We start from the raw sequence: 60,948 nt of genomic DNA on the forward strand, positions 1-60,948 counted from the left end.
ACATTCTGTAAGTTCTAAAGCAAGTAGACTAATAAAAAGTGAAATAATATTGAATTAATTAGGTTATAAAACTTTTATTCAACACATCGTTATTACTTGATAACTATTAGTTATTAATTATTATTTATTAGTGCCAAGCCCGGATTAAGATAATTTTGGGCCCGGGGCCAAACAATTTTAGGGGCCCATATCCACAATCAAAATTTTGGTGACCCACAAATAAAAATATTGCAGAAAAAAAATTATATTTATCAATTTATTTCTTATTTTTTTTTTAAATACAAAAATAAAAATGTTATTAAAAATATTTTTTTCTAGATTTTTGGGCCGCAAACTCTTTAATTTTATCATCGGTATTAATTACCTCCAAAACATCACTCTCTGTACACAAAACCATAAAACTATTTAAATTTAAAAAAGTACTATTCGCCAGGGGCCCACTATTGTTTAATATCCGTGGGCCCAGGGCCATGGCCCCTCCTGCTTCCCTTAATCAGGGCTTGATTAATGCATCTAGAGAAGATGATTAGGTTTTTAAAACAGAATTCATATTTTTAATTAACATTTCTTAAGGATAGTTACTTTATAAATATTTTGTTTATGCGTGTAAAATAAATAATAGTATAGGAATATTAATAAATGTAATATATGTAACATTAAGTTATATAACCGATCTAATTTTTATTTGAAATATGTGAATGCAATAATAAAATATGTATACGTATAACAAATGAGATAAAAGAAAAAAGTTAATAGATCTAAGTATAAATTTGCTTATTAGATATAAATCATACATGTATATTTGATGATGTTTTAAATATTTTTTGTTAAAAAACAATGCCTTATTCTTAGGCATCTTATAGACCAGCGGTTCCCAACCTGTGGACCGGGGTGCTCCAAGGGCACCACGAGCTTATTTAAGGGGCACCATGGCTCATCCGAAAATGAAAAAAATTATTTAATTAAAAATTAAAAATTAATTTTAGTGGAAAAAACAAAAAATTGTTTTATGTACAAAATTACTTAGCATACTATTTTTATATCTCATATTAAATATGTGTCGAATAATTCAATAATAGATAAAATCGGATAAAAATATTGCTAAACTTTCTTATCTCATTAATTATTAGTTTTTCAATATTAAAACAGAACATTTTCTTTTTACTTTCAACTATAAAATCATAATTTGTTAATAATATGTTCAATAAAATTATATATATCAGTTATGAATGAAAACTAGTGTTTATTTTTATCAAGTTCCTCGTGATATTCACAGAAGGGCACCTAACAAAATTTGTACAAACAAAAGGGCACCGCCGGCTAAAAAGATTGGGAACCACTGTTATAGACCATCTAGGTATATCGTCACAACAACAACATCCCTCCATTTCTCCCTGTCCCTAATGACACTTCTTCCACACTCTCCATTCTAATCGTCCTGAGATCGCCATTGATTCTATTAGCCCACCGTTGTCTGAGTCTTCCTTGGGGCCGATTTGTGTTCGGTCTCCATTTTTAATGTCCCCCAGTACTCCTTCAGATCTCTAAACATGACCGATCCATCTTATTCTGCTATTTTTCGTAATTCCTATAGACTCTAATATACACTTCTCCAAATAAACCTCTTAACTCTGAAATTGCCCTAATTTCGAACTCATCGTCTTCATTCTATTTAGTCCAAAAATTTTCTGATGTATTTTTCTTTCAAAAACACCCAAATTGTCCTCATACATTTTTATTTTTTCCCACCTCAAACGCGTATAATTTTATAGGCCTAATTAAAAATTTGTACAATGTTTTCTTTGATCTTCCTGAAAGTATTTTTGATTTGAATAGTGTTGACAGTTCAAATTAACATCTGTTAGCTGCTATCAGCCATTCTCTTCTCTCTTCATGACTATTCACGTTTTTATCATTCACCCAACCTTCAAGGTATTTGAAATGTTCTATTCTTTCAAATGAAAAACCCTCTGTTTCTAATTGTCTTGTCGTGTGACTTTGCTTGGATGGTGTTAAGTATTATGTTTTCAGATACCTAATTTAAATTAGGTAAGTATATACAATTATGAGATCCCATAGATTTAATGGCCAGCAGATTATTAAAATGTCGAGCATAATTACTTATTTAGTATCCAAACTAATAAAATAATCTTTCAAAAATAAAACTGTCTATTATGGTTAAGCACTTTCTACTTCAAATCCATACAAAAGTGTTATTTAAGTTAGATACCACATAATATGAATGTTTTCATCTTATTAATTTTTAGACGTAGAATAGAGGGGGTAGCTAAGCGAACTATTATAGTACATTCAGAATTTTGTGTAGCTCCTCCAGTACATTTTTTAGTTACCATATTGAGAATATATGTTGTATAAATACCCGAAAAATTGTGAGCTAAAGCACTCCCGTAAAAATTAATTACGCTACGTCAATGCCTATGAATTTATGAGACATAACTTTTTAACAAGTAATCATTGTAAAAATATATAAAATACATAAACTATAACAGTGAGTAAAATTTAGCTTAAAAATAATTGGTAAGCTCTCACTACTTATAACTCTTTATATATTTTAAGATTATTATAGTAAAAAGATATTTTGTACATCTTCATCAAAAAATCAGTTGAGAAGAGCAGCGTGGAAGTCGTAAAATAAATCGATCACTGTGGTGTTGCTGCCAAAACGTACGACACAAATTTAATTTATGCGCTCATAATATATACAACCATATTAACATATATGTTATAGACGACTGTTGTAAAAATTACTAGAAAGGAAAAAAAGACCAAGTGTATGCGATTTTCATATCATGCCCGTGGGGCCAAATTTGGAAATTTCTCTCGTGTTTCGTGAAAACCGGATAGATGTGACCAGCGGGGAGGCTGCACACGATATGCGGGAAATCAGGCCGCACATTATACGAATAAGTGAGCTATATATATTACTCATGGTGTGACTGACGGGCAACGATATAGACGACTAAAAATCACATACACACACACAAACATGCACATATACATACACAAACGTCAAAGCCATATACGGTATAATATAGGTATAAGTGCAATTTAAAGATATATAACATTATACACACGAGCGTGTAGAACCTATATACAGTATATATGTGTGTGTATATATAAATAATGTATCTACAGAGAGAACTCGTCCATGATGGCTGGTATAATTAGCATATTGTAATAATTGTATACATATATTCACATCGTCTAGATTTTTTCTCTCTTCATATTTGGAAAGCTTTCGTGGTTAGTATAACACGTCGTAGACTACAACACATTTCTCCATCTGCAGGGGCGTAGCTAGACTTTTTTTTATATTACATATTATCGATCATTGAAAAGAACTGCTGCGCACATTAAAATATAATTATATAGGTGATATTTTAGTGCGACACCTGACACGCGTATATGTATAACGCGTAATGGATGTTTTAAAGAATAAAATCATTTAAAAATAAGAACGACCGATCATAGCCCCGACTTATACGTTATAGGTATATTTAATATTATATGATAGATCTAAACGTCAGAAGTTTTCTTTTTATCTACAACAACGATCTTTGGTGACATGATTATAACAACACTTATAATACCGTCGTTTTACACAGTATGTGAGATAAGCCTGGGAAGATTTAGGATAATTTTTAATTGAGTTAAGTTACTAGAAAACGTTTATAAGAGTTTAGAGGTTAATAGTTTTTTTTTTTAACTCAGTTAAGTTAAAATGTATAGAATGATTAATTTACTAACTATAGTTAAGTTATTATTTTTAATTTTTTTTTTAAATATGTAAATATTCAGTATTATGTCATATATGCAATATGCAATGTATATATATAATAATAATAAATTAATATATAATTTGGATTTTATTAAAAGTGAATAGTTTTTTATTAAGTTTATGTCAATAAAAATCAACTAAGTAAAAATTAAGCTAATAAAAATTAAATTAAAAGAAGTTAAGTCAAATAATTAAAATTAACTTAACTTTAACTTTTTACTCGTTTATGCTTATACGTGGTTTGAGGCGATGAAGCAAGTTGATTTTTTTATCAAAAATAATCCTCCGAATATCATGGTTATATTTTATGGCGTGTTCGTATTTTAATTCTCATTCTCTATTACAGTGTATTAAATGCGCAAATGTAATTGATTAGGAAATCTTTAAATATTTTATGCTGGTCATTACAAACAATTAATTAATCCAATTAAAAAAAAAACAACATGAATTTGTATAGGTACTTATAAATTATAATATTATTTTCAGACTTCAGTTCATGTGCAATCTCCGATTCACACGCGTGCTCTCAGTCACCGCTTATTGCATTTACGGCTCTCTATAACGAAATAGGTAACAACAACCACCCTTGCTTTTATATATACCATAATGGTAATCCTAAAACACTCATACTCCCTAATCCACGACTTAGTACTAACAAAACTTTTGCAGAAATAACAGCAAACATCATATCCTTTTTAAAAAAAAAAATACCAAGCTATTAACTTCAATACAATAAATGATCCGAACTTGACCAATGTCAAACTTGTGGTGAAACTTCCACGGTTGAACATATAATATGTCACTGCCGTAAATTCACCGACATCAGAGCTAAGCTCAACTCTATGTTGTCTTCTATAGACAACCTGGAAGAAGCTCTATGTCCTCAGCCAATCAACATTGAAAAATTAATTAATTATTTAACACAAACTAAACTTTACCAACTCATTTAATCTAAATATATTTTAATACTTTTTTTTCATACTATTATTATTGTTATGTATATATTATTGTATATACTAAGCTCCATTCTTGTGTAAAAAAATATTAATGCTTGAGGCCAATAACCTTTGTTGTTGAGGCTCAATAAAATTAAAAATTAAATAAATGATATCCCACAAATTGAGTTCATCAAAGCATTCAGACAACTTACATAGGCCAATAATATAAAATTAACTTTGCGCAAATCCAACAACAGATTTTGAATTTATTTCACTAGTAAAAGTATCATTGATCATAATATTACCTCAAAAAAAATCGTAAATATATCGTTAAAAATAACACAAAAATTTCTTATCACAGGCTCATTAACCTGGTAAAATGAATAATCATATTTCGTGTATCTATCTATATCTCACGATATAATTATAAAAGCTATTAACAATAACCTTATTAAAGTATTATCACCCATTGAGTTTATGAAATCCGGATTCTCCAACGATGAGTACGGCTACATAGGCAGTTTCCGACGACAAGTATATTTACTAAACCATAGATTGCCGAGTTCTGCACTATTGATTAATTATTACGATCGAATCAAATACCGCATATTCTTCTCCTAACCTAACCGTATTATCTCATATCTGCAAAAAAACTAGTCACACCTCAAACTACTGAAAAAAAGATAGATAAAATAATCTTTTAACCAATAGCAATAACTGAAACCCACCGATTTCCGAAGAAATTGATATCGATATATTATATATATTAATATACAACAAATTCAAATATTATAGGTAGTCTATGTTACCTTGCTAACATAGATAATAATATTATTCAACAAAATTCTCATCAAATGACCAACAACCTAACATCTTCATATGAATCAGTCGACCACATAAAAAGACCCATCTCATCAAACACCAGCATCAGTGTTGTGGATAGTGACGCTGACAATGTATTTATTATAAATAGCCTTACTAACACATCAGCAACACCGACAAATACACAAAGCCATCAAACAAATAATAGTATCCTCACAACAAAGCTATTAAAATCCTAACCCACGGAAGAAGAGCAAATTCAGGAACAATACACAATACACCCCCAACACCAATTAACAACACTAAAATAAGCAAGCTTCTCACCAAAAAATCCGAAACAAATCCTCAACCTGTTACTAAAAAAATTAAACGCTCCAACTCCATAGAAAAAATAGTATCCAAACTGGAAAAAACACTAGCCCCAGCCATAACTGCTTTTGAAGGGATCCCCAACTTAAAAATAAACTTAACTCAGTTCAAGTACATTATATAAAATACCCTCAGCGTCCGTGATCCCTCCAGTTTATTAAATGAGTTCGACATTGTACCGATGGAAACTATTGAAATATTAGACACGATTTACCCAAAAATTAAAAACTTTAGTATCAAAACCAGGCTTACGCGACTATGTAACGTACTACTCGAGTCATCTTAAGTTGAGAATCCTTCCACAGCATAAAGAAAACAAATAATAATAATTAAAAAAAAAAAAAACTTAGAATTATAAAAAAAAAATATTAACATATATAATATAAATACTAAAATTCAAACACAATCCAAAAATATTATTCAATGGAATCTTAACGGATTCTATAAAAACATCGAAGAAATCAAGTTCATCGTCAATCTCTACCAACCCATTGCTTTACGTTTACAATCTAAATAATTACGATCTCATTAAAAAAAACCGCATCAACTATCTTAAAGTTATCGTCGGAAATACCAATATCTTCTAATCTCGACGTAGTGGATTGTGGATATATCCATAACTCTCGAATGCAAAATTACTCTATGCAATATATACATACCCAACCAAACCAATTAAAACTCGAAGATATCTCAGATATTATCTCATAACTTCCACATCCTTTCATTTTAGTAGATGACTTTAATAGTCATAACAGTATTTGGGGCTCATATAAAACTAATCGATGGGGTCAGAAAAATATTGATGAATCCATGACAAAATTCTCACTGCAGAAAAAAATTATCGGATATGCTAATTCGTGTTCTAAAAGACCCCGTGTCCCTTTTATGGAATGATGATATTAAACAACAAATAAAACTTGAAAACAAAGCCCTCAAAGCATATATTATATCTAAGTCACCAGAAATTCTTCGAGCTAGAACCCAATACCTCGTTAAAAAAGGAAAAACTACAAATGCTAAAGTGAAAATGCGGACCCTGATAACATACCTTATATATTCATACATTACTTCTCCATCAATACATTTTAACACCGATATTAATTGGATGGACAATGTCTTCCTACTAGCAAAGATATACGGTCTCAATAAACAAACCAGGAAAGAACAAATCCTCTCAAGACGGATATCGGATTATATATATTTTTACTCGAAAATGACAGACTTAAAGGCACTTATGCGTATAAAATATAATACACTCCATAAAATTAAGATGGACGGTTGATGCCTGACGGGTAGGTATTTAAAGTAAACAATAAAATAAAGCAGGGTCACGAATTAGCACGTCATTATAACATGCATTTTCACGACTATTCTCAGAATTTGCGCGACTTTTTTTACGAATTATTTATAAAAAACTATGAGGGGGCTTGGCGTAACATAACCTCAGCCACCCACGAGTGAAACAATCACTTTTTACCAAACTTTAGTGTGCCATGCATTGCACGACTGTCGCTTAATCCGACAATTTTCCGACGTCGACTCGGCCGGCGACCCGCACACACCGACCACTTTTTTCTCGCTACTACCATAAATTGAACGTAATATTTTTTTTTACATTATCGCTTCTGTATAACACGAGGAAAGATTACAATAAAAACAATATTATTATTATATTAACAACATATTAATATATCATGCTACCACACACGATCGCACGCTCGTTTAACAGCTACGGGTGGCCCATCCTATTCAGCTCCTAAAAAATCGCGCTGAGTTAGTCAACAGCCTGCACTGTGTACGTCGCGTAATTTTTCATACAAAATATAATACAATATTATGCACATAAATAATAGTGAAAGGCACATATTGTTGTAACGCCGTAACGTTTATATTCGGACGAGAGAAAAATAAATTGCGAGAAACAAGAGCCCGACGGGTATCCACGCTCGATCGCTGGGACCTTAGAGTGAATATCATAATGCGGTATGTTATTATTATTATATTTAATGGAAAACGGCAGCCGTTTAATATAATAAGACATGGTGTAATGATCGTATACTGTCGTACGCCCGAACAAACCACGTGATTTGTAATAATTTAGTTTTTCACCGACAACTTACTTTCGTTTGAATTTCTTCTCCACATGATTTTTTTTTCATCTTTTATTGTTTTTGACTGCACCCGGTCACCGCCACCGCTGCTGCCATCCGCTCTCCCTTTCTATAGTTATTGTGCGCTTAAAACGATCATTATTATATTATTTTTGTTACAAAACGTATGATGTTTGACGGATTTTATGTCATCGTGGTGTTACGACGATGATGGCGGATGAAACATACACAAACAAAAGTTAGATATCAATAATTCTCGCGCTCACGCTGTGGGTAGTACACAACTCATATTTTATTATAACATCTATAGACTTGTGTTATGTTTCTATAGGTTTCACGTATACCAAAATCAATTAATTACGCGGCCGTATGATATCGATTTTAACGCGATTCACCATTTGCACCTAAATTATCATGCGTCTATAAGAATTTTTAGTACTCATACAGTCGCACACTCATTATTTTCGGTATGAAGTGAAAACGTTCATAATGTTTCCAGCGATTTCAGAAACGATTTGTATGTAAGTACAGACTAATCGCATACCAGTCGTAAGAGTACGGCCAGGGTAATATTATGTGGCCGGAAATTGTTTCAAAGATTTTATTTAGCCAATAAAATATTATTATTGTTAGATAAGTTGTCATCTGTGATTTTTCAGTAATAATTGCTCTCAGTTCTGTGCCATATTAAAATGTAGGCTAGTTAATAAAGAAATGAACTCGAGTTCGTTAAGTTGTAACGTTGACCTAAGTTGATATTAACAAAAAATATATTTAAGTATAGCAAATTTAAATTATAGTTAATCGTTAAATTTTTTATTAACTTTCAGAATAAAAATATTAATGTAGTGTTTTAAATGTACAAAAAATATGGTTTAATACTTTTAGTTATGGCATAAATATAATCGTATTTATGTCGTATTGTTTTAGTAAGATCGAAAATAAAACGATTAATTTCTATCAATAAAAAATAATAATAACCTTTTCTTTTAAATATAATTCTTACTATTTTACGCATAATTTACACGTTTTATCATTCATAAATATCTAGTCAGATCTATTTTTAATATAGTATCTTATAAGTTTCATAGACAACAATTGCATGCAGAGATTTTTATTAGAATTTAATAAAGATAGTTAATAATTATGCAGTTAATATATTTCATTCATTGGACAGACGGAGACAAAATTATGTGTACGGTTTTTACAGTCTGTATGATTAATTCAAATTATTACCTTCTTCTTCAGTATTATAATATTAAAAAATATAGTTTATATTATTTATATAGGTACCTAGTAAAGTTGTACAAATTACATATTATTATAAAAAATTATCATGTTAAAGTGATATTAGTGTATCATAATTTACTTTAAGCGTAATAATTATAATTACCTATACTGTATAATGACAAATGATGGGTAATTAATAAAAATGATCAGAAGTGTTCCCATATTATATTATTTAATTAAGTAACAATGATATACATTTTTTCTAACGCCTACGTATTCATATAATAATTTGTTTGTCTTATAATAATGTCTTGTGAACATATTTTAATTCAAATATTATGTGCAGTGCAGGTATACACTTTATATTTTTCAGCCCATTTCACGTGTAAACGATCCTAAATATTCATCAATCATCGATATCAGCATAAAAAACTGTATTTTGTATCTACAATTCCATTTATTTTTACAAACCAATTACATACACAATACTCGTGTTATATATTTTCCATCATAAAATATTTACACACCTCTTAATAGTTATTAGTACGTACACATACGATTTAAATAACTGTAAATGAGTATAGTGTACTTATATACTTATATACACGTATTATGTATACGATATGGAGAATTTTTAGTTCGGTAGCGGTTCTGGTTCAGCAGGTTTATTCTATTTGAACGTCCCTTCAATAAACCTAACAACTTTTAAATACACCATTAAATCGCCTTTTTCAGACCACTTGGACTTTTTTTGTTTTGATAAATACCGAAAACTGGTTTGCCGTTTTACCACTTAAGCTCTTGAAACAGTCGACACCTCTTTGATCATGGCACCGACTCGACTGTTTCCCGCAATATAATAACTGTTAACCCGGAAATGCACACTGCATATTATAAGCGCATGTGTTTTTTTTTTTTTTTTAAGGCATTTAATTGATTTATGTGAATCACCACGATACGACATACTTTCTCTACAAATACTACGCGATTACTTATTTTTTTTACCCCTCCCTTTAGCCGTTATTTCGTCCTAAACACTGCTTGCCCGCATTTCGAAATGGAACAATACCGGTGGAAAATGTGTTACGACGAGACTAGACGTTGTGTTTTACTCGCAGTTAACCTCTTTTACCGCATAAGGTAATAAGACAATATTTTAAGTATCTCGTTACATTGCTCAAAAACAGCCTATTTATTCTATAGTTTATTACATTTCCGGTATTTGTGGCCCTATGCTCCACAGTCAAAGTCCCAATAAATAAGAATTAGTCACGGCTCATGGGTGCGACGGGCGTTAATATTGATATATTTATTTTATTTTTATATACACAGACATTACAATAGTATTTCAAACAATTTGGCTTGATCTTGACTTTAATCTCCCTATATTAATCGCCTTACCAAAAATAATATTAAACATTTATCTCCTCGGTTTAGAATGTTTGGGTATTTATCAAAAAATGTTAATAAGATTTTATACGAATAGCCTTAACTATATGGCTCAGATGGCGTGAAACAAGGGTGCATGAAATAGTGTTAAGGAGAAGAAAAAAAATTCTAACTGTATTATGTAAATATAGCATTGAATAATTTCAAGTAATAGGTATGCATTATTATTAAAGAATAATATTTTATGACAATATGATGACCTCTATAGGAGATAATACCTGATAATTTATATGTATACTTAAAAAAGTCTGTATGTATACCTACATATATTTTCCAACATAATGATATAGATAGTACACAGCTATTATATATGCAAGTATATCACTACAAAAATAAATTTAAATTATCTTCATTAAAAACTCCACTGTCAATAATTTATTTATTTACATAGAAATCATAATGGTTAATATTATCTTTTTTTTTTAAGTATAATTAAAATACTCATTAAAGAAACAAAAATGACTTCTTTAAAGTATTGGCCAGACATAAAGTACCCTAAAGTACCAACTAGATTCACTTTCTAATCGAACGAGGTACTGAAAACGAAAATTGAAGCACTTTTACTGCCCTAAAACGTGATGACATACACAAAAAAAAAAATTACACACATCATGATAAACCAATACATTCCTCGCTCCGCTCAGAATCTAAAATATCATCATATACATTATTTATATTTTGTCAAATTGTGATTGAAATAAATATTAAGCAAGTCTAGAAATGACATTGTGTCGTAATAGTGTCGTTAAACTAATGGTTATCATTCAAATATATAAAATATTGCACACAAATAATGGCCAGTTAACGGAAACGTAAGGACATAATTTTATTTATTATAATTATTTATTAAAATATATAAGTAATTCAGTTATTAATGGATAACCACGTGGTATATAGATGAAGGTTAAGGTGAAAGGCATGCAATGGTAATATTCAAGTGAAAAAAAAACCGTATAAAATATAACTATTAACCTTGAAATCCATAACGCATCTGTATGAATACAATTATATTTATGTATAAACGTGAAATGTACTCATAAATTATATTAAATAAATTTCACAGAGAGCTAACTTTACATGGTAGTGTCACGTAATTATAAGCCGTATACATTATATATATACAAGAATATTAAATTATTTTTAAACATCATGTTGTATTTATCATGACTTAGATTCAACAGCTACACTCTCCTTGGAACAATAACTAATTAGTTATACTGTTAACAGTATTATTTATACATATTAACCATATTTTAGGATAACGACTCGTCAAAATCATACATTTCTGTGATTAATATTTTATATTCTAGTTGTAATATATATAAATATATAAATATATATATATATATATATATACATAACATATATAGTCGAGTAGGTATAATACATTTTCGATTTATCGTCTTCTTAATTTATGAGCGTGTACAGTTGTTAACAGTGAGTAGGAGATCTGGAGAGTAATTAATGAACATCATCATAGAAAAGATCATACGTCTGTTTAATGGATTTAAATCAAACCTATGTCCGTATATATATAATAACTATTGTCGGAATGAAACAATTACAAAACACACGCCGGCACGTCTTAATATCGGGTCATTAATTGTACCTAATTCTAGGATCTATATATTTCTTTCTCTTAGTAGGTACTTACTACTTAGTAGCACTTAAAAGTAATGTTATATTATGAGGTTGTCATATATATTTTATTTTATTTTTTTCAACTTTTTGACATTGTACAAATAACTATATACAGGGTGATTCATTTAAATGGGTACACTAATCAACTTTTTTTGAATTTTTTCTTAAACTTTTAGGTTTATCTTTTTCTAAAACCGTATAATATTTAAATTTTTGTTACCCTTATATTTATTGGTAAGCCACTATCAACCTTTTATTTTCAAATGGTAACATACAATTAAAATATCATGAATCAATAAAACCATTTTTTTCATGAATTTACGGGTTAACATTTTTATTTTTTGTTGATTGGTTTGTTAAATACAGCTCCTTAAAGCATTGGTGGCTTTTACTATTTATCAAATAATTGTAATTGTAAAGACCAGGAGCTAGTGATAAATTCGATATCACTGAATCCAAGGTAACAAAATAAATAACAATTAATTAAAGATTCCTGTTGTACTTTGAACCTTAATTATTTATTAAATAATAAATTATCAACTAATTATATTTATTTTGTTAACTTGGACTCAGCGATATCGAATTTATCACTAGCTTCTGGTCTTTACAATTATTGTAAAAATAGTAAAAGCTACCAATACTTTGAGTAGCTGTATTTTACAAACCAATCAACGATAAATACAAATGTTGATGCGTAAATTCATGAAAAACAAAAATGGTTTTATTAATTCGTGATATTTTAATTATTTGTTACATACCGTTTGAAAGTCAAAAGTTGATAGTGATTATATCAATATTTATTGATATATTTATAAGGGTGAAAAAATTAAAATATTATAAGGTTTTACAAAAACATAAACCTAAAAGTTTTTAAAAAAAGTTATTACTTTTCGAGACAATTAGTGCACCCACTTAAATGTATCACCCTGTATAGGTACTACAATATCACACTATAATTTTCGACTGTGATCAAGATTCCTACAATTATAGTTTAGATATTAAACTGCATCAACATTGACGGTAGATAAAAATACTAAGTAAATATTTTATTGTAACAAATCGATAATGAAAATCGAAATTGTATAATAAAACGGTTATCGATCATAACACGTAATCAATTTAAAATAAATTTTTGTTGATTGAGACCTACCTTCTTTTTCTTCAAATTGTGTAGGAGATAGAACAATTGTAAACATTATATACAAAATATATTACTTAAATTAAAACAGAAAAAATATAATACATCATAATATCACTCGGTATATGTATTATTATTTAAATTTAATTAATTTATCTAATCTACCTAATCTGAATCTGAATAATAATAAAATAATATAGAAAATTAAAGTATGCAGTTCACTTATTTTATCAGCTAAATTAATTTGAACCGTTAGGAACAGGAAATGAACGACCCTCCAACATTATTTTATGAACTTTAGTTATTTAGGTCATAATAATAAGTAATTTAAACTATCAGTGCTAAAAAATGAATAAATTGAGTCAAGTCCATATTGTCATATTACATTACATGTATGAAAACAATATTATTATTAATTAAGGTTGGATTTATAGAATTTTCACAACTACGAATATTGTTGTGTACACGAGTATTGTATACATATTACATGTATTAATTAAAGACTTAAAAGATTACATAATATTGTATAGCCGTATAGGCACAACAAATACATAATTTTTTTTTACACTCAATTTAAATTGTTTTGTAGTCCATATATTGCATATAAATACAAAGTTAATAATTGACCGAATCACCGCAGTTAAAAATAAATGTATTTAACAGAACTATAGCAATACAATAAAACAGTTTATACAAATATAAATAATGTTGAGATTTGAGTTAACGAACTAGGTAATTTCCGTTAAAAATTTAGTTATCGCGACAATTTTCACCCATAAAGTGAGCACCTATGCTCTATAGACAAAAACAATTTGTATTTATTATATATATATATATATATATATATATATATATATATATATATGTATTATAATGTATGATGATAATTTAATTAATTACTTACTACATTGATACTAGTACGATTTAAAATTTAAACTCAATTATGTAAAATAAATATTAAACACCAATAGGGTTGTTTACAGTGAATTTACGACTTACTTTTTCTATCAACAATAGTATAAAACACATAATGACACATAATGACGTTTAAGAAATTAAATGTGTCATTAGGGAAAGTATATAATTTCCATACTATTTAAATCGTGGGAAATTGTTTTGAATCTAAAGTCGTGGGTTCACGATAACCTATATATATTATTATAGCTATATAAAAAAATCGTGTTATTCTCCTTTTGTTTCCTATTTTTAAAAAGTGATAGCTGATGGCTATAATATTATTATTCTTAGCTTTTTATGTTTAGATATATGTAAATAGGTTATTTCATCTACATCATCATTTCCTTATTTTTCCGTTTATAATAAACATTCATTTTTTGATTTTTAAATATTTCTAAATTTACTTAAGGGGTATTTTTTCTATATTTAGATTTATGTGATTTAATAAAAAGTGCCGTGCAGACAACAAACTTTCTTTACCAAGATGAGAACTACCTTATTCATAATTAATTATGAAGAAAATGTTTATGCTTTATAAACTAAAACTCAAACAAATAATTACTAAATTATCAAACATTAGGGAAAAATAAAATTACATGATAATAATAAGAAAATTATTGTTATTCAATAATAAAGTGCATAATTTTAATATATATTTAATAAATGGTGGTCCGGAATATGCATTGAAAGGACCAAACTGTGGCTACTATAGGAACACACACATCCACATTACTCATGACTCATATATCTAATATATTATATATATGTATAGATATGATATTCAGTTAAATTTGGAGAAATTTCAAACAATTCTAAATATTCTGTAAATCAAGATATCATTGTAGCCATAGCTATAAAAGTGTATTTATATGGTTGTTTACGTATATTCAAATTTTACTTAATATCGGTGCTGATAAATATTTCAATAAATCAATATATCGGGTTATCATCGCTATTTAGATATTATTTATAGAAATTTTGTTATCAAATTAAAAGTATATATTATATTGTTTATCTCATTTCCAAAAGAGATAGTCTTAGTAATGATCCTGATAATAATTAAATTTCCTCTGACCCGAATATCTGGAGGCCTATGCTTTCACATTAGAATATGTATAGTAATACCTAATAATAGTAATAGGTATAATAATATCACAATATCAGTTTATTAATATGCATAAGTGAATTGGTATTTGTTGAGTATATTTCAAAGTTTCAATATCTATGAATGTTTATAAATTATTTTTATTAAATTCGTCAGGCTGGCCCACTGAAACGAGTGCCCACTACTTTATTGATACGTTAATATAGATGAAGTTCCAATAACCCTTATATAATGAATAAACATTTGATCAATGGTATGTTTAAATGAAGTAATACATTTAATATTTTAAATATTCATTAGGTTATACAATGTTTATCTAAACATTTTTATTTGTACAACCCACAATGTTAAGGATTTAACTAAATGTCGGCATTAAAAAGTTACGAATTATTAATTTAGCTTTATGAAATGTAATTACTTACGTTTTGTAATTCTATGTCTTTGAATTAAATAAGACCACAGTAAACGGATGTTAACGTTCATAGCTAATATACAAGTGATTTTATACCCTTATATTTTTTTTGAAAATAGGCACGGGGCCCAATGGCTATGGTTTGAAATTCATACCAGAATGTAATGTACCCTTCTAGTTATTCGAATTATGGTAAAAATCCTCCTATTAATAGATAAGTGTAATTGGTAATAACTTAAACGTTTACAGCTTATTTATTTGTTTTATAATACTTCAATTGCATTTTTTAATAATTTAATCAATACATAAATAGTTGAATTAGGTAGCTAAACGAATATAGTCAAGAAGAGACGAAGAGGTATGATCAAACTTAAATAATACTTTACTAATTAACAATTATTATTATACTTAATATTATACTAAGAATCTCTTGAATCTCTTGAATATTCTGTAAATTAAATTATAAAATAGCTAAGATTTCATGTATCCAACTGTTCTCTATAAATACTAGTTATATTTTTCAATTTTCATTATATTTATACATTATAATCATAGCTGCACAGGTACTTACTACTTAGTACAATTGTGCGTAACACGAATCAATTTAGGTGTAATAAATTATTTAAAATTTACGTCAAATTGCATGAATATGTCGTCTACTTTATCAATATTTATTATTTGGGTGATGTAATAATACTTATTGAATTTTTACATAAAATGAAAATTCGGCTTTTGGCCTATGAATTTTTGGTGGTAGGGCGGAGGGGGAGGAATTATACTTTCATTCTGCCTGAGTTAATTTTTAGAAGTACGAAACTCCTGTGCAATGTTATATATTTTTACTAATGCAGACAATGCCATATACTTAGTATTAAAATTTACAAATAGTATATAACATAATATTCTTTGGAAAAATACACTCTCGAAGCGTAGTGTAAATATATACGCACACGGCTACTAATAGTTAAGCCTGACTTAATTTCAGTGAAGGGTATATTAATTGATATAAAAAACGGAACAAAGCATAATATACATCTTAGTACCTACTTAGCTTATAAGTTGCAACACGATACTTTTCAGCACGCATTTGCTATGGAAAAAATACGCGCAAATTCATATAGACGACATATAGTCATGGCGACAATAATAAAGATTTATTACATATATTAATATAATATGCTTGTATAAAATATTAAGTCACAAAACCAAAGGTGCCAGAAACGAGGCGCAGGGAAGGAGACGTCCGAATAATATTGTAACATATTTGTCTGTTTGTCATTGTTATTAGTGTTTGTGTATACAGCACATTGGTCGTGATAATAGTAAGTGTAATATCGCGGAGAATGATGAATAATAATGAAAAGAGAAATGAACGACGTCGGCTGGTGCAGTTGCAGAGAGAGAAATGAAGACCGCTGCCGTTGCATCTTCGCGTGCCGAGCGCGTTCTTCCCCTTCCGCAGGCCGTCGATCGCTTTTTCCTCCGTTCACACAAATACACGCCGGCCCAATAAGCGACTATATTATTATTATTATTATCATTATACTCTCTGTACCGCATTTACCACCTTTCTCCTCTCTTGCATTTTTCGTTTCGTACGTTTTTCGTGTGCCCAGTTCATTGCCGCCGGTATTTTCTAGAACGGAGTCAGTAGGTTGTGGCCCTGCTCCAGGTGCATCGTATCAGTTGTACCTATCAGTCCGTACGATATAACACACGCGCAGTCTCATGCTCACACTCTCGGCGACGGACGACCGGCACGCGAATTGTATATAGTATAGTAATTCACTTCTCCAGAGACACTTTAACAAACGTATTCAACGTTGTATCGCATTCATTTTGTCGTATCAACGTTTTTGTTTTCGTCATTATAACCTTTAAACCGACATTTTTTTCTATTATTATACATACAATCGTGACAGTGTAATGTGCAACTGTTAAAACAGTATACTTATATACCTACGCGAGCACAAACCGTATTCCGTTTATTGACAAAAGAGTAAAATCTATAGCCGGCGATACGATGAAGAGTCTCGGATTTTCCGAGTATCTTGCCATTTGCTGGTGCCTGTGTCAATGTCTTCTATACCACGGTGAGCATAAAATTATTTGTTTTATCGATATAATGTTGTTTTTGTATTGACAACATTATAATTCATACGAAATTTATTTGAATATTTGAATGGTTTTAAAAAATCTGAATTTGTTTTATGTATACATGTATAAATTTGATAAGGTTATAAAATATTTTGACTTATCGATATCCATCCAGAATATTCATTAAATGTTCTGTTAAAGGTTAGGTGCATTGCATATCGTGTACTTCGCAGTACCTAGTATTTCCACCCAGCGTTTTAAATTATGTTCATAAAATTAAAAATATTAATTTCCTATAAGCACTTTTCAAAATTTTTAAAGTATTGATATATTATGATAAAAATATATCTACACGATAAGAAATTACTAAACATTTAATTAGCTAATAAATTCATAGCTTAATTAGCTTATTAAAATTATATTTTATAAATCAATATTATTTTGATTTTAACAAATAATTATTATCCTTAGCAAAGTTCTATATAAATATTGTAAAAATAAAAAATAAATTATACTTGTTACAGCAAATAACAATAAAAGCATAATACGTTAATACCTATATATAGGTACACAAAATGGCTTTCAATTACTTTATTTTGGTATACATAACTAGATTTAAACATTTGTGTTATTTAAAACAATGTATTTCATATTGTTAATGATATAATTTATAGAGATATATGTGTAAGTTAATTTACCAATTCAATAATTTTATAGACATAAAATATATCAAATACATGACTTCTTTTTTTTTTTTAATGGACGAAATTTATTAAATTTTAAATCGTTGTATGAATAAGAATAGTTAATGTTTTATTTTATTTTAAGCTTTTAATAATATAACTAAATTTTATATATTATGTAGATAAATAATACGTACCTATCGTATTACGTACAATTGTTCAATAACACTTCGTAAGCTTAATTAGTTTTGAAACTTTGTTTAGAAATATAATATTTCCTAGAAAAACCATAAACTGTCTCGTACAAATATTTCATTGATAATTTTTTCCCCATGTGTAAATTGTATACAAGATTATTTCCAATAGCCAATTAATCAATAAATAAAGAGAGTCAACATCAAGAAATCTAATGGCGATACAGATAACTCATTTTTTCTTTGTATTCGAAAAAAATAAAATTACACGTTTTTCCAGTTCAATCAGATTTTCCAATCTATATATTATACTTACCAAGATTGTAGCTTTAAGAATTCAAACAATTTTCATGCTAAAAACTTCGTTGTTGTCTGTCACAACTATGATTTATTCTTCATCACATACTCTTTGTTAGTAAGTTATAGGTTGGCCGCGGGGTGATGCAATAAATATCATATACATATATGAAAAAATTGAATTCAGAGTAAATCACATAAAAAACAAAAAAATGTTATAAATGTTTTATCAAAAACTATGTTTTGTTCTATGAACATTATCATTTATCACAACGTTATATTGTAAAATATTTCAGAATTATTAATTATAGTTGGTAAATATTTGACATTTGCCAAACAAGACTTAACGGTTAAAATACTGGTTGAACCGGAACGTATGTAAATGTGTGTAATGTGTATCCATACATGTTATAGACAGTTTCGTGTATTTTATTTCAAGTATAACATTTATCCCTAAAAGCGGAAAATCAGATATTTAACTTAATTTAACAAGAAAATTAAAATGTAACTGAGTATTCACTTTGAACCAATTGAAGTGCGACTCTATACTGATAATAATAATAATATATTTATTTTTTATCTCTACCTACAGAGTAAATTATTTGTAAGAAGATCCTTTTCTTAGATGTATGTAGAATATTATCTCTTATCCGTCCTATACCAAACTGTTTTATTATGTTCCTCATGCTGCGTTATTTGTTTTTATTTAATATATTATTAATACTTAAATTTATGCTTGTTATAATATTTGAATAAGTTAAATAACAAAATACCAATTGCTGTAAATTTATAGTTATAAAAATTTATAGACATTATAAAATTAATTATATAAATAAAATAACTATATGTACTAAAAAGTAAAAAATCTTCATTATGTGGGTACCTATATAATATATAAATCAAGAAGCATTTTATCTGATATCATAATGTCTATGATAATATACACATACACATATTATATATTTTATTTTATATGCGTAAATATATATTTTTATTGATTCCTAGGTATTAACAACCAGCAGTTTAATCACTTAGTTATTGTGAGTTTTTAAATTTCAGCTTCAGCATTTAATATCATTTATCATATTATATTACTATAGGGTTTTAAATAAATAAATAAAACAACACTTACATACACATTACACTACAGTCTTCGAGTCACGACGACGGGAAAAATACGCAATAATATAATTATTCGAAACTAACTAGTTTGCAGTTACTAACTACTAAAAAACACAATATATAATATCATCTAAACATGCAAAAGACGTCAGTAAGGTTATCATAATACTTAATGTTTAGCGATTTTGCGCTGTACCCAATCCGATTTGTCACAAGTACACATTTGTGCCCTTGTCGCACAAAACGTACACATATAAATAATAAAATAATATACATACATATAATACTTAGTTTACGCTTTAAATACGCCAAATGATATTTTAGATCCAATCTTATTTTTATTTTCCGTGTAACTCTAACAAACAAGATCCGACAAGATACATATTATTATTATTATCGTATAGGCGGCCCCCATTGAAATGACAAAGCATCACGAGGGACACGCGTTTATGCATCGTCTACGGACATACTATGCATTACATACCTAGATATAATGGGCGAAAGGTCGATGTCAGTGCCACACGCGGCTATCGGAGTAGTAGTATAATATAATATATACGCCTGCACGTGTACGTGTAACAAGTTTGTGTTATATAAACCATTTGTGGACAGGCGGAGGGAAATGAATACGATGCGCTATAGTGTTGGAAAAGCGTGGTGTTGTCGAGGGAAGGCCCAAAGAGAAAGAGAAAATGCTTCACTATAATAGAAAACTGGTTGCATATTATTATATCCGACCGTTGGAGATGCTAACGTAAATTTATTTTATTGCCTAAACTACACACTATGATATTTATACAAAACATTACATTCATTCATTATCAATTTTTATGAAAAACTTTTATTCGATATTCATTAAAAACACCAACAAATGATACTTTTTGCAAAAAATTTAAGTTTTCCTAATAGCAAAATTAACAATGTTCAATATTATTATTCTTCTGCTTTTTACAATATTTCTCTGTTAATTATTGGAACTGTCATTAATGCAAAATCGTGTAACTAAAAATTACAAGTGACACAGGAGAAGAAAAATCGCATCAATTAGTTTCAGAGGAATAAATATCAATAACCAATCTTTTTCTCGGATTAATAGAAAGATCTTTACTACAATTCATAAGTTATGTAAATTATAATATTTTAACATAGTTTAATGCTATTCTGAAATATTACAAAACAAGAATGAAGATACATAAGAATGTGTTCGGAGAGGGGAGGGGGTTTGAGAAAGCAATCGATTCATGGTAGCTTTTTAAAAATGATGACTAGAAATTATGAATAATAAAAAAAGCAAATACTAGGTTTGAACCTCTCCCCCATCATCATCATATGAATGGATCAATATACATCCCTGGATCTGACAGCTTGCAACTGCAAACTCCTATATTAAAATATACTATTGAACATCGACTGGAGCCATGCAATGCAGTGCACCGAATTGCACTTCGCGAGTCGTTCAACCCGATTGATTCGTAATCTAAATCTGCGGGAACAGTAGGCATTATACATATATTAAACGTGCACGTGTAAAGTACGTAATATTGATGATAAACGAGTGCGTTACACACAGGAATACAATGAAAAATATAAAAACAAATAAAAAATATGACAATGAACATACGATCATTATTGACTAGGAGTCTCGAGAATTCAGACCACGAAATGGGTACCGTCGCTGAAACCGAGAAACCGCATTTTATATTATCATTAGTGTGGTCAGAAGAGCAAGTACGAGCACTGGTGCGCGAGCACCGGGCAGATATAAACAGACCTATTTCGATTTTTTCAATTTTTTTTCACACATCCTCTTCCAAACTCATATCCAATTTTCCACAACTGCACGCCACATCGATTATATATATATATATATTTTTCATACATATATACAAGCACACGGAGGTCACCGATGACCCCATACGAAAACTGGTTCTCGACCTTGTCATTACTATATATATACCTATAATATATATAAATTACAATATTATACATACTGTTTATAAGTGTATATTATGTCGCGAACAATCATCACGACGAACGATCACTGGCTTTAAGTATATTCATAAGTATGCTCGCCACCAAAGACTCCAAATCGTTTCTACGATTTGTTGTTCCTTATTTGTAATTTTCTTCGATTTCCGTGGTCGACAGGAGGATCGTTGATTGCGGCAAAACCGGTGACCTTGCAAAACGTGTGCTCTATAATCTATCATTATTATACAACATTAATGTTATGCGTATTTCACTGCTGCAGCGACATCGTTATAATATACGATTCACTTCGTACGATATATTATCATCGGAACTCGATTGGTTCAGTGAACTTTCAGCCGAGTTGTGTCATCACTCACCACCGCAGTAATAGTATAATATAGTCGTATTCGCCGCCTCCACCGCGACCGCCACCACGCGGTGATTGTTTTACGACGACCTCCATTAAAATTGTTTTGCGATCGAATTCCATCGTGTATTACATTATATAGAATTTAGTACCTGCGCGCCACATTGGCACGGCAAAAACGCGTAAATGCGTAATTATATTGTTATATAGTAGGCACTTATATATAGTACCACGATATATTATATTGAACCTCAAACAGACGCCGTATACCCGGGTTGGGATACCGTTATGTTATTATAATATGCCGATACTGTTGTCTCGTCGTAAACGTCTGGTGCAAAGTAAAGGCGTATATTATAATATACTTCGTGTATATTGGGTACATACTCGCCAGTGACGCCCACTCGCGTGTGGTCCGCAACAGCCGTCAGCTACTATAATATGTGATATTATGTCTATGCACGTAATATAACGGTGTCACTAACCGTGGTATTCTGCCAATTGTCTGTATTTTCGGTACATTTTGTAGAGTAAAATTTTAAACTCGGCCCCCGGATGTATCTCATAAATCATATACAATTATTAAAGTACAGTTGCAAACTTCCGGGTGCGTCTTCTTCTTCAGCTAACAATATCCTACCGACATAGCTACTCGGTGTGTATTATCTTACATGTATTCGATACCAACCAAATTTTAACCCGAACCACACGCGATACTGTTGAAAAATTCTAATTAATTGAGAAAAACAAAAATACAATTATTATAAAAATACAGAAGTATTTTATAAAAATTATTTGAAAATATTAAAGATATACAGGTAGGTATGACTTTTTTCTACAGACTTTAGAAATTTAAATTTTGACGAAATTATAGGTATTTGATGAAGAACAATTTAACTTATTATTTTGTAATTCAAAAATGTTATTATTCGTGGAGACTTGAAGCTTTTAAGTATATTATCTATAATATTTTAAATGCATGATGACATTGTCTATTTATACCAAGAATCTATTTAGTATTTAATATATACACCGTAATCCGCGATAAGGCAATATTGATTCAAAAGTTAATGAGAGTATTTTATAATATAATCATATACTGATAATAGTATAATACTATCATCACAAAAAATAATAATAATAATATATAATAAATATAAAAATTAACTCAATCTATTAATGGTGAAATAATTAGCATAGTACCAATATAAAAAATATATCATTAAATACTCAGTTATATATAACTCTATATATGTATAGACTGAAGACTGTCTTTATTCACTGATCAGAATCGTTTTTTGTACTTATAGATTAACTTCAAATTACTTAAACAATGACAAGGTACAGTCGTTATCTATAACTGTCCACCCACCAGAGTGGTTACCTAATTCATCCCTAAAGTAAATTCCTTTTTAATTTTGCATATCTTAGGAAATAGTAATATCTAGGTATACATACACACGATTGGCTGAAATATCTTCGTGAACTATCCGCGTCATTATGGCTGCGCTACACGTTCGTGTTCCTTGGTTCCTTCTATGAAAACTGTTCAACTTGATTTGTTAATTCGGTCAAGTGTACTGCCCTTACTTCTCGTATATTACATGTTATTGGCCTTTAACGGATTTAGACGCTGCATAATATGCATAGGGAAGTTTTAGAGAATTCATACACAACACCGTGTACACTGGCAAGTGTATAGAAAATATTTTCCGGTCAGTACGGTTGAGTCACGACCAGGGTATAATAATTTAAGGCGCAGCAGATGACCGTTATACTGTAGTATAGTTTACAATGTCGAGACAATTAGTTTTAGTGAAGTCAAATACAATAATATAAGACAGTGGCGTAACGAAGTACATGGAAAAAACACTCTAACACAATTTATCTTGTTAGGAATTAAGTATAGTGTGAAATATAATATACATATAATGTACTTATTAATACATCTCAATTTCACTGACGACAGTTCATTTTTTTTAAACATACAGAAAATGTCCAGATATTAAACCACCTTAGTTCTTAATACTTGCATACCTACTTACTGGTTATTCTTAATGAATAATTTCGTATTTTTGTAAGCAATTATTTTAATGTCTGACCTACATATGATATTATTTGACAGTCGAAGATGGTTGCACTTGAACAATTTTAAATGTTTTGCGGCAACCATGCCCCATGACTCTACTAAAACTCTAACGTCAAACGTACCTATGTATTCGTAAAAGAGCATTTTATGATCATTCATTTTGGGCCGATTTTGAAACTATATTTAACACAATTATTGTAGTTTCAAGAAAGGGGCTGATACAATATATTGGGTTTCTGATAAAAATTCTTTTAGTCTTTTTGATATTATAATATGTATCAATGTACTTATATAGAATCTATTTGGAATATATAGAGTATTTCTTGAATGGCTGTACTTGTATTTAACAATTACCTACAATGCAATGCGTACAATAATATTTCCACTATTACGCATTATTATTTATCGGTATAAATATATCGACATAATAGGTATAGCGAGTATCGAAAAAAGTTCAGCCTGCTATTTTCGCAATTTTATATTTCGTTTATAGAGTAGCATATACACATACATAGTATAATATGCGTGCTAACCGTCCATGGTTTATTCTTTATTATTATATGTTTGATATATGAAACAATTCTTTGAAGATGTTATAATCTAATAATGTGCTGTAGGTATACCTATTATAAGTATACACATACTGTATGGCATATCTATAAATAATGCAGACAGTATACCTATACACATACGTGTTGTATCTGCATATTATGTTAGTATATATGATTATGCATTACGAATTATGATATTAAACGTTCTTCTCTAGCTAAACTAATAATCATGTTAATCGTCATATATCGTTAATGCAACGACGATAAGTAATATAATAACAAAATCAAAGCGCTTTATGCACATTTTCAATCAGATTTTGGGTCAAAAACGTGCTGTAGATAATTGAGTAAGTTTTATTCCTACTTTATATACTTTATTATAAGTATAGTTAGAAAAAAAAATATTATTTTAGCGAGCAAACAACATTTTACCATTATGCATGTGTATACTTAAATGGGAATACATAAAATAATATAACCGTAAAATGAATCGTTATACGGGTAGAAATAAAAATGATTTAAAAAATAATTATACAAAACCACAAACGACGTCGCTCGCCCGTAAATTAAACAGCGCACAGTTTCGATCGGGAATTTGGCTGGAAATACTGTTAGGTCGTATAGAATATAGATTATTACTATTTTTTTGTCAATATTATTTATATGTGATACTGTGAGTTTTAGAATATTTTTTTTTAATGCTAATCGCTGATGATTATGTTTACAAACTAGACAGTTCACTTTCATAATTGGATTTTTAATTTTATTTCAATTTTTTTTAATATAGCTGTGTTAATGTAAAATCTTCTTGTTTAGGAAGCCGTTTATAATCATCTCTTTGAAATTACATAATAGTTTATGGTCACAACGAGATAAATAAAAAGCGGGATATAATTTATTTGATGTTCTTGTTTGCGTTACTTTCTGAAACAGCCTGAAACACAATTATTATGTGTATAATGCCTACCTATTCAAATTCAATTAATTGTATTATGAACATCAATTGGTTACCAATTCTATATAGATATTATAAATATCTATACTATAAACATGTATTTTATAGGAAACATTTGTAAGCAATAGTCAAATTAAATCTTCTAATATATATATTATATATATTTTTTCAAAATCATACAACAGTATTATTATTTATATTGACGTATAGTTATGCTTGTGAATGTTATATGAATTTCATTTAATCTTCTATTCTCAAAATAACGAATTGTACGAGCTTTCAATGTTACATTATTGTACCTTCATTATACTCACAAGTCTAAAATAATAAATGTTTAATATATATTATATACTATAAACTGCAAGATATCATTTCCCTAGTGTAAGTAGTACATTTTATATTAAATATGAAATGTCTAATGACCATCTCCATTAAATAATAACATAAGTACGGAGATATAATGGTATACTTTATGTATAATAGTAATAGGTATGTATAAATAGGTAGAGATCAAAGACAATGGTGATTCTGCAAGACAAAAGAATCACATAAAAAAATACATACCAAATATAATATATAATATGATGTGAACACTGAAGAGTCTAGAACGACATTTTAACTTCTACGAATTACAGTAGTCATTAGACACTATTATCATTATTATTATTGTTAATAGTAGCAGACACACAATGGTTTGCAATGTCGGTGTTTCATAAATTTTATAATATTGCATCTTTCATTTTTTTTTTCATCTTTAGGTTCCTGGAACAATATTATTATTTTACACGATACTTATATCATTATGTGCATTACTATTATGAAATTTCTTATCGTGAAGAACAATAATTACTAAAAAAAATTGATTATATTATTGAACCAGTTTAATATAGAATGTGAGATAAAGTACAAAAAAATCCAAATCTGCAGTAGGGCATATACCTTATAATATGTTGTAAATTGTACGATATATAATTAAAAAATTTTCTCATGATTTATCTTTTTAAAATTATTATTCACTAACTATAATCATCTATAAACAAGAAGAATAATAGAATATATTTTTATACTATCCGATGTGTGCCTATAATAAATAATAATCATCCACTCATTGCTCGTAGATAACAAAAATAGAAAAAAAAAAGAAACAGTGCCCAAGAATATCCTATTGAAATATATCAGTAGTTTTTGTATTAAATTACACGGTTTTACAGCAAATGGAAATTCATGTCATTTTTAAATAACCTTAAATTTGTGAAAGTTGCTAACATCCAAAATATTTTCCAAAATAACGATTAATTCATATAAATATATATATAAATAGATTTATATCTATATTCTTTACATTATACCTATATTATATAGGATGTAACATGAAGACCAAAAAAAAAATCATGCTAATTCATCGTATGATAAAAATTGCTAATATTATTTGATAAGTAAATAATTTAAGAACTATACTCTTGTTAATAAATTCTCAAAAATAATATTTTTTTTAAAGTTATTGCGTTCCCAATTAATTTTACCAAAAAAATATTGAATTTTAAAATAATTCTAAAAAATAAACTACTTGATTTAGATAAATATTTTTACTAGCAAAATTGTTCTTAACATCAGATTCACAATTTGGATATTTTGAATTTATCTAAAAAATTGTTTATACAATTTTATTTTTTTATTTTCAGTAATGAAAAATAAAACATAGAAAATGTATTATACATGTAGCGCTAAAGTCACTAATAAACAAAAAAAAAAAAAACAAATTAATAAAAAATATTAATTTGAACAAAAGTCAGTTCTATTCGTTACACCTTGTACCTATATATAAATATATATCCCTATGTTTCACTAATAATTTATCACATCGTCATCTTCACTATTGATACTAGCTAAGTAATAAAAAATCTAGGTAGGTATTTATAACATTATTAAATTTAAAAATGTTTAATTGCAAAGAAAATAAGCTCACTTAATATACTTCAAATAATGATTATTACGTTATGACTCATAATTAGAGGTCGGATTTTTATGATTTTACATATTTGTTTCTAGTCTATGCAGTTATATGGGAGTGAGAAATCTTTACGATTCATGAAACACAAAATTCATAGGAAAAAATTTATTTTGCATAAAAAAGCATATTTTATGGGTTAGAGAATATTTTTATATTATCGGCATATAATGAATATATTTCACGTTTATCAGCACTTTGATAGGTATAATAATGTTCACCAAATAATTCTGTTTATAAATAATAAATTTCTGGGTTTTAATAAAAATTAATCGTAGGTTATTTTGTTAGCCAAAATAAATTTAAACTGAATTTTTTTTAATATTAAAAGAATATTTTGCATATTTAAGGACATAAAACATCATATATCTGGTATTTTAAAAGAATATTAAGAGAATATATTGCCTAATTTATGCGACATAAAAACATCATATTTTAAGGATTTTAAGAGATTATAAATCCGACCTCTACTCATAATATAAGACACTCGACCGCTATAATGTAGGTAATATGATAGATATCTATCCAACTTAGCTTGTCATAGAAAATAAAAATAAAAACCAAACAAAAGACAATATATTATAACGTGTTACTTTATGTACATACTCATTGACTTGCATAATGTTTAAAAACATGAATTCTATGAAAGTTGTTATAACGCGTATTCATAGATAACTTACAGTAAACGACCAACTACTAGCTGTCTGACAGCTTCGAGAAAAGAAACCGTACAAGAAAAGTCTAAATAATATAGAACTTTTTATAAAATAATAGTCAGCTAAGTATATTGGACATAGGTACATAATATCACGATAGCTGTAACACAGAAACACGAACCCATAACATTTTGTGCTTATTAAAATACGAGAATTTTGATAAGTTTTATCAGTCCCTAAAATTGTGTGTAGTACGAAGCATTTTGTTTAGTTCGAAAAGTGCAGTATGTAGAACGAAATTTAAAAGTGTGTTATTCACATTAAAACTTTGTAATAATATTATATAACATTTTAATATAACAATATTAATACAGGATATCTGAAAGTTCTTCGACCTCTAAGAATAAAAAAAAAAATTATAATTTGCATAGATACTTAATACAGGTAATTTAAATTTATTTTTACTATTTACTGATATTATGTATTATTTTACTTACATGCATTTTGTATACTAAAACATTTTCTTTTTTCAACAAAATTTCTATTTCACAATATATTTTTAAAGAACCTTTAAATTTGTTAAATAAAGGTTCTACTTTATTTAAATTAAAAATCATTTATTCTAAATATATATTATTAATTGATATGTACTATTGTATAATTTAGATTTGACCGATTTGGAGTATATGTATGTAGTACCTACGAAAATTTGAATATTTTAGGGACTGAGTTTTACGTAAAAAGAATAATTTGTATATTGATATACTTGATCTATTTTAATTTCAATTTAAAGAGAGAGGGAGAGACTTGACCTGAATGCTTCCGAATCAAATTAATTGTTAAAAAAAAAAAAAAAATATTTATTTATTTTAGAGTTGTATATAGGTACTCATAATGTAAGTATGTATAAACTATCTATTAATTTTATAGGTAATATGATATGCTACATTTGTATATCGTACACGTAATATAATGATTGAAAAATAACATTATATGCATTAGATATAGGTTAGCAATAAGTATAGAACATGTTTTAACTTGTATTTAAGTATAACCGTTGTCCGTTTCACACGAGTCCGACTTCAATGTTGTCGATAAATAAATAAAATCGATTTTGATTTTACATGTACCATGTTACGATGAAAAAACATCGTAATCTGAAAATAAGAGGCACTCAGCTGGTGCCCGAAACGAGTCCTTGTCCGTCACAATTTATTATTATACGTACTTCAGTACTTGCAATGAAAAACGATATTTTAACATTTCACCCTTTAATTTCATATCTACATATTTTACATAGTAAAAATGTGAAGTATTAATAGTAGTTATTTTAATTCACATCATAGAGTGCCATTTTGTACCACTCTCTTAAGTCTTTACACGTGCATACAGCTGATACATGAACTTGGTGCTTTAGTTAATATGTGCGACTCAGACACGGATCCAGAAAAATTTAACAGGGGGTGCTCAAAAAAAAAAAAAATTGTTAGGTACACCTTACTATTTATTTAAATATTACCATTTTTTATTTGATTTATTAGTGCTAACTTTTTTTCATAATAATTGTTATCGGTGCTTTCCGCCGTCGACGCGTGTCGTTATACACACGAGTATACTTCGAAAACATTTAACAATAATAGTTATTATTGTTGTAATCACGATAAATTAAATTTATTTTTTATTATTTTTAAATTTATTTAATTTATCATGGTCGTAATGACGGCGATAACGAAAAGCACCGAAATTATTATTATTATTAATTTTATTTTGAAAAATAACAAATTATATAATTTATTATATAAATTTATTTTGTTGGTGGCTAAATGACAGGGGGTGCCCGAGCACCCATAGCTCCCCTCTGAATCCACGCCTGGTGCGACTAAATGTATACTATATACCGTTATTGTGGAACACCAAACCCATATAACACACATCCTAAAACAATATAATATCAAATATTATTGCCTAGGTATCTTATTAAATATGCTACCTGTGCGTATATGATACGATTAATTATTAATCTTTTAAATAGTATAAAGTTAATAAACATCTTTAACCATTATATGAGCTGTCCTCGATACTTAAAATTCTACCGTACAATGTTTTAAATCGTTTACGGTGGTTTTAACGGTTAAAAAAATAATAACCACTATAACGATATGTCATTAAATTTGACATGAGATTGTACTAAGCGATCAGTATAACTATTTCCCCGTTAAAATCGTGTTCAAAAGTTTATTAAACTTTGAGATGTTGGGAGGCGTAGTTTCAATAACTTATTAAATGTTATAATATTCTACATCGCGTGCCCAATAGGTGATATCAATAAGTTCATAATACATTGGTATAGGTACTGTTATTTTCATTTACTTTCAAAATCAGTGAAAAAAATATGTATAGAATTTTAGAACAAAAGTGAAACAATGATCAGTTCAAATAATAATAATTGGTTAAGCATTATTTTTTTTTATCACGAGTTAGCATAAATGTATTCCACTTTATTAGTTTTTGAACAAATCAGCTACAGAGCAGCAGATATATTTTTAAACGAGTAAATAATTTTACATTATACACACGTTGTGTAGTTACGCCTGCACAAATGCACATACGATACGTCGATACCTATCGATAGTATAGTTGGAAGGTATTATTCTGTAGTATAATGTTTAGTATCAATTATAATATATTCTAGTGATTGAGACATTGTGTCGGCCTACAGACAATTCGTCCACAAAATATGTCATAACTGCATAAAAATTAGAAAAATAACACAGTTTTTTTAATTTGATTTTTATTATAAAATAATTATAGCAAGGCACAGTTTTAATAAACGAATAATTAAATGCCTACAGAGGTATCCCAATAAACAATAATAAAACCTTAAATATATTATAACTAATCAAATTTCACAACAGCAACATTAAACATTTGATATTTATCAAATTAGATTTTAATAAACCTTATTGTAAACATTATTTGAACCAATTTATAACATTTTAAAATTAAAAATTCAATATTTCACCGTAATATTAGGTATAAGATATAATGCATTTCTATGTACCCGTGACGGAATTATGTATTTTTCAAATATTTGTATTTCATTATAATATACTCATATATATACTATAATATATTATTATAATATTCACGCGAAACGTAAGAAACCATTTTCACTCTTGCAGTTATAGTTATCACTAGAGAGCGGATCTTTAGGATTTTACATATTTTTATTGGCTTTATGCAGCTTTACGAGAGTGAAAAATGTGGACGATTTATCCATCACAGAGTTCGCAGGAAAAAATTTATTTTGCATATTAAAGCATATTTTGGACATAAGAGAATATTTAGCCTATTTTTCATATTTTAGAATATTTTCTATTATTGTTCATAAAAATATCATATATATTGTTAATTTATCGATTTGTAATTTTTCCAACAACAATTTTTTTTAGGAAAAAAAATATTTCATATTATAAAAATCATAAAAATTAAAAATCATTCAATTACCGACTTGTTTGTAATAAAATTGGTAATGTTGGTCATTCCGTTATTCTCAATCCATTATCGTACCATAGATTATAATATAATAGATCGTATTTGATAACTGATTTTTTATATATATTTCATTATATTCATTGAGGTAACTAAGTATGAACTAATTTATGTTTTTATATTTAAATAACTTAGCTTTTACCAAAGGGCATGCAAGAATTATATTGTTTTTATTAATTTATTTTGTTTTTTTATATATATTTCTTTATATTCATTGAGGTAACTAAATATAAACTAATTTATGTTTTTATATTTAAATAACTTAGCTGTTACAAAAGGGCATGCAAGTTCTATATAGTTTTTATTAATTTGTTTTGTTTTTTTTATACCTATTTCATTATATTCACATATCTATGAACTATTTTGTATTTTTTATAATTAAATATTTTACGTTACCAAAGGAATGGTACATAAGTTATTTATTGTTTTTATTGAACTATTTTCGAAAAAAAAAAAACATATTATTTGCATATTTATAGGTTTAAAGCATATTTAGAGAATATTTTAGTGTTTTTTTAGAGCATATTAGCATCATATTTTAAGCTTTTAAGAACCTAAAAATCCGCTCTTTAGTTATCACTTATCATACCTTAGAGCTTTTCCAACTAGGTATAATTTAAACCGGGACACGCACGATTAAATATAATTTTTTATTTTTACGGAACGGATTTCCGGGATCGAAATGCACGCAGTAGGTGATTCCGCACGATATAATATATAGATGATATGCATGAATAGTATATTATATCATATTATAATACACATCATTATTATGACTATTAACGGTGTACGTGGAAACGATGAACGTAAAAAAATAACTGGAAAATGATAAGACTAATTTAAATAAATTCGCGGTGTGCGTGTCTGAAGTTTGTGTATGTGTGTTTATGTATTTTTTATGTTCTGGTCAGTAGGTCATCCACGACATCTAGAGCCGTCATGCGATGGTCACATTTCTATTTCTATTGTAATCTCGGTTATAACAAAGAACGAGGCTAGTGACCCTCCAGCAGACCCGGCTGGCCAGACGGCAATAGAAAGTAACGTGCGCGCGCGTATTCCATCGTCGTCGTTGAAGCAACAATATGTATACAATATATTGATGACGCAGATGAACCTGCACTCTACAACGGTAGTTCCGGTCTGCGAGCGATTTTTCAACGAATACGTAGGGTATATGTGTATGGCATTCGAGGGATGTGATCTTCGTGAGAGGGGTAGATTCTGCCTCTTTTCCACATAAGCCATCATATATCATTCCAATATCTATAATTTGGACAAGAGGTAGTGTATAGTTTGGAATCATCATGCCACCTAAAGCAAATTTTATAAGAAAATCTCGTCAAATATATTTTATTGATCCTAAAATTTCGATACAGAAATGTATAACGGTGGCATATAAAGACTAATAATTACGGTAATGATATCAGTTGTAAATTAGTAATGCACAACTTTTACCTATAAGTGATTAATCCAACTGAAACTTTCCTGAGGTATATTCATTCTTTAATACGATATACTAAGCATGCTGATATAAATTATTTTATTACCGTCGTAGATCATCTATACTCTATAGCTATGCTGCACACAATACTAAACTACCTATATACATTTTTCAACATATATAGGTAACAATCCATTTTATACCTACACTATACTTGTAATAAACAAATTGTGAATAATATGTACTTTTTAATAAAAATTAGCATTTTTTTTTTTTTTAACTTCCTATGGCCTTTTTATTTAAACGATCAACAGTCTTATTAAATACAATACTATGTGAGTGTGTACAATATGATAATTTATAAGCAATAATAATAATAATAATAATAATAATAATAAAAATAATTAATTAAATATATATTTTACAAGAACATGTTTGGGATAGTACCTCCAATGAGATAGCCCCTTTCAAAAAATATAAATGTGTATATACCTACATATAGTATATATATATAATATAATACATCATTTAACCATTCAGGTTGCAAGCGCATATTGAACTTAATACCAGGAAAAACGCTTTGCAAACACGCGCCTCACTTCCTTTTTATCTTACTCATATCCGGAACACTATATCAGTAGTGGGAATAAAAATGTTTAAATAGAAGTGTCAACAGATATCCGAATAAAATGTCTTTCGTTATTATAGAGCTTGATATTTTTTTATTTTTTTTATTTTATTTTTTTTTTGGGGGGGGGGGAGGGTTGAGCTTTACTTTAATATTGAAAAACTTCAAAAATAAAAGGAAATGTTTGTAGGCCTTAGCCCACGAATCCACCCTGTTTGTACCCATGCAGTTGTTAGCAAACATTGTAGTTTTACATATTTTATAATGCATTGCGGGTAAATGTGTGTATATAGTTAGAAATTACCATGTATGATACATAAATATTGTAAGCGCTTATAAGTTTGTTTTGACCGATATATTATAGTTTTTTACTCCTCGTATCGAGTGTTTCATAATAGAAACTCGTTTCGCATGAGTAAGTGTGTACAGCAATATAACATATACATTATAGTATTATACATTTAATCTGACTTAAGTCACTGTAGAGTCGTGTAGAGCTTATGTGTAATATTCCCGCGAAATTGCAGTGTCAGATCAAAACGAAGTCCTTAGAATATATAACCTGAATACAAGCCGTCGTGCACAAGAAATATAAATACCCTTGGCAAAACAGAAGATTAAAAACATTATTAGTTGACAGTTGTACCATAGATGATTTTTTTTCACGGGTTTCAGCCCATTTCTTTCAACAGTTCGCATATATTAGGTATCTCATAATTCACTATTGAACATAAAATATAATAACCAAGTGTAATGTGTAAATGCATAATAAATATCCTTGTTAATAATTGTACCTACATACGATTTCTTATTGTTATATTATGTTAATAATTTATATTTTTATTCTTTATATATTTTTTTTTAAATATACAGTGCTAACAGGTCTATTTGACTAATGCTATAACTTGTTTTCTATACAATATTTTTAAGTTTTTTTTTTTGTAATGATTTCTAGAGCTTTGCGCTATCACTAAAATGTTTATATGATATATTTTATTTATTTTTTTAGAAATAAAGTTAAATAATTTAAGTTTTGTATTACATTATTTTCTTATAATCCAAGATAGGTATTTTATAAATAGGTTTTAAAAACAGTTTTGGTGTTTAAAACTTTTAATTTGGTTACGCCATTAACTTTTATACAATTTTCAAAGTTTGTTAAAATTCAAATTGATTGTTTGCTATAATCTGTGTTTTTTTATCATTATAAGGTGGGTAATCAATAATAAATACATGTATTGTATCATTATTTAACATGACCACGTGATGCATAACTTAAATGCATCGAAATCAAAAAAACCATAAGTCAAGTAAGGAAATTCGGATATGCAGATTCAAGAGCATTAAACCGGAAAGATATCAATAACATGTATAGAGGTCATAGATCAGTTTCCTTTCAACTAAATAGTATAAACCTAAAACCACTGTGTAAGGTATAACAATATAAAAGTTATAGAATATAATATTCTAATATTGTTCATTATTTTACAATACATTTAAATCAAATATATTGTATATACTTAATGAGATTATTTTATTATTATATAAAAAGATTTTAAAATATTTTTAGGATGCCATTCGATTACGAGAAGGGCGTTGTATTTATAAATAATGTTTATAAATATTTATTTATTATATATAGGTACGTCATAATGTATTATATGAGAAAAAAAAACTTTGACTCGGTACTAAGTAAGACAAATGCTTGCTTAGGTCCGTAATAGGTTCTTGTCAATTTATCATTGACGAATGACGAGTGACTAAGAACACATAACCATAGGACCAGTAACTGCACATAATATTATATATTATATTATATACGTTCCTAACACAGCAGAATTATTATAATAATATTATATATATATATATATATATATATATATATATATACCTATGAACGGAAATGTGAAAAACAACAGCCGAGATCAACGATCGTGATTCGTGATAGATCGGAAATCACGGTCGTTCATACTTAACAACAATATTACATTCATACATTTATAAGTACGACGGTGGTACGGAAGAGCGGGGGATTAATTGACGTGACTGAGCGTTTGTATATTATTATTATGGTATGAACGACAAAATGTGGTGCGTAATAATAAAAAAAAAACCGACACTGTAAATCATGGCATGCTAGAAGCGTGACATAAACCGACGGACTAAAATCTAAACCATATTAAACTGCTAAACTAAAACACGAACACGTGTATTAGGTACGCGTACTCGTATCAACACGATGAGTAGAATATTAAATTATCATTATTTCTAATACTTTCCTACTCATCTCACCGCACGCTAAACGAAGACGAACACTGCAGTTTGATTTAATTTGTCCGGAAATAAATACACTGATACGTACTTACACCGTGGCGAATTTATAGTTGGAACGTTGTTGATAATAATTACGAATATTATATTTGGCCTCTTAGGTATTAGCTGGTGTTGTTGGTAAGACCTTTTGGTACCACTATATGATTATAATAGATTATTAAACAGTGTTAAATTAAAATGTAACGATTGTCTTGTACTTTTGTAACGATTTTTAAGACGGTATAATGAGTTTAGAAATAAATAAATATATAAATAATAATACTATAGGTGTATAATTGAGCAGTTTAATCTGTTTAGATGTGTATTGGAGAACGTGCTTAAAATATATCGTATTTGCGCCTATATTGAATGATAAAGCGTTCAAAAATATATTAATATATTAAGAAATATTGAACTTAAAATGATAAGGTTAGGTAGATAAATTCATACAGAATACATGTATATTATACATAGAAGTTGGTAATTACTGAAAAATGATAAACTGTACCAATGGTGCCAATAAGGATTTAAAATGTAGAAAATCTTTTAGACTGCTCTTTGCTATACGCCTATACATGCACATGTGCATCGCGAGTGTAAAAAATAAAATACTCAAGGTACGGTTTATTAGACATAAACACATACCGTTTAGAAATAAATCCTTGGCGAATTATGTTTACCTGTAAAATAGCAAGTCAGCGAACAGTACATAATATCACATATTATACGTTTAATATATTAAATAATATAATAACTAATATTAGATATATCATAGAGCATCCGTGGCTTCGGCCAAAGATCTTTGTAATAGTCTACGCTGCAAAGCGGAAGTGGTGGAGGACAAAAGCGTTTATTAAGTATAATATTATGACACGTAGATAACTGAAGAAGTGTGTCACGTGCCGATAATTGTGCGTCCACTTTTATTATGGCCTATGGGTATTGAAATCTGAATCAATTGTTGAGATTATAATTTATGTTATTATTACACAGACTTCTAAATAGATACTACCAGCTGGTACTTAATACATTACAGTCGAACAACTCTTGTTATATAATTAATCTCGTTTCACCATTTTCTCGGTTGAAATATTGACACGAATATCGGAATATGTGCCTAAATAATTTTATGTTTATCTTTGGTATTTTCGTTATGAAATTATGTAAGTAGTTGCAAATTTTATATCCGCGGACAAGTTTTCTAATTCAAATCATGACGGATGAGTTTTAATTATTTTGTATTAGTTTTATTCAGAATTCATCGAGTAGTGTAAAAATCTGTGCATTATTATTGTTAGTGCGCGTCATTAATAAAATCAATTATTGTTATTACCACAGGTGCATCCGGAGCCAGAGATTCCGCATGTCCCAGGATATGTCCGCAGGGAAGTTCCGAAGAACCGGTGTGCGGTTCGGACGGTATAATTTATCCGAACGAGTGCGAAATGAAAAAGAAGACTTGCGGGAAAGGTGAAAAATTATGACATAATAATATTATTATTATACTTATATTTACCTGTATACCTACCACATATAATTATTTCTGTTATTACGCTCGATGAATATAATATGTACCATTATCGTTATAATCAAGTCCCTGAATCATTGATAATAAAATTATACTCATACCAATCGCCCTCTTTTTTCTCCTTTGCCGCGTGTGCACTGCAGGCATAACCGTGGCAGAGAGCTCAACGCAGTGTCTGCGGGCGTACGGATCGAATTGCGAACACCGCTGTGGCAAAGAACAGGATCCGGTGTGTGGTACTGACGGCCGGACGTATCTAAACAGATGTATGATGCAAGTGGAAATATGTAGGTCAGTACGCCGTATATTATATCAATAATATATTAAACCGTCAGCTGTCTGTGAATATGTATAGCATAGAACAGTGGTGTACACAAACTTACGTAGGGGATTAAAAAAAATAAATATTAAAAAAACTAATAATAATATACCTATATAAGGTACCTACTTTGTCTTAAAGTGAAAGAAAAAACGATACACGTAGGTGTCTATTCATACGTGGATGGTTATTGAAAATTAATTTTTGACAAATCTTATCTACACACATCGTTTATTGATGAATTTTTTTCATTGTTTAAACATTTTTAGGGAGAGTTACGACACCGCGTCCCCTCTTGGACACGCCACTGATATAATATGTACATAAACAAGCACGAACAGGGTATTTGGCTGATTTGAAAAACAAACAGAACATAGCTACTTATAATCTTTCATAATATAATATTTACAAGAAAAAACGAGTGAATATGTACTATCTAATATTTATAAAACATAATACTCTGGGTGTTGATAACTATAAACTAGTGAAATTAACTCCAACTAAATTTACACCAATTCCCTAAATATCATCATGTTTTTAGTAAATACCTATATTTATTTAGAAAGAATAATTCTCAAAAATAATTTATTTGTAATCCCATTAAAATTGTTCTAAACCAAAGCCAAACTGACAATTTCTTCACACGCTTATGACAATAATCATGTATCCACAGATTTTTAATATCTTTATATTAATGAAAAATAATTTTATGATATCGAATCTTACAATTGCGATGATCTACGATTTATCTTATGATGCAAATATTATAAATTATAATCTTGTGCATGTCTGTTTTTCACAGGGTCGGCACGTCAATGTCACACTTGGGACCATGCAACAACATATCAGCCCACAGGGAAAACTGTCCGGTAAACTGTGACCAGGCACCAATGGATGGACCGATTTGCGGATCCGATGGAAACGTTTATAGGAACACTTGTCAGATGAAACTTTTCACATGCGGGTAAGGGTCTACGTAGATATATGCAGTGTATAATAATTAATAGCATATAGATTTGGTGTTATAATATGTATGATTTATATTATTTATATATACGAGAAAAAGGCGATTCACCAAACATGCTTTTTATTGAGTACTAATATGTACCTATTACCTACCATAGTTTTTCTAATTAAGTTTTTCCTGAACGGCTGAGCAAGTTAACACATCTATAGTATTAATTTGAATGATGACGTTTCTAAGCATCCAAACATTTGTCGAATATTTTTTATTCTGGTGTAGAAAAAACCTGCAGGGAAATGGTGTGCCTATACATATTATATAATAATATACTATGAACCTATATTGTACATATAGGTATTATATACCTATTAAATATTTCATTTTCCTGATAATAGTGACCAGGAATAATGAAGTTTTAGGGAACACGAGAACATAATAATTATTTTTGTGGCAGACAAGGAGTGGTGAGGACATCCAAGAAACACTGTCAGACGACCAGACACTGCCGAGAATCGTGTTGGCGGGTATCGAAGCCCACTTGTGGGTCGGATGGCAACATCTACAGCAACGCGTGCCGAATGAAGTCGAAAAACTGTGGCAAACACGTATTTGAGGTGCCCATGGCGTTCTGTCTAAGCCAAGAACGTAACCGGGTCGGTTCAGCTAACGCGTGCCCAGTGAACTGCGACAAAGAAAAGGAGCGGCTGACTTGCGGTTCCGATGGCAACGTTTACCGTAGCGAGTGCGAGATGAAAATGCTCAACTGCGGGTGAGAGCGGAATAAAACGAATAATAACCTGACCTGGCCCGACCAGACGAATGCCCTAATAATATCTACTTAATCGAACTCACATTATATATGCGAGGTGTTAAGTTGGGTTAGGTTAGGTTAGGATTTCGAGATTTTCTTTTTGGTACCCATACTTAGATGGCTCAACATTTCCCGTTAACCATTTTTGTTTAACAGACAACAGACCAAGAAGAAGGTGACTAAGGTAGATTTGGAAAAGTGTAGAGCAAGGATCAACAAGTGTAACAAGGGCCAGTGTCCAGATGATGTGGACCCGATTTGTGGAAACGATGCTCAGAATTACAAAAATCAATGCCAATTGGACCAGGCAACTTGTTTGTACGTACTTATACAATACACTACGCCGCTCGCTTATTAACCATCAAATATACCTAGATAAGGTGTAGGTGTGACTGTATAATGAAAAGTAACGGAATTAGGTAAAGCGCTAAAAATAAGAATTATTGCTGCCGTTGAAAAAATCGGCACTTATATAGGTTTTTTATTATCAACATGCGGCAATGGTGACTTGTGTGGTTTTTATATACATATACTGTACGACTTTTAAGTTCATTAATCATAATAATTAAGGATAATATACAATAATTGATGATTGACACGTGTGTGCGCGATACCGCCGAGTTCGATATAATACATATTAATAGAACCCGACAATCCGCGAAGTTGAGCGTGAAGTCATACATTATTAGATACTGAATAATAAATTAATATAATATTTGCGAACCAGCCGTGGGTGACATTGGGTAGTGTCTGTAAATGTATTATGTTAAGTTTCAGGTCTTAAGAAAAAAAAAAGCTATAAATTATTTAAATTTTAAAATAATATTTGTTATACCTATAGTAATACTGGTGTTTATAATCAATGCGGGTAGGTACCTAATGAATACACACCGTTTTAGTTGGTACAGATACCGATTTTTTTTATTAAGTAATTTCAGTTACTAAATATATGATTTGCTTATATTTTAGAACGTGTATGAATAGTTTGAAGCTCATTTCATGTTTATCTTATAGTTTATAATTTATCATATAATGTAGTAACTGCGCTACAAGGCTCCCGACATGATTACAGCAAAGTCTAGGAAAAATTAATATGTGCGACACTATCCGTATACATAGTGCTGCTATATTATTGTCAGTAAAATTCGTCGTGCTGTTTTATTTCAGGAGAGGAATACAAATGGCACACTTGGGCAGGTGCTCGTCTCTGCTGTCCACCGAAAAATGCCCAACGAGCTGTGAAAACGAACGCGAAGAACCGGTGTGTGCGTCCGACGGCAACGTTTACAGGTCGGTAGTATTCACTGTTGTATGTTGTATATTTTGGTACTTGATGCCTAAACCACCTACAAATTATAAGGTACATAATACGATGTAAGTACAATTAACACGAATTTAGAGATTGGCATGCAGACAAACAGTGGCTATAGGTAATTTAACGAATATTAAATCTGATCGTTTTACGGATCTAGTGGATTATAATATCGATTTATATTTCAGTTCCTATATAGGTACTAATTGAAGAACTACTTTGAGAAATATTTCTACTACAATCCATTACTTTTACTTTCCCCGCCATCAAAACGAATAACTCAAGTATAAAAAGAAACATGGGATGATGTCAAACTGTCTGTTTTAATGTTTTCTCTCTCTTGTCCATGTGCAACATAAATAAAAGGCGTTTAGGCAGTCTAAGTGAGTAGAACTCGCTTCATTTGAATTGAATAAAATACCTATTTAAAAATTAAAATATGAAGAGCAAGACAATGCGTTTTTTTCATTATTCCAAATAATAAAACACTCAATACTTTGTTTAGAAATAACAACCATTTCGACATTTTTAAAAGACTGATAACTTAAAAAAACTTAAAAACTTAAATAACTTTTAAAAAAAAACAAAAAATGTCTTGTGTAACAAAATATTTTAATTTTTTTAATTTTATGTTGAGTGTTTCTATTCTAAAACTAAAATCAAACGAGTTCTACTCAGACTGCGTAAACGTGTTTTGTCTTGTTGTGCATGGGTGATTGAGGGAAAACAAACAGCGTGTGTTGATATTCTATTAATTTTTGATCATTTTTGATTACAGGTGGCATTTATCCGAACGTCTGATTTTAATGTACAAGACATTTCAAATTAATTAGTTATCTCGAATAAGAACTGTCTATTGAACGCATTGAAAAATTGAATAGGTCGTCATCTTATAATTTTCTCGGTTATTTTTTTCCTGAGCGTATAGAAAAATTACACAAACGCAATTATTGTTGATACTGTTAAACTCCTATGGAACAGCGGCGGTCGGTCCGATGACTCGGGTTATGAGTATAATATTGGGCAACACTTTTGCTTTTGTAATGCTACTCTAGCCATTGGACTGACAGCCATACAGTTTAGGAGCCGAATGACACCAACATTTGGTAGCAGAAAGTGGTTTCATTGCATATTGATCAAGTCTTGTTTGTTGGCAAATATTAATATCATTGCACCCGTTATCTCTTTGTCATTAATTACCCTATATGACTCTTGCTTAGCTTCGTCTAAACGATCATGATCTGGACGATCCATCACAGAGATCAAACATTGTGTGCCTGGATTGTAGTGTGGCACTATAGTGGACATATTTTGTCTTGATTCCCGACGCCCCAAGTAGTAGTTTTCACATTTTTGTAAATCACAGTTTCTATGAAAAACTTAGAAGACGTATAGAAATGTAAACGAGTAACTTAGCGCGATTTTTACAGAATTCTGTTCAGAAACGTTTTTGAACGCGATAAATTATTATTTTTAGATATTATTATTATTTAAGAAGTATAACTTAGGTAATAATATATTTAGCTCATAAAATTGAATAACAACGAACCAATAAACTATTGTAGTGTACTATACAACTTGGTAATGACACGATAACTCTTAATGCTGGCAGGTCGGAGTGCGATTTGAAGATGAACACATGCGGGCAAAAAGTCGTTGCCGTTCCGCCGCACCACTGTCCCACGACGGCCCTGTGTCACCAACAATGTGAAAAGACTAAAGAGTTTGTTTGTGGATCTGACAACAAACTCTACAGGAACGAATGCGAAATGAAACGCGAAAACTGCGGGTGAGTGTACACTTTGGGCTAGGGATACGCCGTCACGACACTGCAGCATTAGCAGAGAGTTGACCCAGGGGCGTATTTATGGGGGTGGCTGAGGGGGCTTCAGCCTCCCCCCCCCCCCGAAATCCAGGAATTGTTTATGAAGTCTGCTTATTATGTACTATCAGATGTAAATTTTCAACTCATATAGGCTGAATTGGGAATTTCAGTTGGAGAAAATACCACAGCCCCCCCCCCCTAAAAAAAAAATCTAAATACGCCCCTAAGTTGACCGGACTTTATCCAAAATGTTAGGAGATCAGGAAAACTATCTATGCACACCAAAAAAAGTTGTTTTGTGGTTCGGCTGGACAACTATTAGAGTTTGTTTGAGCTCTACCCCTCATTAAAAATCTCAACGCTACTGCAGGGACAAAGACCCAGAGTCCTGATGGCATTTATTTTTTCCGTAGAAAACACGTGTACGTGGTGCCCATGAAGAGGTGTCTGACCGGATTCCAGTTCAAAGGATGCCAGCGTGTGTGTCCGACTCTGTACGACCCGATTTGCGGCACCGACCTGAAAACATACAGCAACGACTGTTTCTTGGAGATGGAGAACTGCCGGTCCCGGTCGCTGGTCAGCAAACAGTATCACGGCGTTTGCGGGCAGCCAACCGAAGAGCCCAAAAACTATTTGTACTGATCCTACATAATATTTATTATTTATTTTATTAATATTATTAAACTATAATATTCATGATATGGTAAACAAATATTATAATTAATATTCGCGACGGCTTTAATATTATGTCGCTTTTTTTTTTTCATGTACACATTAGACACCTGCATACTATGTTCGTATTTTAATTTAATATGATTTTTTAAACATTGGAAGCGTTTATTTACGTCCGATATTAAATTAAATTATACAATATTTTAAACGTTAACCACCTTAAATGTGTTAGAATTGATATTGATGCCACAAGTAATTCTATAAATCATTGTAACACATTTTTCTCTACTTTTGAAATTCTTATAACATCAAAAGTTGTTTTCTTATATACATTTAATGTACATTATTATCATATTATATAATTGAGCGACGTGGCATGAAAATCAATCAAATTAAAACATATTACCTAATACTTAGGTTCTAAGGTATTGAAATTTTATTTTAAGATTATTTATCAATTAATAATATATTGTGCTCTCAAGCAAATTTTATACTTAAGCAATGGCCTGTCAAGTTGATTACATTATGTGTCTTACCCGACTCAAGAATATCAAGAAAAACAAGTGCCAATATATATTAAATAAAAATTTATATATTTATGTAATGAAATTATAATGAAATAAACTTGTCAATTGATTTTGGGTACTTTTTTTTTTTTTTTTTTTTTTTTTTTTTATTAACATAAAGGCTTCAATTACTAGGATTATTAGCCTATAATTACAAAATGATAGTTATACAATATAAAAGTTGACATTGTCTTTATAGATTATCTAATTATTATTATTATACAATGTAAAATATTCTAATATTTACAGTTTTTTGTCTATATCTATTTGTTTGAAAAATTTAAGAATGTTGTCGGAGTTATGTTGATTGAGAGCTTCTTCGATTGACCTTGGATTGTTGAGAATAAAACGTGCGGTTGAAAATGTGGGGCAATCCATAACGATGTGTTCAATTGTAAGGTGGGTGTTGCATGAGTCGCACATTGGTTTAGGTTCCTTGGTGATTAAGTAGGAGTGGGTGATATTGGAGTGGCCTATTCTAGCTCTGTTGATAATTATTTGTTCTCTCCTAGATGCATTTTCAGGGTATGGCCATTTTGTAATTGTTTTTTTGATGTTCCTTAGTTTGTTACTGGTTGGAGTGTCGTCCCAGTGGGTTTGCCATGATGCGAGTATACGTTTTTGAGCTTCGTTTATTAGGTCATTGGAGGTGCTTTTGGAAATGGAAGTGGTAGATGCTGAGGTGACCGCTTCATCGGCCATTGTGTCCGCTTTCTCGTTCCCAGGGATACCTACGTGTGATGGGACCCACATGAAATTGATTTTGATTTTCGATGATGCGATACATTCTTTGGTGAGTTGAATAAGTTCGTTCTGAGGGTATTGTTCTTGAAGTGATGTGAGTGCACTGAAAGAGTCGCTTATTATGAGAGAGGAGGAGATGTGGGAAGTGGCTACATGTTGTACTGCCGTGTATATCGCATATAATTCCGCCGTATATATGCTAGTGAATGACGGAAGTCGGAATTTTAAGACTTCAGTACCATCTACTATTGCAAAGCCGGTTCCGTTTGAGCTTTTTGAAGCGTCAGTATAAATGAGCACGTCGTCGTAGTAGTATAAATCGATTAATTCGTGAAAATGAGATACAATGATTGAGTTTTCAGTTGAGTTTTTTTTGAACTTGAGAAGTTCGGTATTTATATTAGGGGACCAATTCCACGGTGCACATGAGGAGATGGGGATTTTGTTGATTTGGGTACTTTTATTTGTTATAATTTAATAATTACATACTTGCTATTAATTTACAACAAATAAATAACATAATAAAATAAAATAAAACATTTGAAAATTTATATTTGTTTTTTTTTAAATATCACTACAACAATATTATTGGATTCATACAACATCAACAATAACAGCATTAACAAACTCATGTATTCCTCTTTAATGTTGTCAAACAATTTCCAGATGGGTATGCTTTTCTAAATTTTGTTATGAGATCTTGATCAGTTAGCCTGATACCTTCTACCTGATTTCCGAGCGTTATCCTATATAAAAAATACTATTATAATTAAAAAATACAATTTATAGCAAAGTGTAAACTTACCAGTTGGGTTGAATATTATGAGACCGTCCAAATAATTCAATTTTTCTAGTAAAGGGTGACAATCGTTCTATTATGCCATATATTTCATCAGGCTTATGACTAGTGTCTCGTACTTCAGCAACTATTACGTCACAATCTAAACCACAGTTCAAACTGGAAGGATTGCCTTTCTTGCCCACCTTAAAAATATACAACAGGTGTCTCATTTAATGTTAATCATTAGATATAGGGCAAAAAATATGGTATAACATTTTAAATAACTTACCAAACAATGTTCTTTACCATGATTCAGCCAATGACCTGTTCGGCCAGTCCTTATTATCCTTTGTAACTGGTTGGTTTTCACCCAAATTATCTCGTCTACTCGTTCATAACCCCATAGTTTTAGACATTCTCTACCAAGCTCCATAGCTCTTTAAATAATATATGTTATTACAATGATAACAATTGAATACAATTAATGTAATTACAATACTCTAAGCTTCTAAGCTTACCGTCCGGTAACCCATAAAAAAATAAGTCCTTCATCCTGCAATTGTGGAATACCCAATCGCCGCATTTCATCATCAGATAATGTTCCATAAGGAAGTTCCATATGAATATCCCATGGTGGATCGGCCATAATAACGGCAAATTTTCCTGGATTAAACAACAATGAATGAAGATTAAAAATAATAAATTAAACAGTATATATCTTGATAATTGAATATTGACTTATTACTCACCTAAAAAAGTGAAATCCATATACCTCAAATCACACTGAATCCACTGACATGGAAACAATTCAGACTTATCATTAGTTAACCCTTTTTTTGATGGAAAACTATTGAGGGCATTAACTAAATTCACTTTACTAGTTACACCATCAACTGCATAGTGAACATATCTATAACAAGTAAATAGAATAATTATTTTAGAGCATAAAAATACAATACTTTAAATAAATAATATTTAATATTTATGGATCATACATTGTTTACCTGTTTATTTTAATGTTAAATCATATCACCAAATACTAAATAGTAAAGGTAAATATATACTAATAAATTATAAATATTTATAGATTTTTTAATCAGCTGTAGTGACAAACAAAATTAAGAATACAAATTAGGAGTATTATAAGTAAGATAAACTGAAGAACACTTTTGTTATATCTATCTTTGTGGATAATATTGGGAAAGACTTAAATGAAACAAAGATGATATTCAAATCATTAATTTGTTCAAATCAGGAAATAAGTTGTTTAAATTTTAAGAATTGTTTATAAGTTATAACAGCTAAAAGAAAGTTTAAAGAAAACACCAAAAATGATTTCAATAGGTCATCTATGATAAAATATTATATTCTTTCACATACTTATATATATACAATACACATGTAAGTCTGACACCAAGACCACACAATATTATAATATTATATCTTATTAGTGTAAATATTGGGCACTTGGAAAATTTCGCATCTAATTATTTATGCGAAATTCATGGTTTAGAAGTAACTATGAGTAGTTAGTTTAAGTTATTTAAAATGTATTACTCTCTAATATACTGTAGGCCTAATTTAAATATCAATATAATAAAAATTATACAAATGACAATAATCTATCCATAGTTATACCTAAAATATTTACCAATAAATGTATTCATAATCTTAAATATTAACATTTAACATTATAGTTTCCTACCTTCTAATTAGAAATTAATTCAGTTTTATAAATATATATCATAATAAAATGTATTGATACTTACTTACACGTGTCCATATGAAAACAAGTGTTTAAAAAAGAACAATCACCTAATGTTTCATCAGTATGCATTTGAATAATTTTTTTGAAATGAAGCTTTTTACAAACATGTCCTTCCATACAATCTGATCTAGTACCATGTGGACAAAATTCCATAACATGTGTTCCTATTGTAAAAAATAACTACTTGTATCATTTGCATATGTGTTATTGATTTCTTATGGTGCTTATATGTTTACCTCCTTTAGACCGAAATTTTTCACATAACAATTTTTCTTTAACTGTTTGTTTGGTAAGCAGTTCCATTATTTCTTCACTAATTTTTTTAATTTCTTTTTCTCTGATGGAAGGCATTGAAATAAGGGACTAAACAAACATATTATAAATTACATTTTGATTACACTATAAGAGTTTTATTTAGTATTTTACAAATTATATTTACCTTTCCACTCGAGAAATTATAATAAAATTGCTTAAACAATTTACATATTTAATTTCACAAACTTAAGAACAATAAGAAATAAGAAATTGTTGCTAGAATTTTGTTTTAACAATGATTAATATAAAATAATATAATGCAAGAAAAATTACTATGATGGTGGTGAGGAGAATTTAATTAAGTAATAACAATTTAAAACCTATATTTACCATAAAATGGTTAAATTAAGTATATTTTCTTAATTTATTTAATTTGCGTGCAAAATAAAAAAAAAAAACTATAATAATTAAGAATGTATTAAATAAATTACAACTATGTGATTTAATACCAAATTAAATTAAGTTAAAACTCTGAAATAACTTTATGATGCAGTACAATATTGATATCATTTATCGGAAATCTGTATACGATTGAGAAACATATTTTTATGGATCATTCTCACAACAAATTTTAAATGGCTATAACAACAACATAAAGACCGAGTAACAATTTCTGATTTTACTACCATTCTAAAGTTGATAAAATTCCCAAGTTTTTTAAATTCTCCAAGCGAATGGTAAACTACATTTATTTCACATTTCACTCACCATTATGTCATCATCAGACTCTTCAGACTTTTTAAAATCGATTGATAACTTTTGTACTTTTGGATTTTTTAAACCTTCATCAGTATCTTCATCTGAAAATAATTGTTTAAATTCATATTTATATCCACAATAAAATATGTAAAACAATAATTTTAATTACATTCAAGCTGTTTGATTTTATTTTCTATCAGCAAGCGAGATTTTTCAAGATGCAAATTTGAATCGACCTCTGATGATAAATTATTAGTCATTGCAAGTAATTTTGCATGTTCAGCTGTTATTATTTTTAAACCTTGTTGGCCATCAATAGTAATATTTTTTAAGCTAAATAAATAATAAGTATTAAGAGACATTATAAAAGTAAATTTCATAAAACCAATAATACCTTATAAGATTTTGTGCAGCAAATTTATACAGCAAATTAACAACAGATGAATGTGATATGTAGGTAGACTCTTTTTTAAAAAGATCAGTCACCAATTGATGAGAAGTAATTGGAAGATTAACTGATACATCAACAAGTATTTCAAGTAATACACGTTCACCACCTACTTTGCTCCAATCAAAATCTGATTCATCTTCTGCATTACTTGTACTTGGCAATAAAGATTCTCCTGTAAATATTATGATTATAAATTTAATTTATAGATGGCCAATACTAAACCACTAATAGGTATAGCTCTAGTTATCACTTACTAAGAACAATTTTATCAGATGACACATTTAGAATAACTTGCCGCTCTATTTTTCTCTTCTGAAGTTTTTCCCGCAGTGAATTCCGTTTGCTTTTCACAGCTTGAATCTCTTGCCAGGCGTCAGACATGATTGTAAAATTGAAATCGTAATCCCGACCAAAAACTATGGAATCAACTACTGATGGAAAAATAAACTTGCATTCATGTCACATTCCTATTGTAAATTTAAATAAAGGAATATAGGTACATTATCAAAATATAATTGCACCTATCGTATAAGCACGTACATTTAAGTGAAGCAAACGATTGTTTTAATAATCTGGTAGTTTTGTTTTTCATAATTTATTCAGTTTTTAGGTTAAACAAAAAAATAAAAATAAAAATATGGATCATGTTTTAAAGTCATTCATGAAGCTATTCATCGGATTTACATAAAAATTAATAGCTCATCACTTGAGTATTGTAATATAATACTGTAAAAATAAACGTTGAATTTAAAAATCCTACTCAAAATATTATTCTGTGATTACATCGAAAAGTAAACAACTTCGACAAAGAACAGGATGCCGGATGGGGTCAGATCTTCCGCTGATAAGCGTTATCAAGTAGATCGCTACCGTTTCTTCCAACTTTTTTTTATACCAATTTATTACCAATTACAATTTTTCCAATAACATTTTTATGAAGAACAAAATTCATCACTGACTAGGCATACTTTTGAAGAAAGTAGTAGGTATAAAAAACTTGTTGCTTAAAGATATAAAAATAATGTTTCATTAAAAAATAATCCCTGAAATTTAGATTATAAAAAAATCCCCTGTAAGGCTGTAAAAAGAATCACGTGAAAAAAAGTTAGGTGATCATGGTAAAAATAACCCAATTTGAAATTTTCTAAAACTAAAAAAAAATGGATAGTTGTGTTGAATTCAAATTTAATGATGGACAATGAAAAACATTTAATCATGATAAAAGTATAATTAAATACAAGGTGTGTTTCTTTCATATCATATTATTGATTATTGCTATTATAGCTTTTGAGCTAATACTACTTACCTACTTCCTTACCTACTGCGTAACAGTGAAAATGGATTCATGCCTTCATGGTATAAATAGTTTTCTAGGTAATAAGAAATAGCTTAAAATTAATCCGAATATTTTATATATTTACTAATACTATATATAGTTATCAATTTATCATTGTTGTATTTTTTAACGATATAGGTAATAATTCGAATGTATTATTATTTTAAAACTTTTTGTTCAAACATACGACCGTATCAATACGATGTTTATCTTTTAATATACTTACCTCAATTTTATCAAAGGGCAAATTGGATTCAGTGAACCAGAGTCAGTTCATATTGTGAACCCATTCTACTGAGATGGGGAAATAGGCAATCCACTTTTGACGGATTGGATACAGCATTTGATACAGTGGCGTGTAATCTAGGGTCCAAGTGTTGCTCAAGCAACACCTTAAATATCGGTGGGTGGGTGGCTACTAGGTGGGTATTGCTAGAAGGACAATATTATTACAATAATAAACTAATTAAGTGTTTATAGAAAAATACAATATAAATATAATTATAGTATTTGAGTAGTGAGTACCTACTTATATATGGCTATATAGGTACCTATAGTATACCTATAGTTTTATTATTAAAGGACGTCTAATCCGCATGCGTTGTCTCCGTCTTACACACGTACGACATAGGAAATGTTCAAAAAATAGTAGGTACCTATATTATAATTTTTAAGTTATAAATTAATAAACATAATATACAAATTCGACATCTAAAATAACTGAAAGAAACAATAAAAAAAACTAAAATAAATTGGTTTATTTGGAATAAGAATAGCGTGAGTCTAATTTATATATATAAAAATTAAATTTCTATCTCCTACCTATATGAAAAAATAAGTATTTGCTTTAAAACCCTAGACCTACTTATTATAATTGTAATGACCTTATGACTAACAATATTATTATGTTACGAAGATGTGTTTAGTGAGATTGTGGTGGCACAGGATTGGCATATTGGTGGCTTTTGCCGTAGATAATTATATAATTATAATAAATAACAAATTTGTAATTAATTATTAGTTTCGTATTCGGAGAAAACTTTTGACTTGGAATTTTACGAACTAGCTGTCGCCCGACATGGTCGGTACGGAAAATTAATGTGTACACTGTATAACTTAATTTTAACTTTAAAAAGCAGTAATCACATTTATTTAATAGTTCATAAAGAAATATATTTTAGTAAAAATATGCATGTGTTTCTAACATTTAAACACCATCTTAAATATTCTTAATCGATAATCAAATAAATAAATTTAAAAAAAATAATACCAAGGTTGTTATACATAATTTTAATTTAAAGTTATGCATTATTTCGGTATAGTTATCTCATTTCATTATTGCCCGATGCCCTGCAATGAACAGATTGTATACAAGGGCATTGTTGATACAAAAGTAGTATTATAATAAATACCTAGGTAGGTATCTATGGATTTCTCTTATTGATTTAGTACAATATAATCCATGGCGATTGTCAAAGTCGTTGCGGAGGACGCAGTCTATTAAAGATTCTAACATTTCAATTAGATAGCAATGTAGACATGAACGAAAAACATCCTGTTTTCCGTTTAATCTTTTTTTTTTTAAATCACATTATTTTTAGACTTCAATTCAGCAGTATCTGATGCGTTTCCATTTCAGCGTCGGAGTGCATACACGTCGCGGACTCTAACCAATCCCAAAATAATTGATATTTAAGGTAAGTTTGTTTTAATACCAATTCTTTTGCGGCTTAATATTATAAAAGAATTGAGGTACACGTTCGTACACTTTTACAATGGTGATGTTTGCAAAGAGTTCTTCACCTATGCATTTGAAACTAAAAACTACAATAGGCACTTTAAACATACTTTATATTGTGACTTTTTCAAATATAATAAAATATTCCCTTGAACCCAAAAAGTCAGACTTATTATGTCCTTTTACAATTTTTTAAGTAAATGCAAGACTGTCATATTTTGATATGTGGCTGTATTGCATACAGAAATTGATTTTCAGACATACCAAAATATGACAGTATTGTACTTTAAATTATTAATGAATAATAAAATATTATTAACTGTTAGTTTTTTTGAAATTTGATTAAAATTATTGTTGTGTTATAATTTATAATTGCACAGGTAATATATATAAGGATGAAAATTAATCATTTACCTAATAGTTGTAGGTATGTAATCAATATCTTTAAAAATAATTTACTATAAAACACAAAATAAAATATAAAATACTACTTGTCTTTAAGTAAATAGCTTATTTTTATGTATCAAAGTAACAAATAATATGACAAATTAAAAAAAAAAAAAATTCTAAACTGATAATGACTATAAAATTATCAAATGCTTTTGAACAACAAGAGTACAAGACCATAACATTATGTACGAATTTGAATAATTTATTATTATTTTAATAATATAGGTAATACTTGTTTGAAATACAATGTAAAAAAAAAAAAAAAATACTCATTATAATTATCATGGCCTTGTGTTTAATAATATTATGCTACCTATGGCTTTGAAAATAAATAAATAATAAGTCAAATTGTATTATATAAATTAATCACCATCTTCATAGTTTTTTATTATTATTATTATTTTATTAGTATTTGTTTTAAGTATAATCAATTTCAGATATATTAAAGTTTTTATAAAAATGATGATAAGTATCTGGAATAAGTTTTGCTCTGCGCGATAAAATTAAATATTTTTTATTTGTAAAATTCCAGGCTTTTCAATAAATGCAAATTTCATATGTAATGTATGTTTGATAATTTTATTTTGATTTAAAACTTTAATTTCTTGATAATTTGCTTCCCCATAAGTTGTTTAAATTGTTGTAAAAACAACAATTTTTAACTTTAAGTAATTTAATATCTCTCTATAAAACCATTTGACCGATAGTATTTTTATTAAAGTAGTTACAAAAATCATTAATATGACACCTTGTTCTAGTTAAAATGTCATCAAATTCTGATTTTAGACCTTTCTTATGATGTACCTGAGCTTTTATTTTCCTTCCAGTCCTTGTCTTTAATACTATCATCAAAATCTTCATTATCTAAATCTGTAAACAGAATAAAAACTGTGTTGTAACATAAAGTTCATATAAACACGAGATCATTGAGATCAACATAAAATTATTATTTATTATTAGAGTTAGTTATTTAATCACACTAAGTTTCCATTGGCACCTACTAGCTCAATGAAATTTTTTAAACTTTCATTTGATTTGTTTGAATGTGTCATGTGTGGTTTTCAATGATAAATCGTCTAAAAAAATATAATAATAATATAGCTTGTAAAAAATTGCAATTGTGTAGCTGCTAAGTACCTACTTACGGTTCTCATATTCATTTACTTATCACTGAAGGTGTAGTAGTTAACCATCCAATATTACTTTATTTGTAATATTAAATTCTGCATTTTTAATAGCTGTTAATATTTTCATAGAACAATAACACAATTAAATTAAAATTTATGGTTGATAAGGTTTTGTACATTAGAAATTATCAGAAAATGATTAATATAATGAATTGCATACGGTATTTATTAGGGTATATAATATTATACAAAATATATACAATAAGCCAACAACTGACATAGATTAATATATTATTACCTATTTATACATTATATTTTTAATTAATATTGCTTAAAAGTTAAACCATTTAAAATTAAATTACATTTCTACAGATTTATAATTAAACAATTTTATATATATTTTTTTTTTAATGAGCATATTCACAACGACAACAAAGGCTATTAGTTACACTTATTTACAATAATGATATAATATAATATTTAGGTACTGATACAATGGTAAGTTATTTAATTAGGATAAAACATTTTTTTTTTATATAAGATTGAATAATTTTGTTTTTCTTAAAAAATGAATTATGTCTAGGTTTTTTTCATGAATAGGTTATTTTATATTTTACATAGGTACCTAATTCAATAATTTATTAAAATTGCATTTATTATTTATTTTATAAAAAAAATACAATATATCAAAAATTAATAAATAATAAATTGGAATAATATTTTTTTAAATTATCGAAGTAAAATAAATAAACATTAATACAAGTAATTATAATTAATCTTTACGTTATTAAAATAAAAACGAACCGGTAGGTATTCGATTTTTAGTAGATAACTTGTTGTGGTTAGTGAACTAGTGAAGAAATAATAAGATCTTGAGTAAAATATTTAAAAAAAATAAATTAACACATTATAACTAGGTAGGGAAGATAAAAATTAAAAATTAATCGGATTATTTTAGATATATAATACCTGTAATGCATAAAAGGAGCATGATCGTAATCAATAATCAAACAAAAATAGGCTAAGAAAAATAATATATATATATATATTTTTTTTTATTACTTTAAAGCCTCAACAACGAAGGTTATTAGCTTACATATTTTAAAATATTACTTATATATACAGGTACAATTTACAAAATAATATATTATTATATTATTATTATTTAAATTTAAAATTACAAATATTTTTGGTTATTGTTGTATCACATTTAATTATTTAAATGAACATTATTCATAAACGTGAACCTCCTTGGTAATAGAAGTTTTATTGAAATATTACATATCTTTGGATTTATCCTATTAGCGTAACATAATATAATCCGTGGCAATTGTCTTTTAAGAATTAGTTGTGGCAGTCGATTAAAGATTCTAAAATTATAATTTCAATGAGCACTAGATCAAACATGAACTAAAAATATTCTGTATTCCGTATAATTTTAATTTCATATTTAATAATATTTTCAGACTTCAATTAAGTATCTGATGCGTTCTTACGTCGGTATCGGAGTGTACCCATACACGTCTCGGATTTCACCAAAACCCCGAAAAAGAGTCGATGTTTGAGGTAAGTTTATTTTCATATTTCAATCAGGCTTGAATCTTATGTTAGGCTTTAAATAAATATTTAACGTCACAAAAAAATATTCCCAAGTTCCAAGTATCGTTGACGCATGTTTTATTTCTAAGCGCAAAATTAAGAAATACGCGAGGTCGAATAATATAAACGCGCTGCGTCGTTTCTCAGGTTGCCAAACGTATAATAATTATAATTTTCTAATTAAAACCTATGTATGTGTTTATAATGTTTTATATGTTTGTAATCGACATTTTTCAATTTTTGTTTAGTTAGTTAATCGTAATATCCGTTTCAACTGATAACATCAGTATATACAAAACGCATAGGGAGCAATTTAATTCGTACCTAAATGGTAATTTGTTCCAAATCCAACGTTAGAAGTCAGGAATTTAGAATAAAATATATTTTATTTCGATAAATTATGTATATTATAGATATTTATAGTTATTTATAACCTTTATTCTTTATCTTATATCTAATATCATAGGTACTTATTGAGTTATTACATTGTAGGTACACCTATAAAGCCCTATGACCTAAAGGCTAAAAGAATTGATCACTGAGTGGTGAACTAAGCGGTTATGAAAAATATATTATAACTTAGTTATCATACTAATAATATGTTAAAATAGTGTATCTACCTAATACATATACACAGGAGTTATTATTTTCTTCAAAATTGTACAGTCATTATTTATTATGAAGTTACCTACGCATGGTTAGGTAAATAAACAAAATCTAATTTATTGCAATCGAATTTTTAATCATTTTCTAAAACTCAATCTTTCAAAAATAATAGAGAATAATAATTATAATATTCATGAATTCTTGAAATAAAATAAATAAACAAACTAAAATACGCAATAATAATTAAAGTTTGTATAAAAAATTTTAAAATAAAAATGAATCGGTACTAGAGTTTTAGTAGCCAGTAGGTATAATGTTTTTATAGCCATATAAAATTAATAAGTTCTTGAATAAAATAATCAAAACACATAATAACATTAAAAGGATTGTTTAGCTATATTTTATCTGTAATAATGAATAAAAAGTGGGTAAGTGGATGTCGCTCTGCTATACAGGTTAGGGGGTGGGGTTGACCTGTGACAAGGGTAGGTTAAATTTGAATGCAATGATAGGTATCAATGTATCATTGTAGACGAAAAACGATTCTGAACGGAGATGATTTGTCAGTCTAGGATATATTATATTTAAATATTATCATATATTCTATTTTGAAACAAATATTTTATTTTTCAATTAAGACGCATTTTGCATAAGGCATGGTTAATCAATTTTTCCAAAAACATTGCATGTAGTTATATCATAATTCATAATAACTTGTATTATCATAGATATACATATACCTGGTTTGAGGATAAATCGTTATTATAACGCGATTTCATAAAAATTCTAAAACTCAAACGCTCAAAACATTTTTCATATAATGACGCATCAAATTTTCTCTATAGTTATTTGAAACAAAACTTATGGAAAACTTAGTGTTAAATTTCATAACCTTAGATATAAATACAAACAATATTATGAATTTTGAATTACAAAATAATTTGCAAATATTCACGGTTTTGACGAATTTTTATCAATATTTGAAATTCAAATGCTAATAAAAATTTAATTTGAATTTCCGGGAGACATTTTTTTGTGATAAAGATTGACAAATTTGTAAGGAATCTTGTATTAAATTTTCAAATCTTAGATTTAAACAGAACATTTTTATGAATTTCTAGCTTAAAACAACTTGTGAATTTTTGTGATTTTTACGTATTTTGTCAAAATTCATAATTTGAATGCTTATAAAAAAATGTGACTATGAATTTATTTTTATTTTTCAACTGCTATTGTAACAATATGTTAAGAGCCTTGTATTAAACTTTCAAGATTTTCAAACCAAAAAATAAATTTTTATCGATATTAATTTAAAAAAAAACTAATGATGATCGAAAATTGCATATACCTATGAATAGTTCAACATAAGTCAAACATTTTTGAAAATGTTATGGCGGTTAGAATATACTTATATAAACATTCGGTGAAAATTTCATGTTTCAATATGGTCATTTGTTTTAAAGTTACATCAAAAATCAAAATCGATTTTGTCGAAAACTGATTGAGCGTACAATATCCCGTTTTTCCCTTAATTTTTAGTTTTTTTATCCCGATTATTTAGAAAAATATTAAGAATACTTTTTACCACCAAAGTACCAATTAGATTCACTTTCTGATCAAATAAGGTACTGAAGTCAAAAATCGAAGCAATTTTACTGCCCCAAAACGTGATGACAGACATAAAAAAATATTGGATTTGACGAATTTTTGTCAATATTTGAACTTCAAATGCTAATAAAAAAAAATTGTGCCTAGGTATTCTTATAATTTTTTAGTCACTATAAGAATAACCTATTAGAAACTTTATATTAAAATTTCAAGGTTTTGATGGTATTTTTATATGGCCAAAAAAATTTTACTCACACATCTATAATTTCAGTGGTCTATAAATAACTCTAAAATTAAACTGTATATAGATTACACTAACATAAATATTTGGTGAAAATTTCAAGTATTTACAGTGATTAGTTTTTGAATTACAACCATATAAAAAAATCGATTTGGTCGAAAACTGGTTTTGCGTAAAAATTCCGTTTTTCTGTCATTTTTTCTTTTGTTTTTCTCGATTTTTTTGAAAACTGTTGGAAAATTTTTACTTTTGACCTCTATAATACACCTAGGATATTCACTTTTATATCGGAAACCACCCCCAACGTTTGAAGTTGAAGCATTATTTCGACTAGTTATGATGTACCTACAGACACACATAATTGTAAAATCAATACATTCATCACTTCGTTCACAATCTAAAATGAATAGGTCAGAAAATATTATATATATATATATATATATATTTTATTGAAATTTCAGAGGTGGTATTCGTCAGTGAAGATTTGCCAACTAAATATCATATTCGTTGTGAAGCCTGTGTGAAGTGTATTAACAATATTTCGAAGATGAAGTTTTATAGTATTTATTATCAGATATTGGGTAAGTAATTTTCTATTTTTCAGTAGGTTTATTTTTATTTTATTAATTTATTAATTGATCAGGGGATAGATTACTTGCAGTTTTTAAATTATTCGTTTTGTAACCACTGGTATAACACTATTCAAGTTATCAATAAAATCGTGATAAAAATTAGGAAATTGGTCAGGTATAATAATATTTAAAATTTTTATTTTTTAATAATTTCCTCAATGATATTTAAATATTTTCACCAATTATCAGGTACGATGACCTGATGGTACTATAGGGACTGGGTGTGTGTGAGTGGTGGCAGAGTATGATAAAGAGATAGGGTGGGGGAGAGAGAGAGAGAGTGAGAGTGAGAGAGAGAGAGAGAGAGAGAGAGAGAGAGAGAGAGAGAGAGAGAGAGAGAGAGAGAGAGAGAGAGAGAGAGAGAGAGAGAGAGAGAGAGAGAGAGAGAGAGAGAGAGATAATGAGAAGTAGTGTAGAGAGATAGTAGAGAAGCAGAAGAAAAATCGAGAGAAAAAGGGTGAGAAAGAAAAGGAGGGATAGTAAGAGAGATAGATAGTGTGAGGTAAGGTTAGATTAGGTTAGGTTAGGTAAGGTAGGTACTCTAGTGACTTGTAAAGAGAGGGCGAGAGAAGGATAGTGTGAAAGGGAGTGAGAGAGGTAGATAGGATGAAGGATAAGGAGATAAAGTGAATGAGAGGGTGCAAGTGTGAGAAAAACGGGTAGAGGGGGAATGTCAGACTAGTGAGTGTGAGAGAGATAGGTGAGGGGGATGGTGTGAAATTGATAGGGTGAGAGAGAGGTAGTGTCAAAAGGAGATGATTAGGTTAGGTGGGGGAACAGAACAAAAAGCGAGAGAGAATTGTGAGAGGTTGTGAGAGACAGTGAGATAGGTGAAGGGGAGGGCGTGATAGGGATAGGAAGAAAGATGGGTAGTGGCAGAGAGAGAGGATTAGGTTAGGTGGGGGGAAAGGAGATAGTTAGGTAGAATAGTTATGTTAACAATTCTGAATATGTAGGAAAGGATCTTAATTGCAAAGGTCACTTGACCCTTTGAGTGATACTACCAGGTTAGGTAAGGTTTACAACCTTCGACTTATGGGATAGAATAAAAAGAGAAGGTTGGTTAGGCCGATTAAGAGGATGTCAGTGGAATTTTTTTTTCTCCGACTCATGCGCAATATATCAAATTTTTTGTTAACAATAATCTTAATAATTTCTATTTGCTATGTTGTGCGTGGGTCAGAGAGAAAAAAAAAGAAATGCACTGACATCCTCTTAAGTGTTATCAAGTAAAAAAAGCTCTTGATTGTTGACTGTTTACATTATTATAAGTCTTGTAAAAAGTATGACTTTGTCATTACATATTTTGTTAAAATATCACATCAATCAAATGAATATTATCTTTAAAATAACAAATTTTATTTTTATATACAAATTTACAATTTCATTAAACATATTATTAATAGTCTTATTATGAAAAGTAATGTAATGCTCAGTAAAAAAAAGGTACTAGAGTTGTAGCTTGATAAGTAAAAAAATTTAAATATTTTAAATTCTCATTCTCAAAATAAAATATTTGAATACTTTTGTTTAATATTACTTTACAAGATTGTATTATGATTGTTATTAAAAAAATAAAATTGAAAGTAGGCATGATTGGAAGTAAAAGTTATAATTAATAACTGTAGAACTATAGGACTTTTATGTACTTACTAATAATTCATTAAATATATACAGTTAGATAGATTATTTGTTTTTGTAGTCCAATGTAGTGGTTTAGAATGATCAGATGAGTTCTTCCTTGTATAAGGATTTCATGATTATGATCTGGAATCTGAATGGTTAATCCATTTAATTTCTTGTAGCTTACATTTATTTATTTTTATAAATTAACAATTTTTATTTTTATTTTATTGTTTTTGAACATTGATTTGTAATTAGATTATTAGTATTATTTTTAGGTACCTATAGTCTTGTAGAAATTAGGACATTTTAATTGGTTATTATGTTAAATT

The 60,948-nt window shown here is 28.8% G+C and overlaps 2 protein-coding genes across 3 annotated transcripts; one reads left to right on the top strand and one right to left on the bottom strand.

Annotated features, from left to right (window-relative positions):
• The first annotated feature begins 17,603 nt into the window (after positions 1-17,603).
• Positions 17,604-44,968, top strand: LOC107170769 (serine protease inhibitor dipetalogastin). Its single transcript, XM_015520963.2, has 9 exons — positions 17,604-18,064; positions 38,237-38,368; positions 38,570-38,717; positions 39,548-39,709; positions 40,164-40,478; positions 40,677-40,838; positions 41,688-41,810; positions 43,445-43,621; positions 44,071-44,968. The coding sequence occupies exons 1-9, from the start codon at positions 17,995-17,997 to the stop codon at positions 44,300-44,302; spliced, it is 1,521 nt and encodes a 506-aa protein (XP_015376449.1). The 5' UTR covers positions 17,604-17,994; the 3' UTR covers positions 44,303-44,968.
• Positions 44,969-46,169: 1,201 nt separating this feature from the next.
• On the bottom strand, positions 46,170-50,437 carry Mettl3 (methyltransferase like 3). 2 transcript variants are annotated; one of them, XM_015520960.2, is made up of 12 exons: positions 50,197-50,437; positions 49,911-50,087; positions 49,600-49,828; positions 49,375-49,538; positions 49,215-49,306; positions 48,428-48,554; positions 48,193-48,355; positions 47,173-47,333; positions 46,942-47,086; positions 46,713-46,860; positions 46,448-46,626; positions 46,170-46,388 (listed from the first exon to the last, which is right to left on the bottom strand). In XM_015520960.2, the coding sequence occupies exons 1-12, from the start codon at positions 50,246-50,248 to the stop codon at positions 46,271-46,273; spliced, it is 1,755 nt and encodes a 584-aa protein (XP_015376446.2). In that variant the 5' UTR covers positions 50,249-50,437; the 3' UTR covers positions 46,170-46,270. The 2 variants fall into 2 exon arrangements, with proteins under 2 accessions (XP_015376446.2, XP_015376448.2); XM_015520962.2 differs by having other exon boundaries at positions 49,911-50,123.
• Positions 50,438-60,948: the final 10,511 nt, after the last annotated feature.

This window comes from Diuraphis noxia, unplaced genomic scaffold (assembly GCF_037042655.1).
Source record: "Diuraphis noxia isolate RWA-SAM2 unplaced genomic scaffold, SU_Dnox_SAM2 contig0004, whole genome shotgun sequence".
Classification (NCBI taxonomy): Eukaryota; Metazoa; Arthropoda; class Insecta; order Hemiptera; family Aphididae; genus Diuraphis; species Diuraphis noxia.

Coding starts and splice junctions, on each gene's coding strand:
- LOC107170769 (XM_015520963.2), top strand. CDS start 17,995: ATGAAGAGTCTCGGATTTTCCGAGTATCTTGCCATTTGCTGGTGCCTG. Junction 18,065..38,236: donor TCAATGTCTTCTATACCACG/GTGAGCATAAAA, acceptor TTATTACCACAG/GTGCATCCGGAGCCAGAGAT. Junction 40,479..40,676: donor ATGAAAATGCTCAACTGCGG/GTGAGAGCGGAA, acceptor TTTGTTTAACAG/ACAACAGACCAAGAAGAAGG.
- Mettl3 (XM_015520960.2), bottom strand. CDS start 50,248: ATGAAAAACAAAACTACCAGATTATTAAAACAATCGTTTGCTTCACTT. Junction 49,539..49,599: donor GCTGCACAAAATCTTATAAG/GTATTATTGGTT, acceptor TTATTTATTTAG/CTTAAAAAATATTACTATTG. Junction 47,334..48,192: donor TTTCATATGGACACGTGTAA/GTAAGTATCAAT, acceptor TACTTGTTATAG/ATATGTTCACTATGCAGTTG.